This window comes from Paramisgurnus dabryanus, chromosome 16 (assembly GCF_030506205.2).
Source record: "Paramisgurnus dabryanus chromosome 16, PD_genome_1.1, whole genome shotgun sequence".
Taxonomy (NCBI): Eukaryota; Metazoa; Chordata; class Actinopteri; order Cypriniformes; family Cobitidae; genus Paramisgurnus; species Paramisgurnus dabryanus.
Window position 1 is genome coordinate 5,560,666 of NC_133352.1, and position 72,089 is coordinate 5,632,754.

The 72,089-nt window shown below is 36.6% G+C and overlaps 1 protein-coding gene and 4 long non-coding RNA genes across 6 annotated transcripts in view; 2 read left to right on the forward strand and 3 right to left on the reverse strand.

Moving 5' to 3' along the window:
- Positions 1-6,222: 6,222 nt before the first annotated feature.
- On the reverse strand, positions 6,223-17,165 carry LOC135749474 (uncharacterized). The gene is made up of 4 exons (XR_010532391.2): positions 16,606-17,165; positions 14,734-14,798; positions 14,241-14,373; positions 6,223-6,418 (listed from the first exon to the last, which is right to left on the reverse strand). It is a non-coding gene; the product is annotated as an uncharacterized lncRNA (long non-coding RNA).
- An 11,381-nt stretch (positions 17,166-28,546) lies between these two features.
- LOC135749416 (uncharacterized) lies at positions 28,547-32,058 on the forward strand. Its single transcript, XR_010532374.2, has 3 exons — positions 28,547-29,061; positions 29,493-29,629; positions 31,918-32,058. It is a non-coding gene; the product is annotated as an uncharacterized lncRNA (long non-coding RNA).
- On the reverse strand, positions 31,972-33,568 carry LOC135749415 (uncharacterized). Of its 2 annotated transcripts, XR_010532372.2 has the most exons (4): positions 32,633-33,568; positions 32,401-32,534; positions 32,215-32,318; positions 31,972-32,112 (listed from the first exon to the last, which is right to left on the reverse strand). It is a non-coding gene; the product is annotated as an uncharacterized lncRNA (long non-coding RNA). The 2 variants fall into 2 exon arrangements; XR_012335254.1 differs by having other exon boundaries at positions 32,401-33,568.
- A 74-nt stretch (positions 33,569-33,642) lies between these two features.
- Positions 33,643-34,879, forward strand: LOC135749523 (uncharacterized). The gene is made up of 3 exons (XR_012335255.1): positions 33,643-34,453; positions 34,536-34,639; positions 34,744-34,879. It is a non-coding gene; the product is annotated as an uncharacterized lncRNA (long non-coding RNA).
- A 34,489-nt stretch (positions 34,880-69,368) lies between these two features.
- Positions 69,369-72,089, reverse strand: part of rell2 (RELT like 2) — a 12,476-nt gene continuing 9,755 nt past the window's right edge. Inside the window, exons 5-6 of the mRNA XM_065249132.2 lie at positions 71,322-71,501; positions 69,369-71,073 (exon numbers count right to left, since the gene is read on the reverse strand). Coding sequence (XP_065105204.2) covers positions 70,410-71,073; positions 71,322-71,501 — 844 coding nt within the window. The 3' untranslated portion in view covers positions 69,369-70,409. The remainder of the gene's footprint in view (positions 71,074-71,321; positions 71,502-72,089) is intronic.

The window sequence follows — 72,089 nt, forward strand, 5'->3', positions numbered from 1 at the left end:
CGGGGATTGACAGGGATTTTATGTGATCTTAGCCACAACAGTTTTGGTGAGTTTGAGTTGTTTTTTGCACTTTGCTGTGTCACATGTTTTTACTTTCTCTAGCAGAGAGTTAATAGTAAAACGTAGCTGTTTACAAGTTTTGCCATAAGTTGTTTACCAGTTAAAATTTTGAGTTTATGAAAACTGTGAATGTTATAAAAGTGAAAGTATGCTTTGTAAATGAAAGATGTGTTATGTATTTATGTGGAGACGGAGCGGTGAGTTAAATGAGAGCGCTCCGCCGCCATTTTGGAGTGAAAAAGCACCGTAGCAATAACTTTACAACTCAGAGACTGTGGAACATTTAATTGTGTGATTTGAAGAGTTAAAAATTAATTTATTGTGCTTATGACCTGTTATACAGGTCAGGTTTTTTTATGTGCTTAATTTGAGGCTCGGTCGGAGCGAGGATTGATCTGCAGTGTGCGGGTGTGCACACGTGCGGACGGGATTCAAGATGGCGAGCCAGACCCAGATTTGCATATCTTCATCACATCAGTGAGGAAATCTTTTGAGTACAGTGACTCGCTGCCAGAGCGGTAGGAGTATATTTGAGAAATTGTTTTTGGATCGAATTGAACTCTGATTGAACTATTTTTGCGGACTGAATCGAACTGAAACTCTTCATTGAACTGAATAATTGAACTCCCATTTGAACTCGGACTGAATTAAAGGGACACACTTCTATTTTCACATTGAGTTCATATGTTGAAATGTGATTTGAAATGTGATTTATGTGATTTAAAATCTGATTTGAAATGTTTTTGAAATGTTTATGGGTTATTTTGATTTGATTGTGTAAATTGAAGGTATTTTCTTACCTGTAAAAGAAAAAGGGTTTATTCAAGAAGAAAAATAGGATCCCAAAATAGGTTTAACTTAGGAAAAGACCGGTCTAACTTAAATTAGTCCAATTAAAAGTGCCTAGGTGAACTAAATAACACAAAGAGTGAAATACAATTTATTTTTATTTCTTTAATCTTTTATACTTATCTCTACTTACCTCAATATTGATAACCTGCAGGGTATATTTTTTTGTTTTACATTTTTATAGTTCTGTATATATTCATGTGTTTTACATTCAGGAAATAGCCGGCCTTTTGTATTTAAAGTAACGGTCTCTGGTGTAGTGATTTTTGCTCCCCCACTCCTTAGAACCTAGAACTGGTCCAGTAGCGCAGACAGTGGTGTGATACCAGTGCTACAACATTGCTACAGCACGATTTAGCTTAAACGAGGGAACGAATTACTAAAACGTGCGCACGATTTAATATTTCGTGGGAACGAATTGCTAATTCGTGGCCACGATTTAAAAAAAAAGTTTTACCATGTCATCAGAAGGGCTCCGTACAAAAGGGAAGGGGAGGAGGGCGTGAATGGAACAGTGATTGGTCTAAGTTTGGCACGAGGTATCATTTACCATCACCGATTGGTCGACAGCCAGCAGCACAGAGCGGCACACTCAAAGACAGATCGGGAAAAATGGAAGCGTCAACAACGGCAAGCTCTTTTTCAGAGGAAGGTTCCCAGCAACAGAAAGCTAGTTTCGACGGGTGGAGATTCAGTCATATTTTATCAGGCACGTGCAGAGGGGGGGGCGGCGGGTGCCCAAGCACCTGCCCCTTTACCCCTGGATGACCAAAGTGCCCTTTTTGTCAAGGCATTTTTTTGTAATTAAAATGCCCTTTTGTGAAGGCCTGCCCAATCTAACTATTAGTAAAATTAATAAAAAATAATTTAGCCGCAAAATAAAATTAGTCACATGATGACGTATTGACCTTTTATTGGACAATCTCTTTAGGGAAAGCTCACAGCGCTAGCAGCGCCCACACGTGCACGACACAGTGCGCAGTACAGGGAGGATCCCCCTCGAGCAGACATTGAACCGAAGCGGTATGCTTGTTAAATTATTATTATTTTACAAGAACAACGTGAGGAGAGCATGCACAGCTTTATTGCTGTCTGTGTGTATTAACATCTTTAGAACGTTAGATGCAAACAGGGCTCTCAAGTCTCACGCATTTTAGCCTTCACACGCACTTCAGCCAGTTTACATGCCAGTGACGCCACACCTTGTATTTCTCACGCTGAAAATAAAACATTCTTCCCATATAAAAACAATGGATGAGGCAAAGGCAGGGACGTTCTCTGCCGGGAGTTCATACAGGTAGCTGTCTCGAGTTTTTAGGTGTGCTCAACTTCACGCAGCAATGCAAGAACCGAAACGCACATGACATCAAAGTACCGCGAGAAATATTCGGGAAATCATACGGAGGAGTTTGATTTCAAATCGCTCTCGCGCTGTTCTAATGTCATCCACTTGTCACGCGGAGTTTGTTGGAAGAGCAAGATCCGATGAATACGGTAAAAAAAACTCTTAATTTTTGTATCACATTGAATTTACGATTCCTGGACTCGCCTTTGATAAAAGACAATGTGAGCTGATGTTGGGTAATATAGCCATACTCGTGCTAAATTATTAACTCAGTCAAAAACTCTCCAGCTTTGCAACCAGTTTTAGTTTACCTGAAAATAAAGAAAGTACAAGAGGCTTCATGAAATGAATGAAAGGAGAGATGAATGTCATTATTTTATTGCCCTGTCATCAAGGCATCAAAGTGTGCAAAAACACAACACAAAACTATAGGCTACTCTCTTTGTATACAAATTTCGAACAGGATTAGAATAGAATTATATTTTAAATATGACAACAAAAACACAAGCCTGTAAACGTAATAATATCTTAATGTCACAATGCAATATATAAAATCATATAATTTCAAAACTGCATATACTGTGTTGACACACACAAACACTAAATGAAATGCACTGTAAGTCGTTTTGGATAAAAGCTGCTCCAAAATGCATAAATATATAGATATAAAACTCAGTCTATATAGATTTTTCTGTCTCACTCTATTTGCAAGGAAAATAAAGAAAAAGTTAGACTTATCATCTTTCTATTCTGTATTACTTTATGATTTGTTTCAGTTGTGTGCTTGCGTGTCGGCGAGCAAAGTGCCTTTTTATTCTTTGAGCACCTGCCCCTCCAATGGTCTCTGCACGGCCCATTATTTTATTATGTTCAACGGAAGGAAAATAACTTGACGGTGAAGTGCACACTCTTTAATGTTTCTCCGAACGCTGTGCCCCACGTCCGGTAGCGGGTAAGGAAGCCAGCAGTAATTTTTATGTTGTATTAAAAGGTGGTGTATTTACGGTGGGTTTTCTTGCCGTGGAGACCTTGATGAATGTAAGGTTATGCCACCGTCTCCCGGCGCTCATTTCATTGTTTGTTTGTATGTAAAAGGGGGTTGCGTGCAGGTTGTTTATCCCATCAAATTTGTATATCAATTTTACTGTAATTGACGAAGGCTGTGTCTAGCTTGAGTGATATTAATGATATTTATTGAATTGATTGTGTATTTATTACTTTGCGCTGTTAAATTTCTATATTTATATGTTTGGGTGTTGGATGAATTTGCTGGGCATTGCTGTGCATAGTAACGAGTCGATATCCATTTGTCAAGTGCTGAAATGTCACTTACTGAATGACTCGTAATTGTAGCAGAAGCTTGTTTAGGCTAATGATCTTCAGCCGATGTGCACTAATATTTTTTAAAATATTATTAATTATTGTTCAATGACTTATTAAATGTTTCAATAATTTGTGCATCATGAAATATTATTTTTTCATATTTAGTTAGGACTCGTCCCACTGCGCAATGCCTTCTGCATTTTATAATATAGTTTAGATTATTCTTTTTATTTGTTGTTTAATATCTATGTTTATTTATTATTAAGGATTATTGCATTACCCAGTTGCGAGGGATCGTTATACGTGCATCTTTGGGAAACGCACGTAAATGAACAACGAATGTTCGTTAAGTAGCTCGTAGAAAGCGCTCCTAAGTGCTAAGTTTAATCGTTATCGGGAAACCCAGCCGTGTTCATTTAGAATGTGCCTGGCACACAGCTCTAGTCAGGACTGATTATCCATTTATCAAGTATTGATTAATTATTTTCCCTTAATCCCTTATTTTGCATTTTACAAAAAGTAGAATAGGCAGGCATATTCTGAATTTAACCAAAATTATGACTGTGGCGTTGAAGGAACTTTCCTTTAGTGATAAATAAATAAGTTCTTATCTAGCTGCTATTATTATCTAGCAAATGTGACAGTTTTAAACAAACTAAGTAGCCTATTTATTTATTTATTGGCAAATGCAGAACAAAAAGTAACATGTAGAACATAAGCGACACGCCTCTCTACCTTGCGATGAGAAGATTAATCATGGGGAACATAAGCTAAATGTAATTTTTAAATTTATTTAATTTATTTAATTTAAAAACCATTTTAAACCGAAAGCGGACTGTTTATGCTTGTCAAATTTATGCTGGCTCGGTCACAAAATTTCGTCAGGCAGTATTTGATATATGTATTTGTGTTCATGGAAACAATAAAGGCTATAGAAATTCGTGCTGAGTGACAGGAAAAAGACAATCGTGCTAATTGGCACAAGAAAAAAAGGGTCAATGAATATGAACAAATAAATCAAATATTTCATGACAAAATGCCTTAAGATATTGTTGATTCTGCATTTATCCAGCCAGCATAAATTTGACAAGCATGTGCTTTCGTTTTAAAAATGACATTTAAGCCTTTAATCATATAAGGGAGAAAGGCATGTAGCCTACCATTACTTTCTCCTCATTGTTCTGCAATTGCCAATGAATAAATCAGTCATATTTGTTATAAAAAAAATCAATGTATGCTACATAATAATTGAACTTGTTAATTTTTTACCAAAAAAAGATAAAGAAAGTCTGTAAAAATGTGCACCCAGCTAGACACACTGTAAAAAAAAAACGTTTTTTTACAGGTAATATTCTGTATATTTTTACAGAATTTTCCAATTTTTTCATTAAACAGTAAAATGCTTTTGTTTTACAGATATTTTCTGTTATTTAAAGATTTACCATTAAAATGACAGTATTTCCTTGTAATTAACAATCACATCAAAATTATGTTTTTTAAAGGCAATTCATACTATTTTTACAGATCAAAAATGTATTTTCACAGACATTTGCCGTTAATTTTCACAAACATTTGCCGTTAATTTTCACAGACATTTGCCGTTAATTTTCAGACATTTGCCGTTAATTTCCACAGAAATTTGCCGTTAATTTCCACAGACATTTGCCGTTAATTTTTACAGACATTTGCCGTTAATATTTAGACATTTGCCGTTAATTTCCACAGACATTTGCCGTTAATTTTCACAGAAATTTGCCGTTAATTTCCAGACATTTGCCGTTAATTTCCACAGACATTTGCCGTTAATTTCCACAGACATTTGCCGTTAATTTTTACAGACATTTGCCGTTAATTTTCAGACATTTGCCGTTAATTTTCAGACATTTGCCGTTAATTTCCACAGAAATTTGCCGTTCATTTTTACAGATTAAAAAATTATTTTTACAGAAAATATCTGTAAATGTTTTATTGATTATTTTTCTGTAGAAATGTAAGTAAAATTACATAAATCAGTAAATTTATAGTGTTTAAAATGTATCCCTCTTCAGCATTGAAACTTTTAGGGTTTTGCTCTTGCTGCAAAGTAAGACCACGTCCACTGTTAACTCACATTCCACCTCAATCTCTAACTGGTGAACATTGTTCAGCAATACTACAACATGACTTCATCAAATCCACTTCTTTGGTTTTGTGCTGCTTGTAGCTATACAACTTGACTAAGAAATGTTTTTGGAGCTGCAACTTGTGTCATGGTAGCCTACACTGTAAAAAAAATTACTGTAATTTTTTTTAACTGCTGTGATAAATCATTTAATGTAATGTAAACTAAAACACTTAAAATAACAGAAAATCACAGATGTAGCCAAATGCATTTATTGTTCAATAGTCCAAAACTTTCCAATGCATTAAGATAATAAGTATTAGTTTCCAAAACTCTCCAATACAATGCAGATCACAAAATAAGGCTTTAGCCTTGGAAATACAACAACGAATACCACTAAGCACTGCAGCATTTAATTAACCACAAAGGAACACATTACTACATAGTGACCAAACTTCAGTCATAAATTTACAGTTTAAACAAACACACAAGAAATAGTTTTAACTGTGCCTACCTTTAAATTGCTTATCTATCAAGATAAACTTTTAAATTAAACACAAACTTGAAAATCTTGTCAGAGTCTCTTCTTCAATTCCATTGGAATTAACTGGCAAGCCATTCAAAGTCCATTAGTTTTCGTAGCAGTGTTCATACATTTGGGTTCATTCCATGCCTTTATTTGTCTCACATTCCAGCAGCAAATTTTTTATCCAGTTTCCGGACTGATGCCCACAACTTCTCTGTTAAAAAAAACAACAACCAGAAGATCTTATTATAAAAAATCAGCATATACTAAAACAATAAAATAAAAATTGGTGAACTTGATGCACAGTACAAATGTATTTTACCATCCACGAACAAATGTCTTAAATTTGAATATATAAAATTCAGAATTAAAATTAATGTGTATTGATTTATACAAATGGAGACATGTATGTGAATAAAAATGCAAAAACTGAGATGTGCATTTGTGGTTCAGGTGACACGCCTGCATTTATCCCGTTCTATTTATTTGGATTTTGAGACTCATTTCCCCATGTAAAGCATTATATGAGCCAAATATAAACAACTATCGATGAATAAACCAAACAAATGCATTTCATTTTTGTGTCCGTAAAATTCAATATTCAAATGAATGTGCATAGATTTGTACAAACAGAGACATTTGTGAATTTCAGTGATTATATTTTGTATCATTATATCACAATTTGTGCATGCAAAAATGCTGATGTGCATTTGTGAATCAGGTGATGCATGTAAATTCACATGTTTGGTTCATTCAAATTTTGCGACTTTTGTTGCGTGGTTTGTATTTAACCAAACAGGATGAATGCATGTACATCGCCTAATTCACAAATGCACATTGAAGTTTTTGCATACACAAATTGCAGACCTGCCAACATGTACGCATTTTTCGTACTGGGCACGCATTTTGACCCTTAAATACGCTTATACGGTTCGCTGCTCTCTATGTACGCATTTCGCCGTTTCAGTTTCTATGCAATCTATGATGTTGATTCTGCCACTGTCAGCCAGTGAAAAACTTTCGGCCAAAAAAAAACAACACTTTCGGCCAATCAGAGCGCTGCATTTTAACCCTCCGCCCACCTCCCCCTCTTAGCCAAATGCTTCGCGCGTTCAGTTCAATTCAGTCACAGTCAGTGCCTTAAGCAAGTCAGGCTGGCTGTAGGTTTGCATGCTATGGCTGAACCGCCTAAAAAAAAGGTTCGGAAACCACAACGGTTTCTTGAGAGCTATCGGGAGCGATGGCCTTGTCTCCAGATGTCCAGACTACCTCATCACGCGTTCTGCACCGTGTGCAAGACCGACATCGACATCAGTCACCAAGGGGCAACAGGTAACGAACACAGTACCACACAAACACTCCCCACCCCCGAAACATAATGATATTAAAATGGATCGGATGATAAGAAAAATAAAACGTTCATAGGTTAAGGTTATTTTTGCCTAGTTGAATTTATGATTGTTAAAAATTGCCTTGCCATCATAACGGAGTCCAGCTTTGATGAGCTCTATGATAACTGTGTAATAGCAACGGTGTATTTTCTCATATTTATAAATTTGCCCTTAATTTCATTAAACAAATATAACACTCATAACACATTGATAAGAGGAGGAACGGCACCCGTGTGAATGTACCGTAAGGCTTCAGTGTAAATGTATGATGATTTTGCAGACGATGTCACGGGGTCGTGTTTAGTCACTATTTTGCAGATAATATTAAAAATAGCATTCAGTTGTGTTAAAATGCAATGTAATGTGATAGATCAAAGAGGAAAACATGACGCTAAGATGTCACATGCTAAATAGCGTGTGACGCCATCACCGCCACAGTCTCTCAAAATCTGTGGGAAACAGTGAATATGATGGCCACTGACAATGCAATGTCACACATGTCAACATTTTTAAAGCCTATCTGAAAAATCTGACCCCTTTTATTTATTAGCCTATTATTTATTATTGTCTCTGCAGGCTTAAATAGTGTGCTTTTGCAGTAGTTACTTTAGGCCTATTTAATGTTGCTTTATGAGTAATAATTAATACTTAATTCCCTTTAGTAATCAGAAGCCTATGTGATAACCTATGGTCTGACTCATCTTTAACACAGAAGTACTTAGGCTTATTTATTAGCTCAAAAATATATGGGCACAAAATATTAGACTAATATTAGAAATATTAGTTTCACTACAGGTACAGTTATTCATCCACTCCATTCGTCTACATACTAAATTAATAATTAATCGTGATCCAGGAGGTAGTGATGAGCCAAACAATGTATTTGAATATAAATTACATGTATCTAGTTTTTATTTGAATTAATTGTGTGCGCGTGTATGTATATATATATATTTACACAGTGGGTACCGAAAGTATTCAGACCCCTTTACCTTTCAATGAGGATCAGAAGAAATGGACAGCATGTGAGTTAAATATGAGTGTCACAGCAAAGGGTCTGAATTTGTTTGACCATGTGATATATCAGTTTTTTTTTTTATAAATTAGCATAGCAAAAATGTCCACGTCTGTTTTTTCTGTCAAGATGGGTTGCTGAGTGTACATTAATGAGAAATACTATGAAGTTTTTTGATTTTAGCAAATGGCTGCAATGAAACAAAGAGTGAAAAATGTAAAGGGGTCTGAATACATTCCGTACCCACTGTATATGATCATAATATTTGTAACATCCAGGAATATGACCTAATAGCCTTTCATAACCTTTTTCTTCTCCACCTACATTTTCAGATTGCAGACGCCATGTGGAAGGAACAAAGCACAAGAAACTGGAAAGTGCCATGGCCTCGGTCCCTAAGATCACCACAAAATTTTTTGGAGATCAAGATCTACGGACCATCAGGGCAGAAACACTTTTTTCAAACTTTATAGCTGAGCACAATGTGCCAGTGTCTATAACTGACCATGCTGGACCATTATTTAAAAAGATGTTTCCAGATAGTCAAATTGCCCAGCAGTACGGCTGTGCCCGAACCAAGACAGCAGCTATATTGAACACACTTTCCTTGAATGATGAACAGGTTATCAGTGACCTCATGTGCCGTTCCCCATTTAGCATTGCAACTGATGGTAGCACAGACATGGATGATGTCAAGCTTTATCCTTTAGTTGTCCGTGTCTATGATCCCAGTGTTGGAAAAGTAGTTGTAGTACTCCTGAAAATTGTTGAGTGTAGAGAGTCTACTGGTGAAGCGATATACAATCTCATTGACCAGGAACTAAACAAAAGGAAAATACCATGGGGAAATTGTGTAAGCTTTTCTGCTGACAATGCCTCTGTCATGCAGGGGTTAAGAAAAGGTGTTGCAGCATTCATTAAGTCACAGAATCCTCACATATACATGGTCGGCTGTGCATGCCACCTGATGCATATAGCTGCAGAAAAGGCTGCAAGAAGTCTATGTGTTGACATTGAAGACATGCTCATCGTGATCTACTACTACCTTGACAAGAGCAGCAAGAGGAAAGCTTTGCTGCGTGACGTCCAAATGCTGTGCGACACTGATGTGAGGAAGATTTTGAAATTATCCTCAACCAGATGGCTGGCTCTTGGCAAATGTGTCAATCGACTCCTCCAGCAGTGGGAACCACTGACTCTGTTTTTTGCTGAAGAGGCAACGGGGAAGAAGGCAGATAAACCTCTCAAGTCCTCAGCTCATCCCTCTCTGAAGAGCCCAGCTGCCCCTAAGCCCTCAACTCTCACACCTACCTCAGGTAAGCATGCTGTCTCAAAGACTTTGTCCTCCAGCTTTTTGAAGACCAAAGTTCACCAGAGAAAGTCCAAGACAAAACCAAGCTCCACACAGCAACAGGCAGGGACAAATCAGCTGCAAGTGTGGTCTGCACCCAAACAGCTGCAAGTGGGGTCTGCACCCAAACTGCTGCAGGCACGGCCAAGCACTACACAGCAGCAGATAGGGCCCACACTCAAACAGCTGCAGGAAGGACCAAGCACTACAAAGCAGTCAGCTCAACCACCCAAGGAGTTTGACCTAAACCAATTTGTTTTTCAACAAAATGAAATGGGCAAAAAACAGAGGGATCTGTCCAAAAAGAAAACAGAAGAGAAAAAGAAGATAGAAAAAACAGAGGTCACAAAACCACAGAGGGTGTATGCTTTCTTGACTGACCCACAATCCAAGCTGTATGCTCTTTTTTTAAAGAGAGCTATACCTTTATTTGAAACTTCAAACGAGCACCTGCAAAAAGAAGAGCCATGTGTGCCCATATTGTTGCAGATATTGGAGCTACAGTTGCAAAAAATGCTTTTGGCCTTCTGCAAACCTGAGTGTGTTGTGGAAATGATGGAGGAAGTAAGGAGAGGATCCCAACCCACTCTCTACAAATCCAGGGAACACCAGCTGCCTGATAATGAGCTGTCGATTGGACATGACACACTGACATTTATCAAAAGTCAAGCTAACTTACCTCTTGGAGCTTTCTTCAGGGATGTAAGGAAATATTTCACAGCAGCTGTTCAGTACATGCTCTATAAATTTCCCTATGGGGACGAATTGCTGCGTCATGCTGCTGTAGCTGATATAAGCAGACGCCAAACAGCCACATTCTCCTCACTGACATACTTCATAGACAGGTTCCCCTGCTTGTTGGGAAATGCTGTTACAGTGGATGAATTGGAGGACGAGTTTCGGCTCTTTCAGTCCACCACCTTGAATGATGGTATTCTTACCAAACGGGCTGATGAAGCTTGGAGAGAATTAGGTGTGATGGAATCAGGAGGGAAGAAACTTTTTGCAAACCTCTCCACAGTTATGCTTGGGGTGTGTGTGATTTTTCACAGCAATGCAGACTGTGAAAGGATTTTCAGCTTGGTCACTAAAAACAAAACACAATCTCGTGCTAGCCTGAGCACAGAGATGCTTAGTTCTCTGGTTACAAGAAAAGTCATGATTGCCTCCAAAGGCACCACTTGTTACAAAGAGACTTTTACTGATGCACTACTTAAAAAAGCCAAATCTGCAACCTATAACAAGTTAAACAATGCAAAAGTTTAAACACTATGCATAAAAAATTTGAATCTTTTTGTTGTTGTTTGTTTTTAGTAGCCTGGTTTTGACATCGATAACTGCTGGTTTTGCACATTTATTTAATGTTTTGATTTATTTATTTACAAAGAGTGTCCTCAGTTTACTTTTATTTCTGATTTTCATGTTTCCATGGGCTATGCCTCCTCTTTGTTTTCAATTCAATGTTGAGAGTGATTTCTTGTATATCTTGTACGTATATGGTTGTAAAGTAACTAATAAATCTTGATTGGTGAAAGTATATTATGTGTATATATTATGTATTCTGGTGTTTGGGCACTGTGTCTGAATTCAAGCGTGGGACAGGACATTTAAAGGAACAGTATGTAGGATTGTGGCCAAAACTGGTACTGCAATCACACAACTGGTGCCAATACACAAAATGACAACATAAACATCATTTGAGGGATGCAACTCCACTTTTTAAGTGACAATATCCTGGCCAGACCACTGTTTTCAGTGATATAAGTATTTGAAATGAAAATGATTTCTTAATGTCTAGTGACATATCAGGGCAATTTTATGATTAATTGATATAATTTTTTACATACTGTTCCTTTAAGAATTTAAAATATTGGCCTATAACATCTTCAAAAATGTAATACAACTTCAGTCTCAAGATTTTTCTTTACCCTGTAGGTATCTCATAGGTTTTTTACTGATGGTTGGGCAATGGTAGAGCATAGGTGTTGGGCTGCTGGGTGCGCGCGCATGGAGGGGGGGTGTGGGGAGGTTGTACTCATAAAATTTCTTCAAGGTTGGCAGGTCTGAAATTGTAATAAACTAATAAAAAATATAATCACTGAAATTCACAAATATCACAATTTGTGCATGCAAAAACAAAACCACCAATGTGCATTTGTGAACCAGGCAATGCATGTGCATTCATCCTGTTTGATGCACATAATTAAATTCCAACACAAAATGAAACGCATTTGTTTGGTTCATTCATTGATAGTTGTTTGTATTTGGCTCATAAAATGCTTTAAACGGCAAAATGAAAATCTCAAAATCCAAATGAACAGAACGGGATAAATGTAGGCGTGTCACCTGATCCACAAATTCACATCTCCTTTTTTGCATGGGCAAATTATGATATATATAAATACAAAACAAAAAAAATTAACATTTTATTCACATATATGTCTCCATTTGTACAAATCAATACACATTCATTTAAATTCTGAATTTCATATATTCCAATCTTATGGCATTTGTTCGTGTATGGTAAAATACAGTTGTAACTAGGGATGTTAACAATTAATCGATCTTCGATTAATTGTCGATAAGAATTTACTCGATAAAACTTAACGATTGTTGAAAAACAAGATCATGCATGTGTGTGCGGCGCCTGCGCAAAACACATACAGTCGGAGAAAAAAATTAAGCAAGCGCGCAAAAGTTAAACTACTAGCTATGATCACAACGATGCTCGATGCCAGCACACGCATGTGCTTTTTAACGTCATGCGAGACGAGGCTGGCTGGCTGCCAACGCAACGAAATGACATCCGCAGTGGATCTAAGAAGGTCCGATGCAAATACGTTTAGGATACTGAAAGCAAAGACCCTCTTCAGGGAAGCCTGCAAAATTAGCATAGCAACGCTGCTATATACAGAGAAGGAGACCAGAAGCCGTTTTTAATGAACAGATTAAAATGTAATCTTAAATTATGGCAAGAAACTGTCAAATGTAAACTGTAACTGACTGTCGTTACACCCTGAATGCCCGCAACATATATCACTGATTATCATTATTGACTGGCTGAGGCGCTGCGTGTTTTCTAATGGAAGGTTGCCATCTCTGTAATATAAGCATCTTTGCTGAAAGTACGTCTAAGCTGAGGTGACGACGAGAAAAGTGCCCTTTGTGTGCTTCTTGGATATAATTACAAACAGTGTATCAACGACTCGGAAAGCGAGGTAAACAACTTGATAAATAACACTTGATGATAATAAAACTGTTATTTTGACATGGACTTTCATGCGTCTGTTGCAGGGTGCCCATGTGAGGCGGATTTATACACTGTGTCTATTAGTCATTATATTTCATTACGAGATAAGTTTAAATTGATGATTTTATCAAAACAACAACTACATTAACTCATTTTACAATCCCACTAGCATGTTATTTAGACAAAATAAAATCTTTTAATTCATGTGAGGAAGCTGTCGTTTTTATGCACACTTTTATGTCATTGGCTATATGCCACTGCAGTGAAGGCTTATTGCACTATTACTGTTAACAATTATTCGATTGATTGATCGTTAATTTAAATGATCATCGAATATGGGAAATTGCATAAATTGACATCCCTAGTTGTAACGTGCATCAAGTTCGCCGGGAAATGTCCATGTATTTGTTATTTTGACTAATTTCAACCCATAATGCAGTGGTGGTAGTGTCATAGTTATTAGTATCTGCTCTAGAGTTTGGTGTGAAACATGACAGGGATTTATAGATAAACAGTGCATAATCACTGTCTATGTGTCAACTCATGATAAAGCCAGTGACGGCCGGTGACTTCTTTTTCGAGGGCACATAATGCAAAGCTCGTCACAACATGTATTTAGCTCTTCATGTGTGTTGCTCGCCATTTCAAAATATGTGTTTAGCACGTCATGTAAATGTATGTGCATCACGCAAGATGTCAAAATACAAGCCTGCTGCAGACACGTCTAAATGGTTTATGATAAAAGAGATGCTCGCGTTTGCCAGATACTGGCTTAATCTCATGTGTGATGTGTTAAGTGAGTGTCTTGGGAGTATTTTGTGAACGTGAGCGTCACTTATCATAAACCCTTTCGATGCGTGTTCAGCAGGCACTCATTTTGACAATACACATGATGCACATGGTTCACATGACGCAACAAACACATATTTTGAATTTGCTCCCCTGAAAAAAGAAGTCACTAACTAAAAAACCTAACCTAGCTTGCAAGTATACAATAGATATTGGTTAAGAGTTTATGCTCTGAATTACCTCTGAATAAACTCAAGTGTGCATGCAGCTTGATTGTGATGTGTCAGATATGCCCCAAATGCCTCTAAACATGGGCCCAGGATAACTTTCTCTTCAGATGACAACATCCATTTGCTTGAGGTCATCAATTCACCTATATAAAGTAAACTTGGATTAATAATGGTTGTGACAGTATGGTTCATGGCATGCACTGCAAAGAAGAGCTTAGTATTTCTGTCTTTTTTCCAGTCTAAATATATTCAAATTCTTAAATCAAGAAAGAAATTTTGTCTAGCTTCAATCTAAATTAAGTGAATAAAAAATAATTTAAAATTATCTTTTTTGGATTATTCGACTATACAAAGAGTAAATTTACTTATTTACTTAAGCTCTTTATTGCAGTGTAGGTACCTTGTGTAAACCAAAAAATACAGATAACACTAGAAAATAAAAAAAACATTAATGATTACAAAAGAAAGCAAAAAATAGTTTGTATTCATTGTATCCAAATTACCTTGGATGATCAGTGAGAGGTGAATCCGATAATCCTCATTCCATGTCAGCTGCAGTTGCTGCTACCTAAAAAAAAAAAAAAATTAAACTATATTTCATACAAACAGGACATAAAAAAGAAATAGCATCAATTAGAAGGACTAAGTATTAAAGGGGAATTCCGCCCTAAAACGGAATTTAGGGTGTTTTTTCGTTGTTAACGAGTCAAACATTCATTTAAAAGCATATTTATGACTAAAGAGCAACATTTAAGATATTTAAGATTTTCGTTTTCTGGTAAACTGGCCTTTGAATGGGAGTGAATAGGGCATGTCGATTGAGCGCACAAAATCTCTATTTTTACAACACTAAGGAGGCTCGACACAACGTGATACTTTACTCGAAGTATCACGTGGGTCTCTACACATGAACCCGAGCATTGAGAACATTGTTTGTGTACACAGATTTTAGTAAAAGCGAAAAGTTTGGAACAACTTACCGTGCTGTTAAACTGCGTCCCGCCGCCATCTTGCCAGTCATGAGAAATCGATCTCAGAATGCGACATAAGGAGGAAGGAGAGTAAAGATGGATAGCTCCTAAAGCATAGTTCCATATAAATGCACGGATAATTTGTTGTTTTGTCTCAAGTGAAAAACAATATTGACCCTGTAGTTGAAAAGTAGCGTCCTATGGAGTCCATTCAATCGCATTCTGAAATCGATTGCTCATGACTGGCAAGATGGCGGCGGGACGCAGTTTAACAGCACGGTAAGTTGTTCCAAACTTTTCGCTTTTACTAAAATCTGTGTACACAAACAATGTTCTCAATGCTCGCGTTCATGTGTAGAGACCCACGTGATACTTCGAGTAAAGTATCACGTTGTGTCGAGCCTCCTTAGTGTTGTAAAAATAGAGATTTTGTGCGCTCAATCGACATGCCCTATTCACTCCCATTCAAAGGCCAGTTTACCAGAAAACGAAAATCTTAAATATCTTAAATGTTGCTCTTTAGTCATAAATATGCTTTTAAATGAAAGTTTGACTCGTTAACAACGAAAAAACACCCTAAATTCCGTTTTAGGGCGGAATTCCCCTTTAATTATTTTTCTTATTTTCGAAGTGAATGGGGCTCATTAAAGATTGGGTTACAAACATTCCTCAAAATATCTTCCTCCGTGTTTGAGATGTCATGAATATGAAGTGAAATGCATTTAACATACTATCTTGTATTACATAAATGTATTTAAGTAAACTTGTACTCATCTTTCATACAAAGATGGGTTCAAATGTATTACAAGTGGTACCTAAATACATTTTTAAATTACATTTTAGCATATTTCATATGTACTAAGGAACAAAAAATGTAGGCTATATTAAGTACAAAATTAGTACATGAAAAAAGAGCACTTTGAGTAGATTATAGGATTGTACTTGTCTTTGATCAAAGTACGACTTCATGAGGCGAGGCGCTGCAAGAAACGACAAGTGGATGACATCAGAGTAACGCGAGAGCGATAGGAATTAGCCTCTTCCGCAACATGTCTCGCGGTACTCTGATGTCATCTTTGTCAGTTCATGCGGCGCTGCGTAAAGTTGAGTACACAAAAAAACTCGAAGCAGGACAATTTATCTATTACTTCTTAGCCTGAGAAATACAAGGTGTGGCGTGTGAGCGTGTGAACTGACTGAAATTCGTGTGTCTAACGGTGAATGCGTGCGACTTGACTCGAGAGCCCTGTCTTCCAACATGTGCATCAAACTAACACGCGCATATTACATCAAATAATGTGCTACAGACTCGCCCAATAAATTCAGCAGAGAAACTAACGCTAATACTAAACTCTGATGAACAGTCTGGTGTTTGTAATGTGACAAATTAAAAATATTACTTACACAATGGAAGAATTATCAGATGCAACTTCTTCATTCCACTCCGACCGTAGACACCTGTCTGCGCAAACTCGCAATGCGCATGTGCACCGGGCGCAAATTTGCTGATGACGTCGTGACATCACACGTACTGCGCTACGCACACATGTTGTCTAAATGTGTTTCTTATCAAACATTTTTGACAAAGATATGTACATTATCAGAATCTACATGAATGTTTATAATTCATTTAATAGGCTGCATTTATTGCAGTTATTGTAAAGTGCCAAAGCTTTTATTTCCAAACTAGTGCCACAGCTGACTTTTTAAATAAATACATAAAATAAAATAATAAGTGTCATTACATGTTGTCCTGTAGCATTTACATATTAGCCTATTTCAAAAATACAGTATTGCAGACATAACTGTAAAATTTGCATTTAGCATGTTCCCACAATTCATTGCAAACTACAGTATAGGGAGAGAGAGAGAAAGAGAGAGAGAGAGAGAGAGAGAGAGAGAGAGAGAGAGAGAGAGAGAGAGAGAGAGAGAGAGAGAGAGAGAGAAAACAGGGCTTAAGACAAATTTTATACAGGATCCACAACAACTTATTAAAAACTAAGCTTTTGTACACACTCACAGTCAGTCTCACACCCCATCTCCATTCAAAACAAAGCATCACTATCTGTGTATTTGTAATATGTAAACTAAATGGACACAGATTCTATTAAAGACTTAGACCTAGTCCACACGGACCGGAGTATTTTTATAACCGTGTTATTTTTTTATGTGGTTCGGCCGTTTGTCCACGCAAAAACGCAGTATCAGTGCACTGAAACCAAACATTTTTGAAAATCCCTGCCAAGGTGAGGATTTTAAGAAAACGCTGGTTGCAGTGTTGTCATGCGACGTCAGAGTGTGCGCCGTTATCTGCTGTATTTGACGTCAGAGGTTATATTGTCGCCTGTTGGTGTGGCATGCTCTTGACAGTGCTTGATAGCGTGTTTTTGCTTTTTCATGTGGACAGAGATTTCTTTTAAACTGAGCATGTGTGAACAGGATTTGTTTGGAGGAAAAACTCAGGTTAGAAATACCCATGTCCATGTGGACTAGGCCTTATTTTCCTGCATTTTTGCACTGGCGGGATTTCAAAATGGCAAACTTAGGCCTTGTTCACACGGACACGGGTATTTTTATAACCGTGACCTTTTTTTTGCCGTTCATCCACACAGACATGCAGTATCACGTCACTAAGGTTATGTTTACACGTGGGCGGCTATTTTCATAAACGGACATTTCAACCTCTCCGGTTTCCAAAATAATATCGTGCACACATGTCAGTTTTCAGAAAAGTGTTTATTTACATGTACCCGTGCATATATGCCGTCAAGAAAAGCTCAAGCCCACGTAAGCCAATCACCGGCAGCGCTGGTGGTGACGCAAACTGGTTCATGTTGGTGGGAGGAGTTGTTGCCGTATGTGATCGATGACGTCAAAGTACCGCGAGAGCGAGTTGAGGAATCACTAGTCTAATTTCAAATCGCTCTGGCGGTACCTTGACATCATCCGTCTGATCGGTTCTTGCAGCGCCACATGAAGTCAAACACGCGTAAAATTGCTGACCTCCGAGCACTCGTCTCTGCTCGACATAATGGAGCAGCTGTATTTGCAAAAAAAACCACACAAAACGAGTTTGCATGAACATAAATGTGATCTTGGAAGTGTTCAGAGTAGCAGTCACATGTAAACATAGGTCACACTTTTGTCATAAAAAATGACAAGAATCATTGGTGTTGTTGCCATGAACTTCTATATTTATATCCTAATATAAACTAAGGTATTGTTATATGAAAACCCCAATTTTGTGATCAACTTTCAAGTATTACAAATAAAGGAAAGTCTTGGACATTCAAAAAACATATGAAAAACATCATGAGCATTACAGGACAGAACAATCTTATTAAACTTTGATATCTATTTGAGGCTGTAGCACAACTCTACACTGAAGATCTCCACATCGCTTGGAGATAAGAGCTTTACACAGTACTCTCCATGATGGATGCACTTCTTCGCAAATAGAGATTTTATCCCTTCATTTAGTATCTGTTTCCTTGCAAATGTCCAACATGCACAGATTTAACACACATATAAACGTTTTTCTTTGCCACATTATGAACAACCAAATCCCTTTCAACAATGCAGTCTGGTTTATATTACATCTCCTCCATCTTTAGGGGTCACCTTCAGCTCAGGCAAGTTCTGAGGTGTAAAATCATCTACCAGGGCTGAGTTTATACATGACATTAATGCATGGGGCAAAGCATCCCTAATACACTTAATTATCCTGCCCACAGTTCTCAGAGATTTTAATTTAACCTGTGCAGCAAGTGTGTAATCATAATCATAAACACACAATAATCATAAAGCACAAGTAATTTTTACTGTTTACCACACTCTTGTTATTTTTCAGGCTGTTTAACTAGTGACTAAGGAAAAGTCTCATACATAAAATTATCTTGTATGAAATTGATTTGTCCATGTTGAAAAATAGGGTGGATGATGTAATGAAGAATAGGGTCAACAGTCATACGGGAAAAACCCCAACAGAATCTTTCCTTGTGGAATTTTCCAGGCCTACACGTTTAAAGAAGCATTTCACCCGTAGAAACATTCATCTTTATTGAAAGTGTGTCATATTTGTAGTCAAAATGTAACATACATTTAGAATTTGGTGCCTATTTGACTGAGAAAAGGGGTGTTTGTAGTCTCACTCCCTCAACAAAGATATTGGACTTCCTTCTTTCAATGATGCAAAATGACACACGCACGCACACACATATATGGCCTATAACATATTGCTACTATGTATGTGTAAATAAATAAATAAATAAATAAATAAATAAATAAATAAATAAATATATATATATATATATATATATATATATATATATATATATATATATATGTGTGTGTGTGTGTGTGTGTGTGTGTGTATACACACGCACGCACACACATATATGGCCTATAACATATTGCTACTACGTATGTGTAAATAAATAAATAAATAAATAAATAAATAAATATATATATATATATATATATATATATATATATATATATATATATATATATATATTTTCTTCTTTTTTTTTTTTTTGTGATTGTAACTTTTGTTGCCTATTCAGAGTTTGTTTTGACAAAGATCAAAATATTTCCACAGAATAATAAAAATAACATTATTCTAATTTCAACTCCATACAACTATTTAACATTCACAATTTTATTCAACAGCACACTTTATTCCGATACATCTCTTGTTTGTGTGTGTATGTGTGCAACACAGATTCAAATTTGCCGCCAATTCCCGCCCACAACGGCGAATGTGTCGTAGGTCGTAACAGTCGAATGAGCAGCAATGATTTGGTCACGTGTTTTAGAAGTTTGAATTTACAAACGGATGTCAGATGCGTCTCAACGCAGTCAACGGGTTTGCGCGGTATTTTCGATTCACTGTTTAGGTGAGCCATCCTCGGATATCATGGAGCTGCATTGGCATTTCGGAATAAGGAATATGTTTTCTCCTGCGTTTCGAACGAAGGTAAGAGTGTTTTCAGTTCAATATAAAAAGTATGCATTTGTAACTGGTGTGAATTATTTGAATCGTTTTTTCCTATATTGTATTATTTTCTTAAATTTACTGGTGGTTATACTCCGTTTTGTAATTAAAATGGGTTAATGAACCTCAAACAATTTTGTTCATATCATTGTTCACAAGTAAGAGAATATAACGTTAAATTAAAGGAACTTTTCTTCGGGTCTTCGTTTAGGGTGGGAGCGTCTTCGGGGGAACATCTCCCGGGTTCCTCCATGTACGACGTGTGATGGTGCTTTTCTCGTGGACGTTTCTCTGGTATGCTGAGTTTTATCGTCCAAATGCATATTTTTGCTCAAGTTCTCAACAGCATTTGATCGTGTTGGTTGTGATGAAGTGTTTAATTGTAATAAGCATATTATGAATTTCATAATCTTATAATTATCATATTATGCTCAGTGTCTTCAGGACAGAGTGAGAGAAAAGACATTGCCCCGTCGATCCACTGATGATGTTGGTCTGTTTACAGGTATGTTGTTTGTTTAGTTATTTTTTATGAAAGAAAATAGATCTTATTACCTGTTAATAAACATGCATTGTGTTTTAAGAATCCATTTGAATGATTTGTGCTGTGCTTGACGCACGTGGTCAGGCCTGCACATGGTGTAGGTAGGTGCTAGTATGTTTCATTTGGATGTTCCTAATGTCATTGTAGTTGTTTCATTAGAAGGTTAAATCATAGGAATATGAATTAATAACATATTTCAATGTAATCTAGTATATTTAATGTTGTTGTATAACGTTACTTATACACTATTAGAGTGCATTAAAGGAGAACTTTGGTCAATTTTAACATTTTAGCTGTCAGTACAGAGAACAATAAAAACAATTGTTGTTGGCTACACTGTGTTATCCTCTTTAAAATTTGCACCCAGTTGACTAAAACGGGCCCAGTTATGTTCTTTTAGCCTCTTTAACACCCTGGAAATGTTAGAAGTGATCCTGTGGTCAAATATTTATATTATTTTGTATCATTAGAGTAAAGTAAACTTTTTTTTTTTATCAAATGATATATTCACCACAGTATTGTGGTCAAACCTTAATATCAATCATAATAACAGGTTAAGTGTTTCCTCCATTAATGAGTTTGGAAATTTTAAAGAATGCTTAAACGTATCAATTTCGCAAATCCTAAATGTAAAGAGTATTTTAAAATATTTAAATTTGATTTCAGGTTATGTGGAAAAGCCTGTGCTTGGTGGAGATCTACTGCAGATGACCACAGCATCCCAGGTCCCAAGAGGGGACTGTTTTAGTCATTTTCTACTGGGCAAACTGAATTACTCCAGGTCAGATTATTACATTATTTCCTATCATAATGCTGCGTTCACTCCAGCCACGGTAGAGGCACAAAGCGGCAGTGATTTCAATGTTATGTCAATTTAAAAACGTGTTTACGCGCATCTGGAGGTCTTGCGTTGCTAATGAGGCATTAAGCGTGGTTCGGTAGACGCAAATCCACCTCAATTGTGTGTCTAGTTTGCGCAGTTGAAAAATCTGAACTTTGGTGGAAAAACGCCCCGCATTAAAGGTAGGGTAAAATTTTTTTAAAACTGCTAACTGTAGCTGCCTAGCAATGAAATCCCGATCCCATCCTCAAGTCAAATCGCCATCCAAAGTCACGCCTCTTTCAAAACACATGAACACGCACAGATCAGACGGTCACGTCTCATTTCTCATTCACCAGTGAGAAAACTTTGCAGTACAAAGTGAATAACACTTCCAAAATAACCAACATAAACAACTGGTTTACATCAGAATTTGTTTAAGCACACGTTTGGTTGTGTAGACTTAGTAACTATATCGTTACTCTAATCCGTAAACGAACACAAATTTCATAAGCAACACAATGTTTCATCAAAGTAGAATATCTGAATCCATCTCAATACAAACATATCGCGTACCTACCTTACCAAAATAAACAGTGCAACGACCCTTTCAGACCCTTTGCCTCCTGCAGCTGTATGCATCTCGTGGTAAAGCAGTAAAGTTACCGATGTTAATTTGGGTTTTTGTTCTTGCTGATCCAGGCAGTTTTTGCTGTTGTTGTTATAAAAAATGCCTTTAGTTTTGTGGCTCCTGTGTAGGTTGTCAATTCAGCAGAAAGTTTGCTGTTTTCGCTGTTTACAGACAGGAGGTGAGCGCACGTGAACGTGCCGATGACGTATGGTGTCTGCATGGACTCGCTGCGCGGTGGGAATTCAAATTACGCTTGCGTATGAGGGACAAAAAAGGAAACGTCCGTTCGGACCGAAATCTATGATTTGTTGAACATTTTTTGGTCCTACGCCTTTCACAGATGACATAAATTTCTACAAATACATTTAAACAACTTAACACAGTGATTGCTATCAGGATGTGAGGAGACTTTTAACCAGCATAACTAAAAATGTTTCAGGATCAAATCTGTTACCCTACCTTTAACTAATCAGGAGCTTTCTCTAGTAGTGACGTAATTACAGGAAGCGAGCGGAGTCGCGGAAGCCCCTCCCGTGATGTGAATTTCCGCGTAAATGTCTTGAATAACTAGAATTTCATGTGCGGTTTTCAGGCGTGAATGAAGCGAGTAAACTCCAAATGTTCAAGCATCCAACTACGCGCGAATAGCGTTTTTTTTGCCATCTCTTAACACGTCTGTGTGAACGCACGGTAATAGTACAGAAAACAATTATTTTAGGGGAAAAAAATCTCAAATGTTCTATTTTGAAGTTCTATTTGTAAACAAGGTCACAAATCTGTCCCTTTATTGCATGTTAAAGGCACACAAGGCAAGTCTGAGTATTATTTCTCTACTAGCTCCCCCTAGTGTCTGGGAGTAAATGTGTTCTATATCTAAGACTATACGAGACTGAAGGACACCGGGTCGGATACAGCGAACTTGCAAGTGGGGTATTCTTCCTACAGACGGTAGGGGCGGGCGAGAGAGTCTTCATTCGTCATGTAATGAGTCATTTAACCATATACCGACTTACGAAGATGATTTATTAACATAAAAATGCTGCCTTGTGTCCCTTTAAAGCCTTAAAGCGATAGTTCACCCTGCAATGAAAATAAGTCCATGATTTGCTCACCCTCAAGTCATTCTAAGTGTATATAACCTTCTTCTTTCAGACAAATACAATCATAATACAATCATGTTAACAAATGCCCTGGCTCTTCCCAGATTTATATTAGAAGTCAATGGGTGCTTCTGTTTTGAAGTTGATAAAAGTGCATCTATCCATGGTAAAAGTGCATTTCTGGATGTTTTTGTTCACTTAGATCTATGATGCATACTATGAAAGGTAATTTTCAAAATTCCATAATAGGGGCACTTTAATATAACTCAGATTTTATTTGTCTGGAAGAAGTATGTCATACACCTAGGATCGCTTGAGGGTGAGTAAATCACAGGCTAAATGTCATTTTTGGGTGATCTAACCCTTTAAAGACCCCAATGCCATCCAAGATATCGATGTCTATCTTTCCTCAGTGAAAGAGAAATAGTTTTTTTTTTTTTTTTTAAGGAAAACATTCTGGACTTTTCTTTACAAAATAGGGTTCAGTGGAACCTAACTCTTGTCAGTTCAAATCAATGCAGTTTCAAAGGTCTTTGAAGTGCTTCAACGGGCTCAATACAATTCCAGCTGAGGACGAGGGGGATTTTAACGAAACAATCTAACGAAAGGACTATTTTCTACAAAAAAAGTATGTACTTTTTATCCGATAGTTCAGATTGAGCTCAGGCCGGAAGAAGCCGGGAACTAGTTCTGCGGCGTTAGTACGTCATCACGCTCGGCCGGTTTGTGTGTAAAGAGTGGGGCGGTGCTTCCGCTCGCGCATGCGCCGTTGAGCGTGATGACAGTTCCCGGCTTGAGCTCAATCCGAATTATTGTATATAAAGTATATACCTTTTTTTAACCAATTGTTTTGCTAGACCCCCACCCCCCGTCCTCAGCTGGTATCGTGCAGAGCCTGTGAAAGCACCTCAAAGACCTTTGAAACTGCGTTGATTTGAACTAAGAAGAGTTTGGGTTATAACTCCAATCTGTGAAGAAAAGTTCAGAAATCATTTTTCTCTTCCACTGAGGAAAGAAAGACATTGATTAACTGACAAGCTTACTAAGAACCGGTTTGCTTTGCTCTGGCTCCAAACCAGCTCCAGCTCTCCCTTGGTGGAAAATATCAATGCTTCCTCCATAATGAGTTTGGAAATAAAAAAAAAATGCATAAAGGGACACTCCACTTTTTTAGAAAATATGCTACTTTTCCAGCTCCCCTAGAGTTAAACACTCTGGGTCTGGCTGTACCACTTTTAGCATAGCTTAGCATAATCCATTGAATCTGATTACACCATTAGCATCGCGCTAAAAAATAAGAGTTTCGATATTTTTCCTATTCAAAGCTTGACTCTTCTGTAGTTACATTGTGTAGGTTACTAAGACCAATGGAAAATTAATATATATTTTTTTTAAGGCCGATATGGTTAGAACTATACTCTCATTCTGGTGTAATAATCAAGGACTTTGCTGCCGTAAATGGCTGCAGCAGGGGCAATTATATTACGCAGGGCCCGAAAGTAGTCCCCTTAGTAACTTTCAATCACAGGGCACTGCGTAATGTTACAGCAGCAAAGTCCTTGATTCATACACCAGAATGAGAGTATAGTGCTAACTAGGGCTGGGCGATATGGAGTGAAAATTATATTTGCTATATCTCAATGGACGATATATATTCCAGTGGCTTTGCATGGAAAAATACCCCCCCCCCAAAAAAAAAAAAAAAACTACTGAAAAACAAATGTCAAAATCCACAAGGGCTTTTTTTATTGAAGTGCAAAGAGGTAGGAACAAAGTGCTTCTGCAACATTAAAAAAAATATATACAAAAATTATACTTTAACTATAAAATAAGAAAATGCATATTTTCGTCTTTTTATTCAAAAATAAAACAACTGAATTTTTTTTCTGAAAACCCTCAGGAGATAAGGGTATTTATCCTGGACTAACATAGGTTTTAGGAGTAAATGGGTTAAATATGAGAGAAAACACTGTTGTTGTTACACAAAAAAACTTAAGAACAGGTGCACTTGCACACCGCATCATAGGGAGAGAGATAGCTCTCACATCAAGAAAACGTGTGTTTGGGTCTGTGTGTGTATGTAGCACTACTGCTAACCTTTGTTTGGTCATGATAAACTAGATAAGTCGTCTTCTCTGTCAGTAACATCCGTGAAAAAAGAAAGTATACGGAGAAACGGACATTAAAGCACTGCCACCTTTTCACTGTCATTGAGAGAGAGATGCGCGCTGTCGACGCGCCTCACGGAACGAGAGAGGGGTGCGCTGAATGTTCGCAACAATGAATTTAAGCCGTTTTAAACAGTAAAATATACATGTAAATGGGAATCATGGAAGATCTATACGTGGTGGCCAGTGTTGATTCCGTGACGGGCGCCGCCATGTTAAATGAGAAAACACGCGAGGGGAGGGGGAACAAAAGCAAGGAGGCAGGGGCGAGCACAGCACACAGAAAAGGCAAAGAAGCAAAGTGGCGAAATCAGAATTTAATATAAACATCATATCGATATATACGATATGTCAAAATCCATTTCGAGGCCCAATAATATATTGTTATAGGTCGAATATCGAGATATCGCCCACCCCTAGTGCTAACCATATCTGCCTAGAATAAGACAAATTAATTTTCCGTCGGTCTTAGTACATGATGTAACTACAGAAGTTAAGTTTTACATAGGAAAAATATTGAAACTCTTTGGTTATTTTTAAACATGCAATGCTAATGGTCTAATCAGATTTAATGGATTATGCTAAGCTATGCTAAAAGTGGTAAAGCCAGACCCGGAGAACGGCTGAATGGATTCCAAAACTGTAAAAATCAAGTGTTTAACTCTAAGGGAGCGGGAAAATGTGGAAACTGTGTTTTTTATTTTATTTTATAAGTGGAGTGTCCCTTTAAACTAATCCATTACACTTTAAAGGTGCACTCTGCAAGAGTTATTCATAGTTAGTCCTAACCCTAAATTTTAATAGTTTATTTTTTTTTTAAATATTTCCTTCTTTTGTGATTTCAGATTATAGAAAAACCTGTGCTTGTGGATCTACATCGGATGACCATGGCAACCCAGGTGTGGAAATAGTAGACTGTTTTTAATCTGAAATCTGTGTAATATAAGATGGACAATTCTTCTGACACCATATGAATGCATACTGTCGTCTTGCAGAAGCTAGATAATTTTGATTATAAAGTTATTGAAGTCCATTGAGTGGAGAAAAGTCCTGAAATGTTTCCTCAATGAAATGTTTTTATTTTGCCAGTAAAACATTTTATTTGACACAATTATTTTATTAATTATCATAATGTAGCTGTTTTTTCATGGTTTGCTTGTATTTCTACTGTCCAGTTAACATTAAATACTGGTTACAATTGACTAAAATGACTGTTCTGTTTTAAAGGAGGTACCCTATACATTTTTTATAGTTTTTATTTTACTGCAAGAAATAACATTTCTTAGTTACTATACATGAGATTGGCTATATTTTAACACAAAATTAATGTTGGTAGACATGGCTGTTTTATATAACGACAACTAAATACCTTAATTTACAGATTATGTATGTAGCTACTTTTGAGCTATTTAACATACTATGATTATTTTTCTATTGTCCAATCATTTTGTTAAAATATGTTTGTAATATTTTAGTCTTTGATTTTATGTACTTATTGGGTTTCATACATTGCTCTTAGTTGTTTTGTAAAGATAAGCTATATTTAAGAGTAAACTGTTTTTTAACAATGTATTTTCACATACTTATTACGTTTTTATACATGTCTTTTAATAAAATGGCTAATAAAAACCATACCTTTACAGAGATTAACCTGAAAAGTAGTTGTTTTTCATGCATTTTCACATACTGATTACGTTTTTATGAAATTTTCCTGGTTATTTTACTAAGATAAACTGTGATTTAAAAGAATATTACTTTATAAATACAGAGCAACTTAATAAAGTAACTATTAAAAGCCGTACATTTACAGAGATTAACCTGAAAAGTAGTTGTTTTTCATGTATTTTCACATACTCATTACGTTTTTATACAGGTCTTTTTAGGTATTTTAAAAGAATATTACTGTATAAATACAGAGCAACTTAATAAAGTAACTAATAAAAGCCGTATATTTACAGGGATTAACCTGAAAAGCAGTTGTTTTTCATGTATTTTCCACATACTTGCTACGTTTTTATACAGGTCTTTTTAGTTATTTTAAAAAGATAAACTGTATTTTAAAAGAATATTACTGTATAAACACAGAGCAATTTAATAAAATAACTAATAAAAGCCGTATATTTACAGGGATTGGCCTGAAAAGTAATTGTATTTCATGTATTTTCACATACTTACTACGTTTTTATACATGTCTTCTTAGTTATTTTACAAAGATAAACTGTGTTTTAAAAGAATATTACTGTATAAACACAGAGCAATTTAATAAAATAACTATTAAAAGCCGTACATTTACAGAGATTAACCTGAAAAGTAGTTGTTTTTCATGTATTTTCACATACTTATTACGTTTTTATACAGGTCTTTTTAGGTATTTTAAAAGAATATTACTGTATAAATACAGAGCAACTTAATAAAGTAACTAATAAAAGCCGTATTTTTACAGAGATTAACCTGAAAGGTAGTTGTTTTTCATGTATTTTCACATACTTTTTACGTTTTTATACAGTTTTTTTTAGTTATTTTATAAAGATAAACTGTTTTTTAAAAGAATATTACTGTATAAATACAGAGTAACTTAATAAAGTAACTAATAAAAGCTGTATTTTTACAGAGATTAATCTGAAAAGTAGTTGTATTTTGATGTATTTTCACATACTTACTATGTTTTTATGCAGGTCTTTTTTAGTTATTTTACATAGATAAACTGTATTTAAAAAGAATATTACTGTATAAATACAGAGTAACTTAATAAAGTAACTAATAAAAGCCGTATTTTTACAGAGATTAACCTGAAAGGTAGTTGTTTTTCATGTATTTTCACATACTTTTTACGTTTTTATACAGTTTTATAACAGTTATTAACAGTAATATTCTGTAATTTAATGAATTATGACTGTAAAAGATTCTCTGTATTTTAAGGGTTTTTGTATGTTATTTTGAAAAACATTTTTTTCCCGTAATTTGACAGAATTTCTCTGGCAACTTTGCTGCCAGAGATTTACCGTTTTTTTACGGATTTTTTTTTTACAGTGCACTTAAAATCAGGGCCGGAGTGGGACTCGGTGACTATGAAAATAATATAATTAAAGAGCACCAATTATGCTAATAAATTAGCACGTTAGCACGTTATTGTAATATCCCATAGTACATACATGTTATTAAAACTTGAACTAATGCACTGTGAGTCTTATAAATTGCTTACATACCTCACCGATTTCTGCATGTCTGGAAAACGCTCGGATTTAGTTCCTGTCTCCGCCTCCCAAAATGTCTAGTGTATTCGGATTGGTCAGATGACTACTCAACTGTTATTGGTCAACTGGGTTCGGCGTGTGTTTGAAAGGTTACGCCCCTGACTACGCGTGGGTTTTCCGGTTCTGACTGAGAGTCACAGGCAACGTAAACAAGCGCTATATTTCTCTATAAACGATGGTGTCTGTACTGCCTTACCACTTCAAGCTCGATCCAGAGAGTTCAGACGGCCGTTACGATATAAACGATCTCCGTCAATGAACGCGATTGGATTTAACTTTTTTAGGTGTCCTTAGCTCTGCCAGAATGCTAAACGAAGACGAAAATGTGTTGCAAAGACATCCAAAAGGTAATTATAACGTACTACATTACTTTGCAAACTATATGGAAACACCAAATGTAGCACATAGAAAGTATTTTTTGAAATGATTATAAAACTATTTCACTTATTAACATTATTTTACTATAGTAAACTTTATTATAAAAGCCTGCTTACATACTATATTACTGTGCAAACTATATGGAAACACCAAATGTAGCACATAGAAAGTATTTGTTGAAATGATTATAAAACTATTTCATTTGTTAACATTATTTTACTATAGTAAACTTTATTATAAAAGACTGCTTACATACTATATCACTGTGCAAACTATATGGAAACACCAAATGTAGCACAAAGAAAGTATTAATTGAAATGAATGTTCTACATTATTTCACTATGGTAAACTTTTTTATGAAAGACTGCTTACTTATAAGTGCTATGTTTTTACTTATTAGGTTTTAAGGAGAATGCAACATGTTCCAGGGCCTCTTACCTGCGTGATTCATCATCCAGGTTTTGCACAAATTGTCTAAATCCCTACACACAGAACATTTATTGTACTGACTATAAGCCTTTGAGGTGCAGGACTAGAGTAAGTTTTATTACATTTTTAAACCAATAACATTAAAGTATCATTATAGTAACAGAGTACCCAAAAGAACAAAAGATGTAACTTTAAAGAAAATATAATAGTCAGTCAAAAGTTTTTTTTATTAATTACTAGGGCCGGGACTCGATTAAAAAAATTAATCTAATTAATTAGAGGCTTTGTAATTAATTAATCTAAATTAATCGCATTTTAATCACATATAAATATTTGACCTGAGAACATTAAGAAGTAATTTTTTTACACTCTTAGTATACACTCTTAGAAAGGATGGATATGTTAATTGTTTACACATCATTGTGCGGTAAGCTTTTAACACATTATGTGTAATTTTAACACATTATGTGTCATTTTGTGTTGATTTTGTGTTCAAGTATAACACATGTTGTGTTAAAAGTAACACAAAATGTGTTGTTTCAATAATAACACAGAGATTCCAGGATAACGCAGTTAGTGTGTTGTCCCAGAATCAACACTAATGTGTTGTTTTTAACACATTCGTTCTAAGAGTGTACCATGAATAATGACTGAATACATAAGCTTAAGCAACAAAATATTGTTTATTTTTGATCAACCAAGTCGTTGTACCCGGAATCGGGCTAATGTCCACGCTAGCTGCTGTATGTTTTGCATTGAGATGATACTTGAGGCTCGATGTGCTGCGGTGATATGTGAATTCCTTGTTGCATAGCTTACACACAACCATGCTCTTATCGACGCTTACCAGTGATGCGCGGGTCAAAACAACCAGAACCCGACCGAGGTTTTCATCTAACCCGCCCGCAACTCGGACCGTAAAGAAAAATATATATATATTATACCCGACCCGCTTCCTGGCCCGCATTTCTTAAAGTAGTAATTTGTTTAATAATTGCAGGGTTCGGGATTCTCGGGTTTTGACTGTCTGTGTTCCGGTACTTATTTGCGCGGATCCCCCACCTCACGTATAAAAACAACAAAACATATACTATATAGCCTATATTTAAATATATAAAAATATATTATGCACATTTTTAACTTCCACATTATAGTTTTCTTAAGTGGGATTCGGATGTGAAAAGCGCTGCATAATGTACGCGCCTTTAGTCTTACCATTGAAACTTAACTAAATTAAAAAATAAGAGGTGATATATAGCTTTAGCCTACATAAATGCTTATTGCTTTAATGTTGCGAGTTCCTCTTCAGATTTTCTTGCTGTTATGTTTATAATAGTTCATTGTTCAGAGTTCATATTGATGATCTTACAGTCAATTTAAAAATGTTCTTACAAACTGACTCTATTCGTCAGAAAAACACCATTTAACTTTTTTCCTTTACCTGCCGTCGCTGTTCTCTGTGCTTGTCCTCCGTCAAAGTAGCCTATTAAAATGAATATGAAGTTTATTTTTAAAAGTCTTAAGAACACCGCAAATCAAACGTGCTGCTACATTATGCTCTAAATGCGCGTGTAAATTTAATTTCTGGGCACTGCCAGGCTGATTTTTTGAAAAGTAAGTGATTTACTCACTGCATGTTTTGGCATTCGGTAGCATATGCATCAATGAGATGCACGGTGTTGCTTTTAATGTTCTTTTTAATTTATATTCACAAAACCTAACAACAAAACATTGTTTATAATTACGAGACAAATTATTTGAAACGAAATTTGTTTTAAAGTAGCAAACAAAACTTAAATTAAACTCGTAATAAGCTAATTAAATTGAAACAAAACAACATTACAACAATATTTAAACCCAACAATACTCAAACATTAACATATAACAGACATTACGATACATGTTAAACTAATCTGTAGTTTGTTGGTAGATGTTTATTGGGCAAAACCTCCGTTGCAAACCATTTTTACTTTGAAATTGATGCGTTGTCACGTTAAAATCAGCTGTTCGTTTAGGTTCCGTCTACTTTTATTTACACTGCAGCACAACCCCGGAGTTCTCGAACTAAAACAGGGTCTGTAGCATTTACGAATGACTCCGTTAATAAGTGCGATTAAAATGCGTTAAAATGTTTAACGCGTTATTTTTTGTGTAATTAATTAATCTTAATTAACGCGTTAAAGTCCCGGCCCTATTAATTACAAATATATATTTAAATGTTAAACAATATACAAATAAACATACTTTAGTAACCATATTGTGCTCTTGTTTCAAAAATTGTTCAATTCATTTCTTACAGCTATCTATTCAGATAAATGGCATATCAAAGCTTTGTCAGCTGGTGCTATTTAAGACGACACTATAAGGTTATCATCCTGTCGTGTGTTGTTCTCCAGATACGCTTGGAGCTTCCTGATCAGATCGGTCACAATTTTGGCTTTCGACGACCCCTGCACTGAAGATGGCATGCAATCACGTCCTCCTTTGAAGGTCTCTCAAACTGTGATGCCAGGTCCATTGGAATCGGGGTTTCCTTCAGCTTATCTTCAAATACCTCATCAAACACAAGCCTGATCACATCCTCCACATAACTGTAGAAATATTGCAGTCAATAAATCTTTTGTTTTGATCATTTATTTCCCTGCTTCATACATTAAGTTTTTAATTATTTGAAATAAAACATTACTGCTTACGGTATGTCACTTGTGTGTTTTGGGAACATAGCCTTGTACTTTCCCTCTCCTGCTTTTGTTACGGCTTGGTGACATTGTAATGTATGGCTGCAAGGTACAAATACCTGTAAAATATAAACAAGCAATTAATTTATTGTAAAAGTAAATACTACTTTATTTAACACAGTTACTAAAATACTTAAATACCTGCACAGCATTCCAATAAATGAGAAAATCAAATTTTTTTTGCTGCAAATCTGAAATCTCAGGCTACGGACGGCAAAGGCATCCACTGATGATGGTGATGGAAACATTGTGAAACGATGCTACTGCCTGGGTTCCTATTATTATGCAGAGAAAAAAAACTTTGTCATCATCAGTTATACATCTAAGACTGGTAGTGGTTTCACTAGCTAAATACATCATATGTGTTACACACCTTTGCTCCTCATATGCCAGTCTGACTCCTTGTACTGTGTGTAATGATGTTGCATGTTTGCATACAGTGTAGAAGGATGTGTCCAGCTGCGAATCTAGGATATAGACAAATAAAACAAACATGTATTCAGTCAAAAATACATATTATAACAATAGAGTACAACGACTATAACTCGTTAGACTATTCATTAAAACGTTAATGTATTACATATTACATGCCCCAACATTAGCAACACACATTACGTGTTTACTTCGTTTCAAAATCTAAGAAAGCTTCAAGTAAATACAACAGTAAAATACATATAACTTTAAACACATCATCTGTACTTAGAGTTTCTTGAGTTTGATCATGAGAACAAATTTTACTGGTAACAGTTTAGCTGGCATTTGTATTTGTATTTAGCTTAGCAACTTAGCAAGTTTGTAAACATGTCTAAACCAACATCGATAAAAAAACGATAGTCTGCATAATTCAACATACACGTGTGTAAATATGGTACGTTGTTTATGAAATACAGTATTACAACACAAAACAATTAGCTTGCAAGCTTAGCTCTACACGCACATTATGTTAATCTCCGGTTACGTAACGTACAGTAAAAGGCAAATAATAAACGTGAATACTTACAGCCTGTGATCCAGAAGTGCACAGTAATCCAACTTTCAAGAGGAGACGTCGCGCAAATCCAGCTTCGGTTCATGAGAAGCAGTTATTGTGAAAACTCCGTGAACAACTTCTGACTGGATTTTTCCGGAACCGTATTAAACATGATGTCCTCTGTGGAAGTCCATAAAGTGCTATTTTGCCCTCGCATCTAAAGAGACAGCGTCTACTCGAGAGATTTAATCGCTTAAACAATGAAACAAGAGTTTGCAAACAGAGTCAAAGCAGGGACTCACAACCTCCGCCATTTTAGCTCTCTTCTGACTCGGCGCTCCCCACCCCTGTCTTTGAGGGCAATTCAGTAATTCACGTTTATTATTTGCCTTTTACTGTACGTTACGTAACCGGAGATTAACATAATGTGCGTGTAGAGCTAAGCTTGCAAGCTAATTGTTTTGTGTTGTAATACTGTATTTCATAAACAACGTACCATATTTACACACGTGTATGTTGAATTATGCAGACTATCGTTTTTTTTATCGATGTTGGTTTAGACATGTTTACAAACTTGCTAAGTTGCTAAGCTAAATACAAATACAAATGCCAGCTAAACTGTTACCAGTAAAATTTGTTCTCATGATCAAACTCAAGAAACTCTAAGTACAGATGATGTGTTTAAAGTTATATGTATTTTACTGTTGTATTTACTTGAAGCTTTCTTAGATTTTGAAACGAAGTAAACACGTAATGTGTGTTGCTAATGTTGGGGCATGTAATATGTAATACATTAACGTTTTAATGAATAGTCTAACGAGTTATAGTCGTTGTACTCTATTGTTATAATATGTATTTTTGACTGAATACATGTTTGTTTTATTTGTCTATATCCTAGATTCGCAGCTGGACACATCCTTCTACACTGTATGCAAACATGCAACATCATTACACACAGTACAAGGAGTCAGACTGGCATATGAGGAGCAAAGGTGTGTAACACATATGATGTATTTAGCTAGTGAAACCACTACCAGTCTTAGATGTATAACTGATGATGACAAAGTTTTTTTTCTCTGCATAATAATAGGAACCCAGGCAGTAGCATCGTTTCACAATGTTTCCATCACCATCATCAGTGGATGCCTTTGCCGTCCGTAGCCTGAGATTTCAGATTTGCAGCAAAAAAAATTTGATTTTCTCATTTATTGGAATGCTGTGCAGGTATTTAAGTATTTTAGTAACTGTGTTAAATAAAGTAGTATTTACTTTTACAATAAATTAATTGCTTGTTTATATTTTACAGGTATTTGTACCTTGCAGCCATACATTACAATGTCACCAAGCCGTAACAAAAGCAGGAGAGGGAAAGTACAAGGCTATGTTCCCAAAACACACAAGTGACATACCGTAAGCAGTAATGTTTTTTATTTCAAATAATTAAAAACTTAATGTATGAAGCAGGGAAATAAATGATCAAAACAAAAGATTTATTGACTGCAATATTTCTACAGTTATGTGGAGGATGTGATCAGGCTTGTGTTTGATGAGGTATTTGAAGATAAGCTGAAGGAAACCCCGATTCCAATGGACCTGGCATCACAGTTTGAGAGACCTTCAAAGGAGGACGTGATTGCATGCCATCTTCAGTGCAGGGGTCGTCGAAAGCCAAAATTGTGACCGATCTGATCAGGAAGCTCCAAGCGTATCTGGAGAACAACACACGACAGGATGATAACCTTATAGTGTCGTCTTAAATAGCACCAGCTGACAAAGCTTTGATATGCCATTTATCTGAATAGATAGCTGTAAGAAATGAATTGAACAATTTTTGAAACAAGAGCACAATATGGTTACTAAAGTATGTTTATTTGTATATTGTTTAACATTTAAATATATATTTGTAATTAATAAAAAAAACTTTTGACTGACTATTATATTTTCTTTAAAGTTACATCTTTTGTTCTTTTGGGTACTCTGTTACTATAATGATACTTTAATGTTATTGGTTTAAAAATGTAATAAAACTTACTCTAGTCCTGCACCTCAAAGGCTTATAGTCAGTACAATAATGTTCTGTGTGTAGGGATTTAGACAATTTGTGCAAAACCTGGATGATGAATCACGCAGGTAAGAGGCCCTGGAACATGTTGCATTCTCCTTAAAACCTAATAAGTAAAAACATAGCACTTATAAGTAAGCAGTCTTTCATAAAAAAGTTTACCATAGTGAAATAATGTAGAACATTCATTTCAATTAATACTTTCTTTGTGCTACATTTGGTGTTTCCATATAGTTTGCACAGTGATATAGTATGTAAGCAGTCTTTTATAATAAAGTTTACTATAGTAAAATAATGTTAAAGGAATAGTCTACTCATTTTCAATATTAAAATATGTTGTTACCTTAACTAAGAACTGTTGAATCATCCCTCTATCATCTGTGTGTTTGCACGTAAGCGCTGGAGCGCGCTGCGACGCTACGATAGCATTTAGCTTAGCCCCATTCATTCAATGGTACCATTTAGAGATAAAGTTAGAAGTGACCAAACACATTAACGTTTTTCCTATTTAGGACGAGTAGTTATACGAGCAAGTTTGGTGGTATAAAATAAAACAGCGCTTTTCTAAGCGGATTTAAAAGAGTAACTATATTTTATGGCGTAATAGCACTTTTGGGAGTACTTCGACTTGGTGCAGTAACACCCTCCCTCTCCCATTATGAGAGTGAGAAGGGGAGCGGACTTTTCAGGCGAGTCGAAGTACTCCCAAAAGTGCTATTACGCCATAAAATATAGTTCCTCTTTTAAATCCGCTTAGAAAAGCGCTACGTTTTATTTTGTACCACCAAACTTGCTCGTATAACTACTCGTCTTAAATAGGAAAAACGTTGATGTGTTTGGTCACTTCTAACTTTATCTCTAAATGGCAGCATTGAATGAATGGGGCTAAGCTAAATGCTATCGTAGCGTCGCAGCGCGCTCCAGCGCTTACGTGCACACACACAGATGATAGAGGGATGATTCAACAGTTCTTAGTTAAGGTAATAACATATTTTAATATTGAAAATGAGTAGACTATTCCTTTAACAAATGAAATAGTTTTATAATCATTTCAACAAATACTTTCTATGTGCTACATTTGGTGTTTCCATATAGTTTGCACAGTAATATAGTATGTAAGCAGGCTTTTATAATAAAGTTTACTATAGTAAAATAATGTTAATAAGTGAAATAGTTTTATAATCATTTCAAAAAATACTTTCTATGTGCTACATTTGGTGTTTCCATATAGTTTGCAAAGTAATGTAGTACGTTATAATTACCTTTTGGATGTCTTTGCAACACATTTTCGTCTTCGTTTAGCATTCTGGCAGAGCTAAGGACACCTAAAAAAGTTAAATCCAATCGCGTTCATTGACGGAGATCGTTTATATCGTAACGGCCGTCTGAACTCTCTGGATCGAGCTTGAAGTGGTAAGGCAGTACAGACACCATCGTTTATAGAGAAATATAGCGCTTGTTTACGTTGCCTGTGACTCTCAGTCAGAACCGGAAAACCCACGCGTAGTCAGGGGCGTAACCTTTCAAACACACGCCGAACCCAGTTGACCAATAACAGTTGAGTAGTCATCTGACCAATCCGAATACACTAGACATTTTGGGAGGCGGAGACAGGAACTAAATCCGAGCGTTTTCCAGACATGCAGAAATCGGTGAGGTATGTAAGCAATTTATAAGACTCACAGTGCATTAGTTCAAGTTTTAATAACATGTATGTACTATGGGATATTACAATAACGTGCTATCGTGCTAATTTATTAGCATAATTGGTGCTCTTTAAAGTAAATTTTACATGGAATTTTTAGTAGGCCTAATTGCTTCTCCATGTAAAACTTACTTAAACATTGCAATTGCTTAAATTGCAAAGGCTTAAATTCCATGTAAAACTTACTTTAAAAAAGTGTATGTAAAAATGATTCAATTTCAATTCAATTCAATTTTATTTATATAGCGCTTTTCACAAAAGTCAATTGTTTCAAAGCAGCTTTACATAAATAGAAGCAGTGAAAAGCACAGAAAAACGTCAGATAGCACAACAAAATACATGATAGCATAAGCAGTTAAATTTGCTGCGGCTATGACTCAATATTATAAGTGAACGTATTACTAAAGTAACGTCTAGAAGAGGAAGCTAAGTAAAGCCCAAAAAGGCTGCCTCCCTGGGGTGAAAAACCCCCTAGGAGAAAAAAAACCCCCGGGATTTTATCAGAGGAAAAATAAGTCCTAGGAGGGAAAAACCCTTGGGAGACAAATAAGGAGATTTAGCGGAAATTAAGCGGGTTCTGCAGGTGATCGTTGGTCAGGCATCAGCTGGGCATCACGTTGAAGGACGGCCAGTAGATCAGAGGTGTGCCGACTTTCACATCTACCGGGACTGGGTCTGTTTGTCTCGTTGTCCTCGGGTTGAGGACGAGACAGGGAGAGAAAAACAAAATCGTATTAGCGTAGCGGCCGTTCATATGTATTGAAGTGTCACACAGTGATGTGGTTTAACTCAGCTTAGTTCCAGACAGACTAACTATTGCGGCATAAGTAAATTATCCACAGTTGAGGATTTAGCAAATTGGGGGCCCAATGCGAAGGTATATATGGTAAATAAGGGTCACCTTCCGATCTTTAAGAGAAAATGAAACCTGACGACCCGTTTGACTAAGGCCTAAAGCCCCACTGTCGTCGTTTATGCAGGTTCAGTGGCAAACGGATCTATATTGTATACCATTTACAGGACCACGAGAAAATGCCAAACATCGCAACCCGACCATACGTGCTAACCCGTTTGACTAAGGCCGGAAGCCCCACTGTCGTCGTTAATGCAGGTTCAGTGGCAAACGGGTATGTATGGCATCCTATTCACAAGACACACGAAAGCGCGAAAAACGCAACCCGACCATACATACCAACCCGTTTGACTAAGGCTGGAAGCCCCACTGTCGTCGTTAATGCAGGTTCAGTGGCAAACGGGTCTGTATGGCATAATATTCACAAGACTTACGATAGCGCCAAAATCGCAACCCGACCATACGTGCCAACCCGTTGGACTTAGGCTGGAGGCCCCACTGTCGTCGTTAATGCAGGTTCAGTGGCAAACGGGTCGGTATGGCATACTATTCACAAGACACACGAAAGCACCAAAATCGCAACCCAACCATACGTGCCAAACCGTTTGACTAAGGCCGGAAGCCCCACTGTCGTCGTTAATGCAGGTTCAGTGGCAAACGGTGGCAAACTATTTAATGCAATTCATTTTAAGTGTTCATTAGGGGTGACCCCGAATAGTCGAAGATTCGATGCATCGATAGGAGAAGCCTGATTCGACTACCAATCTCACAGTCGAATCGTCGCAGATGTGTTATGAAATGAGGATCATTCTATTTTGGCCGTATATGGGTGCACACATTATCTGATTTCACATATAACAGCTTTCTCACAATATTATGATAATGCTGCAAATAATATGTGAAGTAGCAGCCTTCAATAAATATTTTTTAAATGCATTAATAAATCCAACAACCCGACCGGGCTAGACGTCCATAAGAGGTTTCTATGTTAATAAACCATTGCCTCTTTGTTTCTACATTTAAAAGACAAAGCTGGCAAATTATATTATGCCTTTCGTTCTTTTAATAATTTCTATATTTTATTTTATTTATAAATCACTTTGGGTTATCTGATTTAACTATTTGGCTTGTGTTTTGTTTCCGTGCACTTGAGGCATTTTGCATATTTGTTCTGCACTTTGTTACTTCTGACCTTATTTTATTTTAAAAAATTGTATTTATTATAAACGTAAATTCTGATCTAATTTAAGTATGTAAATTTTGGATAGCTTTTCGTTGTATCGATGTTGCGCTATTGCGTGCTGGCATTGCTTGCGCATGTATTTTAGCCGAACGGGCTAGGTGCTGCGTCTCATATTTAGGAGTTCATCAAACTAAACATTAAAAAACTGATGTTTTTCGACGAGTATAAGTTTTTAAAATGTATTTAAGAGTGGTTATATCTTGTCAAAAGTTAAACTACAAAACAGGTAAGCCGTTTTTTTTATTTCAGTGATGAAACGGAAACTAGTATCTGCACCGAACCTATTTCTGCCTGACACGAATGTCTTGCGATTTAATATTATGGTTGGTCGGTTTTCACTTTCAAATGATAGCAAAGAGATTCCTGAAATAAATAATATCATCCGTTCTTTCTGTATCTAAAGTGAATACAGAGATGATCAAAGTCAAAGCAAGCAAGCAGGTATTTCTGTGCTAAATAATAACACGTAGTGTCTATAAAATCCTTAATTTCAGTGTTTTTCTTGTTATAAATTACCGTTTAATGAATTGTATATAAAGATTAGTTTTTAATATCATTTACAGTCACAATCACAAATTATTTGTCATTTCTCATTTGTCGGGGTTTTTTGTCATGACTGCTTTCTCGCGCTGTCTCCAAATTAAATAAAAACACTTAATTGTAGCCGGAGTTTCCAAGGCAGGATCACCTTTGTTATTTTTTTAGGTTTAGTTATCAAATGTATTTTTGTGTGATGTTCTGTAGATCGTGGCTTTAAAATGTTATGAGGAATAATTAAACAAATGTTGCCTTACATTTTACCTTAAAAAATATATATATAAATGCATCGTCAGTTTTGTCTTCGTTTATTACTTGAAAGACAGTTTTGGTCACTTTATCAGAAAGTTGTTTATGTGTGCTGCTTGTGAAAGAAAATAAAAGTAACCAATTTGTACCTGGTCTGGCCCCCTGCCAACCCATGCACACAAACATAGATGATTCGACTATCGGTCGACTATGGAAAGATTCGACAATTCTGATTCGAATATGTAAATCCTTAGTCGAGGACACCCCTAGTGTTCATGCAGAAAAGGTTTTTATTTATTTATTTGGTTGGTCTGTGTTATGACCGTGAGTGCTTTGTTCCGTAAAAATAACTATTGCGAGTTAAGTACCTTTACTAAACAAATTATGCGAATGCTTTGTTGAAGAGAAAAGTTTTAAGTCTAGATTTAAAATGATCGACTGTGTCTGATTCTCGGACATCGGTTGGTAAATCATTCCAGAGCTTAGGGGCTAAGTAGGAAAAGGATCTTCCACTTTTAGACACTTTTGATAGTCTAGGGATAATCAATAGGCCAGAATTTTGCGACCGTAGTGTGCGTGATGGATTGGATTCTGATAGTAATTCTCTAAGATATAAGGGTGCTAAGCCATTTAAAGCTTTGTAGGTGATTAGTGATATTTTAAATTGTATGCGATATTTAACTGGTAGCCAGTGTAAAGATGCCAGAATTGGGCTTATGTGGTCATACTTCTTAGATCGAGTAAGTACCCTTGCAGAAGCGTTTTGAACTAGCTGAAGCTTGCTGACCTGATTTGAATGGCATCCCCCGAGTAGCGAGTTACAATAGTCTATTCTAGAGGTAATAATGCGTCAGATGTAGACAGTATATGGCGTATTTTTGAGATATTTCTAAGATGGAAGAATGCTGTGCGGCAGATGTTGGCGATATGACTATCAAAGGATAAGTTGCTGTCGAACATCACACCTAAGTTCCTAACCGTGGAAGATGGCACCACAGTACAGCCATCTATGTGCAATTTGTAATCTGACATATTATGTTTGTAGCGATTTGGTTCAATAATAAGTATCTCTGTCTTATTGGAGTTGAGCTTAAGAAAGTTATGTGCCATCCAGTCACTAACATCGCTAATGCAGTCTTTTAGCTTAGAAAACGTGTGTGTTTCGCTGGGATGCGAGGAGATGTAAAGCTGGGTATCATCCACATAGCAGTGAAAACTTATGTTATGTTTCCTGATAATGTCTCCTAGGGGTAACATGTATAACGAGAACAGGATAGGACCTAAAACTGATCCCTGCGGTACACCGTATTTAACCAGGGAGTGATATGACTCTTCCTCATTTACATAAACAAAGTGATAGCGATTGGTTAGATATGACCTAAACCAGGCTAGCGCCTGACCACTGATACCAACATAGTTTTCTAGTCTATTGAGTAAGATTGTGTGATCTATTGTGTCAAAGGCTGCCCTAAGGTCTAGTAATATAAGAATTAAGATTTCACCATGATCGGATGTTAATAGGAGGTCATTTGTAACTCTAAGCAACGCTGTCTCTGTGCTATGGTGGGGCCTGAATCCTGATTGGAACTTTTCATATGTACTATTATTTGTCAAGAATGTGCATAACTGGCTTGCCACTACCTTTTCTAATATTTTCGAAAGAAAAGGGAGATTTGAGATTGGTCTAAAGTTATTAAGCTCTCCTTGATCAAGCTGTGGTTTTTTAATCAGCAATTTTATTACTGCTAATTTGAAAGCTGTTGGAACGTATCCTATTTCTAGCGATGAGTTAAAGATATTTAGAACCGGGGTTGACACTACAGGCAATACTTCTTTAAGTAGTTTTGTGGGAACGGGGTCTAATATACAGGACGATGATTTGGATGATGTGACTAGTTTAGAGAGCTCATCTATTGTAGTAGGTTTAAATTAATCAAGATGTTCGTATGGTAGTCTAGTGTTAAGTGAACTAATGGGTAGAGTGGTGGCTGCCTGGGTAGCTACGATGTTTTCCCTAATAGCCAAAATTTTGTTAGAAAAGAAGTTCATGAAGTCGTTACTATTGTGCTGAAGTTTACTATTGGTTTCTGTTTGTTCTTTGTTTCTAGTCAGTTTCGCAACTGTGCTAAAGAGGAAACGAGGGTTATTATGATTCTCATTTATAAGCTTGCTAAGATATGTAGATCTGGCGGTTTTAATAGCCTGTCTGTAGTGTTTAACACTCTCTTTCCATGCTGCACGCCATACTTCTAACTTTGTTCTTCTATAATTTTTTTCCATTTTTCTAGCTGCCTTTTTAAGGGCTGCGGTGTGATGGTCATACCATGGAGCGGGCGGTTTTGATGCTGTTAGGCTGAGGAAAAACAGGCAAATGGATCCCAGTGCGGATAACAGAAAACTTTATTTAACTAATAATGGGTGTAAACAGACAGTAGCACATCTGGGCGCTAAGGCCACTCCGAGGCAGACGGCTGAGGCAGGGAGCACACACAGACAGAACAGCCACACACGTTCGGGGGCGGGAATCCTGCGGGAATCCTGCGGCGGGCAGAGAGTGAGAGAGTTAGTGGTGCTGACGGGAGGAACTGGACAGCTCCTGAGGTGAATGACCGCCCTGCTGGACAGTGGCAAAACCGCGATGAGCGTCCGCTGCTACAGCTGGAAAAAGCAGTCTTACGAGTATGGAGAGAGATATGCGTCTTTATTACATGCGATAAATTAAATGATCTGAGAGAAATAAAACTATGTGAAAGAAAAAGTTATCACACTGATAGCAAAGAAGCATTTCATGAGAAAAACATCGGGACTGTGGTCACCGTAGCCCGACGTGTGTGGCCCCCCGCGGCTGCGCTGCGGCCGCTAGGCATGTACTTCCTCCATGCACACTAACGTTGGTTGAAAGTTATACAGGAGGTTGTATATGATGAACAAGCAGTTACTCTTCAGGTGCTTTGAGGCTAGCAAGTGCAAAGGTAGAAACTGGATCACTACTCACTAAATAAGGTGTGAATCAAAACATTCATTTGGCATTTGCAAGTTTACCTAGCATAATGGCTCATTAGCGATTAGCAAGCTAATAATAATACACATTCATTCATGAATAAGAGTACCATTTCATTTTTTAATGTTTAATCTTCAGTGCTGTGAACTTGCTCAGCCAGCTATCCATCGAGTTGTGTGTCATCATCTTACTCAAACATTAGAGTGTCCATGCTCAACTAAAAGCAGAGACGGCATCTATCTAGGTGAACCGAACAACGGTGTAATGATTCAGTTCGATTCCCAAGACAAAGACGATGTTTACCCGACTGGCCAATAGGAACGTGGCCCCGCCCATGACACAATTTTCACAGAGAAAGCAAAATCCTGACACGAGAGCAAGAAATTGCATCGAGAGCAAAGCAAAGCGTTTTGATAGAAACACTTTTTTTTTAGAGAAAATGTTTTCACACTAATAGCAACCAGAAATAATTTTAAAAATGTCAAATTTATATTTTTTATGTTCTATCATGAGAAAATACTTTCTCTCAAAACTTTTTTTTAGTCTCTAATATTATTCTTTTTTGCTATTGGTATGAAAACTTTTTCTCTCAAATATTCTTTTTTTCTCATGAAATGCTTCTTTGCTATCAGTGTGATAACTTTTTCTTTCACATAGTTTTATTTCTCTCAGATCATTTAATTTATCGCATGTAATAAAGACGCATATCTCTCTCCATATACAAGCAGGGAAATGGAGTTAGCAGTCTTTTATACAGACAGACGACAAACAGATCTTGAAGCCGCCAGCAATCTCAGAGTTTCAGAAGTAAATCCTGGGCGGCAGAGGGCACAGATAAAGGGTGGGAAACAGTCTATAAACAGACGGGAATTATCAAAAGTACACAACAAGGCAAAGCTAGTAGCTGGCGAGAACATACACAGATGAACTTGCCACGAGACACTGAAAACACAGGGAATATATACTGAACCGATGAGGGGAAAACAAGCTACAGGTGAGGATGACACAATGAGGAAATCACACAGAGCAGGAACACCTGTGAGGGAAGCACACACCTGTGAAACAAACACAAAACAACCAAAGCACTAACAAGACAAACCCATAAATATATTTATATATATATAAACAAATATATAAATATATATATACACACATGAAAACAGTACACTAGACTAAACAAGACATAAAAACAAAGACTAGAGAAAACAAGGGAGCAGGGAAAAGTCACAAGACACTGGAAAAAATATGACAACACTAAAACCACGTTCTCCCACACAAAACATTGTACTGTCAGAACCCTGCCACACTAGACTAGATATAATTACCCAACAGGACTCCGGCAGGATTCTAACAGATGCACTGTATTTTTTTTTTTTTTTTTTAGTAAATCCAGTGTATAATTTTTTTCATATTATTTTCATCAGTGTACTAAGTTTGTTTAAAACTGTCATATTTGTTATTAAAAATCATCAATATATGCTACGTAATAATAGCAAAAGAACTTATTTATTTTTTACTAAAATAGGAAAGTTTCTTCAATGCCACAGTCATAATTTTGGTTAAATGCAGAATATGCGTGCCTATTCTACTTTTTGTAAAAAGCAAAAAGGATTAAGTGAAAATAATGAATTGATACTTGATAAATGGGTGACTTGTTCATTATTGTTATATAAAGAAATGCATTTCATTTTTTTAAAACAAAGCCCGCCTTTTAATCTTTTTGACTAGAGCTGTGCGCCAGGCAAATTCCAAACGAACAGGGCCGGGTTTCCCAAAAGCATCGTAAGGCTAAGTAGATCGTAAAACAATCGTACAATTCATCTTAGAATTACGGGCCGTTTCCCAAAAGCTTTGTAGCTTAAGTAGCACACGAAAATCATTGTAGATCTACGAGTGCTCTGGAGTAATCGTTAATTAATAAGTGAATCGTAAGACAGGAGTGTTACAAGGTCACCTGCAGGACAACCAGCAAATTGCAAATTGCACTCCTGCAATAACGATAATGTAATGTTTTAAATGTAGGCTATATTTATTTATTGGGGTTTTCTTTGTTTATTTGTTTAAATTACTTTAATATAATATATTTAAAATTAAAATGAGAAATCAAATGTAAATGACTAAACATGAATTAATAAAGAAGGAAAATGTTTTTGGTACAATTTTGGTAAAAGTTAGTACTAGCTAATTGATAAATGGTTCCTAACTGCTGCTATTATTAATATACAGTAAAACATGTTTTGAAGGGAAATGGCATCTGATTAAAGAAACCAAATAAATATTCACGGTAAAATGCAATAATCCTTAATAATAAATAAACATAGATAATAAACAACAAATAAAAAGAATAATCTAAACTATATTATAAAATGCAGAAGGCATTGTGACATGGGATGAGTCCTAACTAAATATGAAAAAATAATATTTCATGATGTGCAAATTATTAAAACATTTAATAAGTCATTGAAAAATAATTAATAATATTTTTTAAAATATTAGTGCACATCGGCTGAAGATCATTAGCCTAAATAAGCTTCTGCTACAATTACGAGTCATTCAGTAAGTGACATTTCAGCACTTGACAAACGGATAGCGACTCGTTAGTAGCACTTAAAACCCAGCTGCGAGCGATCGTTTTAGCTCGTAGAAAGCGCTCTTGAGTGCTAAGTTCAATCGTTATCGGGAAACCCAGCCCAGGACCATTTCCGACAATAAAATGCGGTGCAAAGTTAACTAAAACAACTGCAAAATTTACCTGTAGCCTACAACAGACTCGAAAGCTACAGAGAGTAATAGCTTTGAGCTGTTAAAAGCAGAACAGACCTTAAAAGGAAGGATTGTAAATGGTGGATATAATATTAACATGTAATTTGCAGTCCGGATTAGGGTGGAATGGCACAGGCAGACTGCCGGTCTAAAATCCGAGACCGTTTTGACTTCATTCCGTACACGCTGACAGGCAGCTGCTTTTATAAACGGCTTGTGCTTGTTTGTCTCCATGCTCAGTCTGGAAACAGTTAAATGTTTCTAATAACAGCGCGATTTGTAAGTGCATTCCGGTCACGGTATGTATATCAAATGCATATGGTCAAATAGTTCAATTAATGCTGCTGTCAAATAAGGCTCTTGTTTTTGTTATTTACGGCAAGTTACATCCAATATTATCGTTGCACCAGCTTGCTTTATTTTAGCTGCGTCACCTTAGCAGCTCCACTCCATCCAGCTGGCTCGCTGACGCTCGGCAAATGTTTGTTGAAGAGACACTGATGTTTTAAGGATAAAACCGCTTCATGCAGTGTTTTTAACGATTTAATGACCTCGGTGTTAATTCGCCTCCGGGTGGAAATCTCCTGAACTAAAAACACTGAGCACCAACTGGAGGTAACGCTTAGTTGTATACACACACTACATTAGCTGCATGCCGCTTGCTAGCTATGTTATTTCCAACACGGATTTGTTGTTCACAAAAGCAATTTCATGGAACAATAATAGACTTGCATACAGTCAACCGGCTGAATTGTCAGGCACTGATAATAACTTAAACGAGGGGTTTTTCTAGTTCACGTTAATGCTAAATTTGCCATGCTATACATAAATGCTTTAATATCATTAATATAATATCGATAACCCAGTCTGGCCGCCTTTCAGCGCTGTAACACCGGCAACGGTAAATAGCAGTGAGCCCAGCATTTATTTTGAAAAGAGCTTATTGAGGGGGCGTGGCATCACTTTGAAGCAATACCCCTGATTGGCTGACTACACGCGTGGATCGTAGTGACAAACTCTGTGGAAAGATAGTGCCAAAAAGATCTGTAGACTTGTGCAGAAGGATTTGTCACCGGGTGACGATCTGTAAGGGCGGAACCAAAAGTCGGGAAGATGGGTTCCACCCGGACGACTGATTCCGAACACCGGAAGTTCCGGGGTTTCCCCGAAGGGCGAAATCAGGCCATATTACGCACAAGTGTGGGCGATTAGTACAGTGATTGCTGATAGGTCATTGAGGAGGAGAAGCAGAGTATAAAAAGACCTTTGCAAACTCAAAAGGGGTGCTTTTTGGTGCGTTTGATCGCTGCTGTGCAGGCCTGTGTTGGTGCTGGAAACCGATCCCTTAGGGAAGAAAGCGGAAGCTATTGACGGTGAAGCCAGAAGAAGTAGAGAGGAGAGGTGACTGGGTAAAGCAAACTTATTGGAACTACGTGACCAGATCAAGCAAATAGTGGAAGAACCATGGTGTATTGTGGATATACGAACATGTGAGTAACAGTACGAATCTTTGCAAGCTTTACGAAGGGAGGTTTACTCGAAGTGTGTTGCGAACATGCTATATTGTGACGGCCCTACGGGGAGAAAAACGTAGGCGAGCCGGGAGCTAGTATTTAAGGCAAGTTGGAGATGTCTTGCTGGGGATACATCTTACCATACGTGAGTACCCTAACCATTGCCATACCGAGTATTATTGATGCCAGCCTGTGTTTCTAATTTGTATTGCGAGTTTATCGATCGGGTGTTCGGCCCCACTGGATGAGAGAAGAGTGGGTGAGCCAAGTGAGGTGTATATGGAGCGGTGGGGAGATCCAACGACAAACATTACTATCTTCTTCTTCTTGTGCTGGAAATAGTGTCCAACGAATTCCCCTCTGGGAGACCTGGGCCGAGTTGGGTAACTCCCTACGTCACGTGAAATGTGTGAAGACTGCTGTGGGTGAGTTTTGAACTATATTTTGTTGGTGTGTGCACTAAAGCTTGCAGTGTGTGCTGTGCTTATAGAAACGGGTGTCGCCCCCGGTCCAGTGTAATTCCGTGGGAAGTTACCAACGCGTTGTGGTCAGAACAGCGCAAGGAAAAGGTAACCTGAAAAGTAGGACTTCCGGTGTGTCAGCAATGGCTGGTATCGACCCCGAGTGAGGGCAGTGGAGGATTACATCGGTGAAACTGCGTGAGTAGAAGCGCTTGACATCCATTGTGTGGCCCTGTGGACATTATTGAGGGCAGTTGCAGGCGCATCCACCATCCTTCGTACGGAGCCTCGTCAAGAGTTCGCCCCAGTTCAGTACCCCCAGTACCAGAGAGGAGGGGGGAACTAGGGAAGCGTCCAGGCCCCGTACGTGTCCACTAGGTGGTCCCTGTGCGCAGCAGGCGCCCCGAAAGTCCACTGCCCCCGGGGAAAAGTGTTGGGTGAGACGACCATTAAACCTCTTACCTTTGTGTGAATACCTTACCTGTGTGGTGTAACTTACCTCTGCCTCTAGCACGCCCTGAAGAGGAACGTCAAACCCCAGTTTATGCAAACCTCTTACCTTTGTGTGAATGACCTACCTGTGTGGTGTAACTTACCTCTGCCTCTAGCACGCCCTGAAGAGGAACAACAAACCCCAGTTTATGCAAACCTTTTACCGTTGTGTGAATACCTTACCTGTGTGGTGTAATTTACCTCTGTCTCTAGCACACCCTGAAGAGGAACGTCAAACCCCAGTTTATGCAAACCTCTTACCTTTGTGTGAATAACCTACCTGTGTGGTGTAACTTACCTCTACCTCTAGCACGCCCTGAAGAAGAACGTCAAACCCCAGTTTATGCAAACCTCCTACCTTTGTGTGAATACCTTACCTGTGTGGTGTAATTTACCTCTGCCTCTAGCACGCCCTGAAGAGGAACAACAAACCCCAGTTTATGCAAACCTCTTACCTTTGTGTGAATACCTTACCTGTGTGGTGTAACTTACCTCTGCCTCTAGCACACCCGAAGAGGAACGTCAAACCCCAGTTTATGCCAGTCTCTTACCTCTGTGTGAATACCTTACCTGTGTGGTGCAACTTACCTCTGTCTCTAGCACGCCCTGAAGAGGAACGTAAGGCCCCAGCATCTGCAAACACTTTGCCTCGGTGTGCATACCTTACCTGTGTGACGTAACCTACCTCCGTTCCCAGTACGGCCTGAAGAGGAACGCCAAGTCCCAGCTGGTAAAGTACTCTCCCCTGTGTGAAGCTCTCACCCGTGTTGCATATTCCACTTCTGCTTTCAGTTCCGGCCGGGAGGAGGCCCGAGGAGTTCGCCAGTAACCCTAAGGGGCGAGAGAAGGGCAAATACCTTAGACCATCACCAGTAGCAGGTAGAAGATAGCATAACTTGAAGCACTGAAATTGTTTTCCCCGTTCTGCCTCCAGGAGAAGCGGAGGGCACCACGGGTAGTAGAAACCCTTCTGAGGAGTCCTAGCCCCCGCTCCACTTGGAGTTGTCCTGGAGATCAGAAGAAGAGACTGTTTTTAATTGCCATTCCCTTTTCCCCTTACCTTTTTAAATATTTAATAAAGCTGTATTTTAATCGTAGTATACTTGTCTGTCTGGTCATTGGGGTGGTCTTGGGAACCTCCTCGAGGTGGAAATTAGGAAGGGGCGTGACCCGGTTTAGCTATCTGTGGGTCCGCTCCGACCTGTGACAGATTCATGAATGCCCTGTGATCTGCAAACACAGATTCAACACTTGCATGCTGAACTTTGCACAGAATGTGTAAGAATGTCTTTTTACAATGGTTGGAAAATACAAGTTAGACAGTGTTTGTTTGCAAATTGTGAGGAGGGCATTTGTAGATTTTTTTAATGGAAAACAGCGAAACAGTTGTGCCAAAATTCTGAAAACAAATGCAACACAATCTAGAAACAAATAATGACCCCTCATGCGCAGACAAATCACTTTGCATTCATTTAAATTCTGTTTGTCAAGTACAAGTCGATGATTTCTATTTGTGAATCATAAAGAGTTGGTTTGCGGATTTAAAATCTATTTGTAAATCGCATTTTATATTTGTATGTCATGAAGAGTCTGTTCGTGGATTTTTATATATTTGTAGATCTCGTTTTACATTTGCGGATCATGAGGAGTTTGTTTGCAGATTTGGAACCTTGCAGATTTGTTTCGTGTTTACAAATTGTAATATGCATTTTTGGATCCTAGTCTCTTTTTTTCAACGATTATAGCATTATTTTGTCACAAAAGCGAAACAATAGTGTCAGAAATCTGAAAACAAATGTGACACAATCTACAAATTGAAAATGATATTCATCTGCAAAGAAGTCACTTAACATTCATTCAAATTCTGGTTTTCAAGTACAAGTCACTGATTTCTTTTTGTAAATCATGCTTTATATTTGTGGATCACAAAGACGATTCGTAGATCTTGTTTTACATTTGCAGATCACGAGGACTGTGTTTGTGGATTTTTAATCTATTTGTAGATTGCGTTTTGTGTTTACAAGTTGTAATATCTATTTGTGACTTTTAGTCTGTCCATTTTCAATAATATTGGCATCAAATTACCCCCATATGGACTTCCCACTGAGGCCATGCACCGGTTTTCAAAGATTACGCCTTAGGGCATCATATATCTGTATTCTCATTCTCTCAAAGCAAACTGTATATAAAATGCCAACTTCTACATGCACAAAGAATCTGAAACTGATCTTATTGGTTTTTTATTGAAATATCTCATTGCAAGTGGTTACAATGGTCTCACTCTTATAACAACAGAATTAAATGTTAAAGTGTAAGCAAACTTCACTCAATGTTGATAGACACTTCCCATCTTAGACAAACCAATCACCTCCTGTATGCAAATAAAGGACAGCCCTGAGTTTTACAATAACCAATCAGTTCCAAATTCCTATATGCTTTGTTCTCTGGTTATGTAAAGAGATGTGGTAAAAGATTCAGGTGGGATTTTCTATATCTAGAAATGCACCCCCATGATGCTGTATCTTTGATATAGCATCATGTATTTCATTTTACTTTGAGGAATATGTGTAACCAGATCTTCATCATTTGCCAGGTATGCAATATTCTCATTTGATTATATTTGTTTCTTTGTGTTTTAATTGGATTGTGAATTGACTTTGAATTATGACCTTCCTACCTGGCTAATAAATTGTGTTTGGATTTATTCTGTGTTGCTACAAAAGTTAATGACATGACTAGTAAATTCCGATGTATCCTTGTTATGGCAATGACTGAAATCAGGCTAGTACCGGACTAAAATCCCAGACTAGATGGCTTAGTGGTACATCAGTGGAGGATTTTGGAGATCCAACTAGCACTTGGCATTAGTTTAAGTTAAATTAGATGCATGGAGGCTAATAGTGTATTTCCTGTTTAGAGTAACATATAAATGTTGTCTGACCACTCTAAATCAGATGAGTCTCAACCTCTGGTTATTTCAATATTAATCTATCTAAGTTGCATATTAAATTATGGCACGATTATAGAAAGCTATCATTGGAGAAGACGGTCAGTTTTGTGTTTTGGATAGTTGTTGTGAACCTCTGGTTAGAAATAACTATTGTAAATATAGCTGCAAGCAGCGATTACCAGGGTTCAAGCGATTTGGGACCTTAAAGGGGTCATAGTGTGAACATCTGACTTTTTCCATGTGTAAGTGCTATATTTGGGTCCCCAGTGCTTCTATCAACCTAGAAAACCAGAAAAAGATCAAAACAATAATTGACAGCACAATTGAGTTTCAATTACAACAAACCACCATCATTGTGATCAGTGTTTGCATTTCATCCGCTCATTTGCATTTTGAAGGAAACACCCAAAAACGGCACTTTTGCTCAGGCCTACAAAGTGTCAATTTTAATATGCTATAATAAATTATCTGTGGAGTATTTTGAGTGAACACTTAACATATGCAGTTCTAAACGTAGGTTCGGGAGGAGCCTAAACATTCAGGCCTGTCAATCATCGTCATCATGGGCGTATATAAGGCAGCCTTCAGGCCTTCCTGTCCAGCTGCTTTCTTTTCCGGATTTTGGCCCCGCCCGTTTCCGGAATCACGTCTACACAACGAGCTCCAGGCTCCTACTAACTTGGGAAATATATTTTTAAATACCAATGCAGCAGCTTTTTTTTGGTACCCGCTCTCACTACGGCTGTAGTTGATGTCAGGGGCTGTGCTCAATATTTTTGCATTTCGGATGTTCTTTTACAAGACAACCGCATGCTCGATTGCAAACGATGTTTGACAACGGCGACGTACATCACGCGCTTCTGTTAATTCCGTCTACGCATGCGCGATCGACCAAAACAACAATGGCGGCTCACAGTAGAGCTGAAGATCTTTGCCCGAACCCGACGGGACCCGTCGGGACCCGACGGGCTCGGGCGGGTTCGGGCTTCATTTCTAACATTGTACACGGGCTCGGGGCGGGCTCGGGCTTCCGCTCCGGCTTTGTGAGGTAAATGAGCGGTCAAGTTCAAATCAGTAGCGCAGGATCGCGCTGAATTCATTTACAGTGGATTTAATGATTTTCCTCATCAAAAACATGTAGCCTAATCTTGGTGAGTAGGTTTTTCAATGTATAACTAAATATGAATCGAGTCTTACATAATTTAGACAGAGGATATAGACCAGGGGTTCTCAAAGTTTACATTCAAAGGTCCAAATCTGAATTCTCATCATTTTCATAGGTCCGGAAAAAATGGTTATTACAAAAATTATCAAGCATAGTTATAACTTTATGTAAATCATTTGTTTATATAACAAATCAACACAAATGGTTTGGGAAAAAAATAACAAGTGTATTTTGCATTTAAAGTAAAAACATTTTTTAAACATAAACACAAGAAGTATGCCAAAAGTAACCAGGTGCAAGATACAGAGCAACCTAATGAGAGAAATGGCACTGTTTGTTTTCCATCAGATGCATAAACCATGGCAAAAAAGTGTGGTTGGTAGGCAGAGACACTGACCAAAATAAGGGGTGCACCAATAGAGGGGTTGCAAGTTTACAAACATTGCAGGGTGCGCGCGCAACCAAGGGGCAGAAAGACCGATTGGTGAGCTGATCTGCTACTGCAACAACCTTAATTATTGAAGCGTTCTTTAATGTTTGTACATAAATAAGACTTGATTTTAGTTGTATCTGTTTTTCTGTCTTTATTTTTGCAGTGTTACTGTGATACATGTATGAATTATAATTTTATAATTATAATGCTAGTAACGTAATAGTCGCATCTACTGGTATGTTAACATCAGGCACCCAGCACTGACTCTGTTGGTACTATTTTCCACGCAAAAATTCCTTGGCATTTTGACTTACAGACACCGCTACTAGCATACAACACAATGCACGTCTCTTCTTTCTGCCCCTCGGTTGCGCGCGCAACCAGTTAGTGACGTCGCCGTGCAACCCGTCTATAAATTGGCTGATGATGCTTCCTATGTTTCTCAATGAATTAAAGTGAAATACCGCTACATCCAAAAGACAGGGGGCGCTCTCGGGCAGAAACTTAATATGGGCTGCAGACGAAGAACTAGACACACGCAGCTCAAGGAAATGTCTTAAGGATATATTTATATTGCTGTTCTTCAAACCTTTTCAGGTATTTTCATGATAATAAAGAATATGTATAAAGATTATGTTTGACGAGTGTTGATTTTTCAAATGCATGTTTTAAACGACTCAAACCAACAGTGATTTCAGATTGATAAGGACTTAATGATCAAAAGCCGTAGTACATGAAGTAGCTGTGCATAATATCTGGGTGTGATGGCTACAGCGTGACACTTTTGTGACGAAATTTTTTAATAACTCGTTTTATTTTCGGCCCAGGAATACTCTTAAATCTAAAAAGAAAAGAAAACTAAACGAATGGTTTACAAGTTTAATATGCATTTGTAAAGTAGCAAATGCACACATTTAATCAATCACATAGAAATTAATGCACTTGTACTATGAAGTGGACGCGGGTCCGGATCAAGTTCCCGTCGGGTCCGGATCCGGACCGGAGTCCGGACTTTGAGAACCCCTGATATAGACTAATGTTGGCAGTAATGGAGAGAAGTGCCGACGCAAATCCCGCGGAGCCTGCCTCTTAATTTCGTTATTGCCAAATACCCATCTTAATTCAGAATGTATTATCTTAATTTAATTCGTTAAGAAATAATAATTTTATTGGCATATTTATAGTGTATTGCATAAGCCTATTTAGAATGAGATGTTACAATGTTACAGATTACTTATTTCTTTGTTTCAACTTCCAAGTGGCGTGTAGATTATTAGTCATGAATAAATAATGTTAAAACCTGTGTAAATTTCTCATTCTTGACAAAAGCTGTGTGTGTGCGCACATTTAAATAATGTCGGGCTGTAAACGGGTTCGGGCTTTTAAAAAGCTGTCAATCTAAATGTACGTTCGGGTTCGGGCTGCATTCTGTCGGGCTCCGGACATTTCGGGCCTAACTTTTAAGGCCCGATTACAGCTCTAATGCTTACTGTAAGTTGGCTCCCTTGCTTTTTAACTCTTTCCCTGCCATTATACCGCTATTATCCACCAGGTGGTGCTCTCACATAACTTATAAATCCCGGAAGTATTGCCCTCGGGCAAACCGCTCAATCTCTGTGTTTCTATCAAAAGTCCTTCACAAAAACACAATAATCTAAATCCGGTATTTTTGAAGAAACATACTCATATTTGAGAGGTAATAAAAAGAGAACAAATATAGGTAGGATGAAATCTTTTTCTTTTTCTTCTTGAAAGCAGAGGGTTTGTTCTTTCATTTGATATATTGTATGTTTATATATTTAAAGAACATTTTCTTAATTCAACAGGCATTCACCTTTTGTGAAAATAATAAAAAAGAACAGATTCCTTTAGTTGTTGGTTTTTTATGTATTGTGCACATACAAAAAGTGAAGAATAATCTTTTGATGTGTCTGTTTAAAATGATGTATTCTGTTTAGTAACAATATAGCAAAAAATATTTTTTAACAAATTTTTTAAACTGCTTCTCGCAGTCCTTCTCGCATTTTCATTCAGAAGACGTGAACCAGCTGAGACAGACAAGGAGATCAGAGAGTACATAATGGATACTGTAGGTGCAACACTCATTTGGAAAAGCGAGACACTAGAGAGCACAATTTGTTTGAATGCAAAATACAATTTCTCCATGGGTGTAAACAGGGGCGCTGCTAAGGATTTTGGGCCCCATGAAAAGAATCTTGACACAGCTGAGACGTTTTTTATATTAATTTACATAAAATCATGCACTTTTATGGTATTTTGACTACCAATGGGGTGAGAAAATTTTACTTGAATTAAGTGTTTAAGAAAAAAGAAATCTTATTTCACAATATTTTTCCTCACCCCATTGGCAGATCATTTTGCTTGTTTTAAGGACAATTTTTACTTCAATTGTATATTAATTTGTCTTACAACTAGACTCATTTACTTAGGTAATTTTGCTCATCAAGAAAATGCATCTTAATTTAAGAATGTTTAGATATTTCTACTGAAAACAAGACAAAAATACTAAGTAAGAGAGTCATTTTTTGCAGAGTCTAAAAACTGTATTTTTATTTTTTCCCAATGTTTTCTTGACCTAGCATGGGGAGAAAATTGAGTTCCCTTATCATGCACTTTTAACACTAGAACGGCCACCAGCAGCCATTTTTACCGCAACATTTAAACTTATGCATTGCAAAAAATTATTTTCAAGAAAAAAATTCTTAGTATTTTTTTTGTTTTCAGTAAAAATATCTAAAAATTCTTAAATTAAGATTCTTTTTCTTGATGAGCAAAACGACCCAAGAAAATAAGTCTAGTTTTTAGACCAAAAATATTACATTAAGGGATTTTGTGCATAAAACAAGCAAAAAAATCTGCCAATGGGGTAAGCAAAATTTTCTTGAATTTTTCTTGAATGTAGTGTTTAAGAGAAGGTTCAAGATTTTTTTGCTTACCCCATTGGCAGATTTTTTTTTTTTTTGCTTGTTTTATGCACAAAATCACTTTTTGATACCAGCAAATAGAATAATTTAAAGTTAATAATTTTTACTATTAAATATTTTTTTAGCACCACAATTTTGGGGGCTTCTCTGGGCCCCCTCTTACTCGTGGGCCCCGAGAATCGTCATTGTTTACCCCCCTTTACAGCGCCCCTGGGTGTAAATACTACTTATTCATGGGCGGAAATCCCGGGGGGGTCGGGGGGGACAGGACCCCCCCTATCTGAGGGTTGTCCCCCCTAAATTATCATTAGAATATGTGTATTGAAAATAATTTAATGATTTATAATACTTAAACTAGTTGTGTAAGAAGTGAAACAATACAAATGCAAACGGAGCAACAACAAAAAAACGTTTTAAATATTTGGATTCCCCCTCCCTTGCCTCACAGTGGTTTGGTCCACTGCCCACGCCCCTTTTACCTCACCACCACACATTCCGGTGGTAGAGAAGTGTACGGAGCCGACGCGTTAATAAGCTATATACAATACAACGTTTCCCATCACTTATCAGTTTATCCTCATATGTTTTAAAACTGGACTATTTTGACATATAAACATGAACATATTTCGTTTTCTGAGAACAGAAGCAGATAAACGATCAAGAAAACATTTTTATGCATTCATGCAGAGGTGAGGCAGAGCTGAAAGTAACAAATTACATTTACTCACCTTGCTGTAACTGAGTTTTTTGTGTACTTTTACTTTGAGTAGTTTTTAAAATCTGTACTTTACTTTTACTTAAGTATGTTTAAAGTATTGTTGGTTACTTCGCTACATGTTAAATCATATCCGTTACTGAGTAAAAATAAATAAAAAAGTAAGGTGATAAAGACGCGCCACGGTCGGATGATTGATTGATGGGCGGGGGAACGCGCAAAAAGAACCATGGAGAGGGACGAGACAGGCGCAGGCTAATGCAGACCCTCAATTCAATTCTTACGAAAGAAACCCCTGGCCATTGACGCAAAGCGATTGTTTCATTCAGGTAGGGTTCATGCTCTTGAGTACGGAGTTTGAGAATTGCCGACCGTGTTTAACCGCTAATTTGCACGATGCATTTTTAATACATGCGCATTATCTTCCGAGGTCTAGCAGCTTCGCGTCAAGTCAAACAACTTGAGAACGTCCTCGAGAATGCGCAGATCATTAGACATTGCAGAGAGAGAGAGAGCGCGAGAGAGATAGATTGAAAGACATCAGGTACACAGGTCTGGGAGCTAATAAACGTGTAAAGGATGTATAATGTATAGCCATGGCACTCATCTCATTATATGTTCATTTATGTATATAGTTTAATAACAATGTATGTTACCAGCAATACATCAATTACAACCTTCATATAATGATTGTATTTACTAGCTGCTGACCTCATATTATTTTTGCTTCAAAAGTGCATAACTCACCTGTAAAAATCATTAAATAATTCCATAAATGTTTCTTAGTTATAAAAAGCTTTTTATTTTATTAACATTTGTTATTGCACTTTAATTGTAGAGATGTTTACAATTAAAAACATAGTTTGAGATGTATATATCCTTCCTTTGTGAACTATACTAGAAACCTCTCCCCGCTGTAAAAAAGTAACTCTTAAAATTAAAATGACTTTTTACTTGAGTAGATTTTTAGACCAGTAACTTTACTTTTACTTAAGTAAAATATAATTAAAGTAACTTTACTTTTACTTAAGTAACATATTATTAAAGTAACTTTACTATTACTTAAGTAGAAAATTGTATTACTCTTTTCACCTCTGCATTCATATGTATTAAAATTAAATTTGCGTCCGTTCATAGAGAAAGAGAAACGTTTTCTATCTGTACCCATTTCCTTGCAAGTACAATTTTGCCTGTATTATTGGTGTCCCCTTCAAAAATTGTTCTTGAAAAATTTTATGTTTATTGTCCCCCCCAACATTTAGATGAGATTTTCGCCCCTGTACTTATTGTCCCTTAATGCAAAATTTCAAAAGTAGTACCAAAAGTAGTTAAAATGTTAATGTTAATGATGTTAATCAGACGTGCTGCTTTCATAATAAAGTACTGAGAGGTATTTACTGTAAGTTATTAAGGCACAATAATGTTGGACCAAGATCATTGGATAAAAAGCTGAATTTGGATCTGCTGCTCGCAATCGTATACATTTTTAAGATGTAAATTACATCGAATGAATAAAATTAATATATTTTGTGAATTTATGTTTTTGTGTAACTATTGTTATATAAGCGCTTTTTGTGTGTCATGGGAAATGAACTTAATATTATGAAATTGTTAAATGATTCCAGAAATGTTGTTGGTTTTAAAGTGTAGTCTTGTTTAATATTGTGTAATTCTCTGAAAGTCATGAACATTTCATTATGTAAATAAGTAAATTGTTTTAAAGACGCAAAAAGTACAAATAAGTACAAATCTTTACGTCTGTAAAGCTGTTAATACGTAAATAATTCACGTATTAGTGCCATCAAGATGTCGATATTATACGTTTCAGTAAGTGTATGTACATTAAGTAAATGTAGATGTGGCCCAACCACACTTTACGTACAAATATGAGATCACGTATCATAATTATGTTGTGAACAACCAGGGTTTCGCTACAGCTACATATACTTTCAAAACACCTTGGGGGGGGGGGGGTTAATGGACTCTAATACAAAAATTCTTCCAAAAATTGGTCGGGACACCATCAACTTGGCAACTTGGGCATAAAGTGGTGGGGACATCTCCGACCCTCAAATTACGTAAGTGGGGCTGCTGTTAGTGCAGGCAGCCTATCAATCTTCAACCCAGTTAACCTCCATAGAGAACATTTATCAGAAGCGCTGTCTGGGTAGGGCAAGAAACATCATCAAGGATGCCTCTCACCCTAACCATGGACTTTTCACCCTCCTTCCATCCGGCAGGCGTTACAGGAGCCTACGCTCTCGAACTAGAAGGCTCAGGAAGAGCTTCTTTCCTGAGGCTGTGACACTCCTGAACGCTGCACCACCAATCTAACGTGCACCTGCTCCTTTAACTGCACTGGTCACAGTACTTTACATACATGTATTGCACTATGCATATTTTGCACAGACTGCACATGGTTAAATCTATTACACTATAAACTGTCTAAAGCTGTTACTGTAAACTATTTCTACAAAAATATCATTGCACTACTGTTATTTTGCATATAATAAATTGTTAAACAATACTTTTGCACACTCATTCAACTGTATTTATTACCACTGTTCTCAAGTTCCTGCTATTTATAATGTATATTTAATCCTGCTTTGCTCTGTTTATAATGTACATACAATCCCTTCATTACATTCATATTTATATTCTGTATATACTCTGATCAATATTGTATATAGCAACTCCAATGTACATTCTGTATATCATAAGCTTTACTTACTCTGCACTTTTATGTATATAAAACACTATATTCTTGCACTTCTGGTTAGATGCTCACTGCATTTTATTAGCTCTGTACTTGTACACTGCATAATGACAATAAAGTTGAATCTAATCTAACCTAATCTAATGACAAAACACACCGGCGCCCAACTGCCAATCCAGGCTTGCAGCTGGCCATTATCATTTCTAACAGAAAATCAATCCTTGTACTAAATGTCCTTAGTCCTTACTTTAACTTGCAAAAAATGCATTGTGTCCTGCAGTTCTCAATATTGTAAATGATTCCCTGCATACTGGTGTTGTGCCAGCAGCATTGAAAACTGCTGCTGTAACACCTGTTCTAAAAAAACATAACGGTGACTTGGACAACTTTAACAATTATCGCCCCATTTCAAACTTACCGTTTCTCGCCAAAATTTTGGAACGTTTGGTGGCTTTGCAGCTACATAGTCACCTCACAGTTAACAATCTTTTTAAACCCCTTCAGTCTGGTTTTAGAAAATTTCATAGTACTGAGACAGCCTTGGTCAAGGTCACCAACGACCTGTTATTAGCCTCAGATTCTGGATCTCTCTCCATCCTGATCCTCCTAGATCTTAGTGCCGCTTTCGACACGGTTAACCACAAGCTGCTACTCGAGCGTTTGAAAACTGTCTTTGGTGTTTCTGGGACTGTTTTAACTTGGTTTAGATCATATCTTTCTGATCGTCAACAGTTTGTATCTATGAGTGGATTCCGGTCCGTCACTGGTTATGTCTGTACGGGTGTTCCTCAAGGATCCATCTTAGGCCCCTTACTTTTTAGTATTTACATATTTCCATTTGGATTGCTTTTAAGATCACTTGGGCTAAACTATCACTTCTATGCGGACGACACTCAGATTTATATTCACTCTAAGACTAATCATAATCTGGACCTTTCTCGTTTGACTCACTGTATTGCTGAGATAAAATCATGGATGTCTCAAAACTTTTTGTGCCTCAATAGTGATAAGACGGAGGTCTTGCTTCTTGGCACTCCTCACCAGCTTCGCAAAGCTGGCTCACTATCTTTAAACATAGATGGCTCTGTTCTGGAAGCACAAACCAAATTAAAGAACCTAGGAGTAATTTTTGATTCTGGTTTGTCTTTTGACCCCCATGTTCGTTACACCGTTAAGAACTCATTTTTTCATCTCAGAAATATCGCTAGACTTCGTCCTATGCTGTCCCGCTCTGTGACTGAAAGGCTTATTAACACTTTTGTGTTTTCTCGCATTGACTATTGTAATGCACTTCTGATTGGAGTTCCTAAAACCACACTGAATAAACTACAATATGTGCAAAATTCAGCTGCTAGGATCCTGACTGGAGCCAGGCAAAATGATCACATTACACCAATTCTCAAGTCCCTGCACTGGCTTCCGGTCAGGTTCCGAGTTGATTTTAAAGTCCTCATGCTTGCATACAAGGCACTGCATGGTCTTGCCCCCCAGTATCTGTCAGCACTTTTAACTTTTTATACACCCACGCGTCACTTGCGCTCCTCACAGGCACGACTATTAGCAGTCCCACAGTCACGGCTGCGCTCAGTAGGGGATAGGGCTTTTTCGTCGTACGCACCTAGACTCTGGAATGCACTCCCTCCTCACATCAGAGACGCACAGAACTTTAGTAGTTTTAAATCTCTTTTAAAGACTCACTTTTTTAGGATAGCCTTTTAATGACCCTTTTATTTGTTGTGTGTTCTTACATGTATGTATGCATTACTTGTCTCATCTTTACATGTACGTATGCATTTACTTGTTTTATTCATACATGTATGTATGCATTACTTGCCTCATTTTGTGTGCGTTGTTTCTTATTTTTTGTTATGTAAAGCGCCTTGAGAAGCTACTTTAAAGGCGCTATATTAAAAATAAAGTTATTATTATTATTATTAACTTTAAATATATAAACATACAATATATCAAATGAAACAACAGACCTATCTGCTTTTAAACAAATAAAAAAGTTTCATCCTATCTTGATTTGTTCTGTTTTTATCACCTCTCAAGGTTTCTTTAAAAATACCATTTGGAACAAATGCTGAGATATTTGCATTTTTGTAAAGGACTTTTATTAGAGATCCAAATCAGACCGATAATCAAAATATTTATTTTTATATTTTTACTGCTTTTGCACTGTAAAAAATAAATTGTTGGCTCAATGAATTATTTTTTTGTAACTAGTTCCACAGAAATTTTACGTTCACTCAATTTCTGACTCCAAAGTGTTACCTGGATTGATGTTTTTTAGTTGGCCCAATTTTGACTCAAATATAAAAAAGTATGTTTGCTCAACTAGCTTTATAGCTCATTCAACTAAAATGTTTTAATCAGTTGAATCTTTAAAAAATTACAGCAAAGACTCTGTCAATTAAATTTTAAGTATTTACTCAATGTTTAATGTGTTACTTCAATTAATATGTATTATTTGGGAATTTTTAATAAACTTTTTAAAATTATTTATCAAATAATTTATGTTGGTGTTGTTCACAAATAATTAACTTCAGTCACATAAAAACAAAAGCTTTATTCACTTATCATACAGACTGAACATACAGAATTAAGTCTTCTCTTAATAGAGGGCATAAAACAGTCCAAAACTCCAAAGTCAGTCAGAACATCTGAAGGGCCATTTAGGAAAACTTCTTTCGCCATCCCTCTGGTCTGCCTCTCTCCATCATCACAGCTCTGGTTTGATAAACAGAGGAATATAAATACATACATAAATACATGTTTAATATAATAAAGTTTGACGGTGAAAGACTTTATACCCTAAAATTGCCAAATTTCCCTCAGACATCACACGTAATTGAATTAAACACTATTGGGCGGTTTTCTCGGACAGGACTTATCACTGACTAAAATACTGACATCTCTTAACATATGAGTGCTATAGTTTTGTCTCAAAATGCATGCCAGTATTGTATTTTATAAGGTTTGTTTATAAAAATGTCCCAATTATAATTAAGACGGAGAAATAAAACCCTGTCCGGTAATCTTAACTAAAATAGCTCCACTTTAACTCGGACACATAACATAACACACCTTTATATAACTTATATCTTTACAAAAATGTCGTGTATTTGCGTCTTTGCCAATTAATATAGTCTAAAATTAACATTTATTTACAAACACTTACCTGACGTGAACTTGAGGAAACGGCTGATGACTTGTGTCCTTGTGTAAAACAGTGAGTGATTCCTGCTGTTAGGTGCGGATTAATCTCAGATGAAATGACCTGTGATCCAGATCCTTCCGAGTTAAGACATTTTAAATCAGGGGTGTCAAACTCAATTTCATCCCGGGCCACATCAGCATTACGGTTAATCTCAAAGGGCCGGCTGTATTTGAACGACTGTATGAATGTATCAACTCTTTTATTACTGTACATTGCATAATTTCTCTGCTTTTGCTTACTATTGGTTTTGTTAATAACTCAATTAATACCTAGCTTTGAAAGTAGAAGCCCAGGCAAATAATGAAAAAGTGTATAGAGTACAACTATTCTACAGATTATTTTAAAAATAACTGTGGTGACAAAAACACATGTTGTATGTGAGTACAGTACACTCAAAATCTTCTGTTATCCTTAATTGTGCAGGTCAGAAAATGAGAGGCATTATAAGATACTAATAAAGAGTTTTACAATCTCCACCACAATATGAATTTTTTAGACACTCTCACTTGTCATTTCTTGCCCTCTTTACAAAAAAGCTATGATTTTTTTACCTGGCTTTGAGTGTCTGATTGACTGACGTCTCATGAGTTCAGTGTTGTAGGCTACAGATGAATAGTTTAAATTGTTTATTAAAAGTAATCAGTTCAGATGAGTCATTAGTTCGCGTATTTAGCGAGAATAGAAGCGTTGTAAACTAATCTCAGCTGGACATCGCGAAAAATTTCTGTACACGAGACGGAAAACATTTTCTTGCTGGATCCGCTTGAGCGTGCGCGAGAGAGGGAGAGAAAGAACGAGCAGATCCTGTCCGTTTCCATATGCGGAGGTCGCATAGGCAGTGTCATCAAGCCTGGTTTATTTAAGTTAACTGACCATTACATTCGCAAGTCATACGCATATTACAACTATTTACTATAAACAAAGAATAATATTTAACTTTATAATTGTTAATATTCTGAAACAAGACAGTCTTGATGACGTATGCAGCCTGGAAATGTGACCTCCGGAGGCTGCAGCGTTCGCAGCGTGCGGGGCACTGCTCGTTCTTTCTCATGCAATCATCAACATTATCACTGTAATTACATTACAAAAAGACTTTGGCGGGACAAAAATTTGTTTTGATGGCTGCTAAAAAAAATAAATGTAGGAAATAACCTGCAAAAAAAATTATAATAACAATAAAATAATCTTTAAACTCTCGCGGGCCACATAATTAACATAATTTGTAAACTCTCGCGGGCCAGATGAAATGAGGGGGCGGGCCGGATTTGGCCCGCGGGCCTCGAGTTTAAATTAAAAACTCACGCACATACTGTACACACACACACGCGCACACACGGGTACACACACGGGTATATTTAGAAGTTTTATTTAAGATTGTTATGATATTGGGACTATTTCTCCACCTGCTCCTTCAGCTCTGAAGTTCAAATTCGCATGCAGTCCGGTTATAACAAATGTAAAAGATATGAAACATCACTCAGCTATATCAATTAGGTGCAATCCTAAAATATGATTTAAAACATACCCCTTTCATTGTTAAGTATGATAAATTAAAATGAATTAAATCACTTTTAAACGCCACAGAGATATCAGAGCCAGCAGTCGATTTCTGGTGCGCTTGCGAGGCGAGGCTGCGCTGTGCGTGGTGTGAGCGCTTAAGCGCCGGTGATTTGCTGGAGCTCATATGGAGCTAATCTCCTTCCGAAAGTGTCCGAGCACACTTTTAAATAGACGCTATCTTTATTAACTGACCGCATATTTAAACTTTAAGCACATACATTCACGCCTGAACAACTCTTACAATTACATTTTGTGACCAAATAACAGTAATATTAGGAGCCTTTTGTTGTCAGGAAACAGAGCTGTCATAAGTCCACATATTTACCTGATTTGTCTTAATTAGTTCAGTCAACACTAGCCCTTCTGAATGTTGACTGGATTTGAAAATAACCATTCATTTAATGTTTTAAACACAGATTTATCTAGACTTAATAATATGTCTTCTCAACTAGCTCAAACAAAAAAATTGGTTTAACTTAATATATTTTTGCCCGTCCAACATTTCATTAATTGGATTTTTTACAGTGTGGATCCCTCCAAAAAATGCTGTTTTATAAGTTGGGTAAATATGGATTGCTGTAAAATTTGTCTTTGAGTTTCCCTTTCTCTTAATTGATGAGATAATGATTTTTCCATGGTTTTACACAGCACAGAGGTTAGGTAAAAGAGTTATTTAAAGTAAGGACTTAAGGCTGCTTAGAAATTACTTGAATTACCAATGAGGAAGATACAGTTCCAGTGGGCATCATAAGCTGAAATTGATCGGTTACATTTCAATAGGTGACGGTTTGGCAAATACACACTTAAAGGGGTTATATTGTATGACGTTGCTAAAAAAAACATTATCTTGTGTATTTGGTGTAATACACATCAGTGTGCTCTGATTGGCTAGCTATATCCAGTGCAGTGTGATTGGCCAAATACCTTAAACTTGTGACTGAAATGTTATGCCCCTTACCATATTGGGAATATCATCAGTTATTTTAGGTGAAAATAATTTTTAATAAATAAAATTATTACTAAAATTATGCGCTAAATTATTAAATTGAAGTGTAAAGAGTAATTAGATATAACAGATACTATTTGCACCTCAGTATTTTTATACATTAACAGCATCTAATAATTAACATACAGTGTAAAAAATAATCAAATATTTCAAAATATTCAGGCGTATTGGTTTTATGGGTATTCCTCGCAGTATTTTTAAGTTTATAGATTATGTGTGTTAAAAAGTGTAATGAATAATGCAAAATTGTAAGCAATGTTTATTTATGATTACTTTATTGTTTAAATAAAGACAACATTTAAGTTTACAGTGTACTTCGCATAAACATTTAAATTTCAAGTTCTCCCATTTCATATTCTACTCTATTTACACAGTGTTTATTGCGAAAATGACATAGGTCTCTTTTATGTACCTATGACAATAATGAATTTTGACAGGACACTCATTTAATAGGCATGAAGAAATGGCCTTTAGAATGAGAGGTGATTCTAGAGACTCTAGACAAGTTGGTAACACTTTACTTGAAGAGCTGTTCATAAGACTGACATGACACCTTCATAATCATGACATGACACGTGTCATGAACATGAAGATTTTATGCACGTTTATGACAACTCTATTATGTCATTTTAAATGCAAAGATGACATTATTTGAATTGTCTTTGTTATGACAATTTTAACCAATACATCATAACTTGTCATAAATCTGTCATAAACATGACATAGCAGAATAGTTATCAAACTTAAGAAACTACCTAGCTCTATGGGTTTATCATTTAATACTATGTCAAATAATTTTAAATACCATTACAAAATGCAACAGACACGTCAAAATATTATACTTAACTTTATGTACTGTATGTGCTCAAAATATAAACCCACAACTATCAGAATTTGTTCTTCCTCACACAGAAGGTTCTGAAATTTTCTGACAGAAGAAAATAACAAAACATTTAATTTAATTCATTAATTTAATGTAATTAACTGTTTTTCCAGCAATATGGACCAATGCTGCATAATTTAACCCATTATACTGTTTTCATTTAATTTTAGGTGAATTAGTCTTCAAATGCAATAAAATATAATTTTATTAATTTTAATTACTATTATTATTATTATTGAAGGATTGATTTTATTTTATTTCTTAAATACTTTAGTATTAACACTTAGTATGAAAACTACATGACAGAGTATTAACACTTGATGACATCTTAATGACAATTTAAATTTGTATCATTGGTAAAAAGTGGTCAGTTAAGTTGTCATGACAAGTAATGATGTTTTGGTCATAACAAAGACTCAAATAATGTCATCTTTGTATGAAAAATGACATAATTGAATGAATGACACTAAATGACAGTTGTCATAAACGTGCAAAAAATTTCCATAATTTTCATGACACATGTCATTTCATGATTATGAAGGTGTCATCTCAGTTATATTAACACCCCTTCAAGCAAAGTGTTACTGACATGTTCAAGCTGTTTCAGCCCAAATCATTGAGTTACCAGTAGAAAGGCAACATTCACAGACCTTCCTTTTATGATGTTGCATGTCAGAGATGTTAAACAATAGGAATGAGATGGTGACATGACTTCAATAACTTACAGCCCTGAAGACATTTCTCTGAATTAAAGCAAGTTTCTATACAAGAACATCACATACACATAGAGTTTTAATAGCTCTTATTGAATTACCATTGTACTTAGAAGGACATTTTGATACATTATGATTGGCCATGTTGCTTTAAAAGATTGTCAGTATTATATTTCATAATTTGATTATTAATCTCTTTAAGGCTTATAATACATATAAAGTTCTTGTGCAATAAATAGATTATTGGTCAAAGCAGTTGTGGCACATCAAAGCTTTTCAGTCTCTTCCTCAGTTAGATAATCTAACAATCATATAAAGTTATAATACTGTGCTGGTTGGGCAATGATAATGTAATCATAGCTGCTGACTGTCTATATTCACCTGACTACACAGCAAAACCTCAAGTGTTAATTCCATCCAGAGTGTTAAAAATTAACACTGAATGAGTGATTTTGTTTTGTTTTGTTTACAGAACCATCACAACACTGCTGTATTATGGGGTTATAGCGATAGTCCAGCCAAATATCTATATTACCCCCTGATTTACTCACCATTAAGCCATCTGAGATACATTTTAGTAAATGCAAAATAGATTTTCCTAGCTTTATAACAATAGAATACAGGGATCAGGGAATAACTCCAAAAAAGTGCATCCATCCTTCACAAAAGTAATCAACACAGCTCCAGCGAGTCAATAAAGGTCTTCTGCAGAAAATGGATGTGATTTTGTAAGAAAAAAAATCATACTTCAAACTTTATAAACTATAATAACTAGCTTCCAGTAACAAGGCCATCTTGGACACACATGAGTCACAAAAGCGTTTTAGCGTAGTGAACATTGATTGCCATACTGTAGGTAATCCACATTGTGTAGTGACTCTTGTGAATCATGACTCCAAGTAAATTATGACTCCAAAATGGTGTTGTTACGGAAGCTAGTTATTATAGTTATTACAAAGTTATTACAAGCTAGCTAAAACAAGCAAACAATATAATTTTGGCTTCTTTAGTTGTTATAAAAACAAAAAATCAAGTGTCAAGTGCAAGCTAAAGGTAAAACAAATCAGTGTTAGGGTGATTTCTTGTAATCTTTTCTTCAGTGATTGTGTTTGTTAACAGCAGGTGTTCATCATTAATGTTCATTTCCCATGTCATTTTTTCATAAACTTCAACACTTGAATCAGTGTTACTTTTTAACACTAATCTTTAGTCTTTATATAATCCAGACCGTCTGGGTATGGATTATATAGGGGAGAGCTGGGGCGAAAGTACCATTTAATGTTTTAGACAGAGATATATTTTTGCTGTGGGCAATAACTCAGAAGTGTTGCCAATTAATACCAGGTGGAATTTTGAACAAATGTAAAACCACTTTTCACAAAATTTCACTTTGAACATAAGTAAGGAATTGTAACAGAACAGAACAAGAAAGATTTTTGACTTTTTTTTAAATATAAATCACTATGAGCTTATTATTATCTTTGCAAAAAATAATTAAATTAAATTACATTTTCATTGCAACCCGACAGTACATTTTTTTATGGTATGAACACTATGAAAATAAAATTAATTCAAATTTAAATAATATAAATTCTCAACATAATGCACAGGATTAGCAGCAGGACAAATGTGTTACTTTCATCATGAACAGGAACTCCTGACATTTCAACCCGATTTACTTTAATTTTGAAAAACTCTGAGAAGGCAAACTTGTGTTACAGGATTTGTTACAGCACTAGATAACCTATAGATGATCAGTATTGTAACACATGAAACACCATGCATTATAAGAAAGAAATGACCCCCTTAGGAATTTACTTACCAATGCTGAAAACAGCTTTCGTGACCTACACGCGTTTAACAAATATGTGTTTCAAATACAAAATAGTATTTGAAACAAAGTTGTGTTTGATAGGGTTGATGAAAATGCCTTTCGTATTTTGTATCAAAATACTTTATTGTTGTGTATTTTTGTATTTTTAAAAAACTATAAAATACTTTGTAAGAATTCTACATGACGACATCATAAAAATGCGGCCTATGTTTGGTGCCTACTGAGAAGCCCAGACCAGAAAATTTATCCATACGCCTTATTCAGTCTGCCGCCATGTTGATTCCAAACCGAGTGTTGGATGGACGTCCAGAGCATGCGCTTTAAACCGGCTGTTTTGTATTAGGATGCTGGTCATTCAGCCATCAAAACACACAAAATACATCATTTTACAAATTTCCACTGGACAGAAAAAAACTCAGAAATCATGGATTGGTAAATAAGAAGGAAATATGACCTAATTTGAGATGAGAATAGCGCATTGTGTACATAATATCCGTTTTAGATATTAGCCTGTTGGCTAATTTCTCATGTTGTCAGCGTGTTTACTTTTCTTTTAAACCCCAATATAGTGCAACAATACAATATTTATATGACACGTATACATCTCCAGTTTGTATAGAACATAAATGTATTTTCTCTGCTATGTTTATTCAAGACATGAACATTGACTTAATAATGTGCGATTGACTTGATATTAATCTATTTACGTGATAGTTTGTTGTGCAAGTATTGTTAGAGGTAAAACCCACAAAAGTTGTGTACAAATGTTATTTAGTTAGAAATGTTGAGTCTGGTCAGTGTGCTTTAAAAAACAACCAGAGAAAGTTTAACGTATCCATGCCTTGCATTTTTTTGTAATCTGTATGAATTGTAGATTTGTACTTAGTTGTTGGACTATATTAGTGTTTTTAAGAAAAGTAAGCTTGCTTACAACATTAGAAATAATGATTAGCCAACAAGCTAATAACAAACACAATTTATGTACACATTTTTATCTCTTTTATCTCAAAATTAGGTCATATGCCCCTTCTCATTTTAACAATCCATGATTTCTGAGGTTCTTTGTCCCGTATAAATGTGTAAAATTATGTATTATCTGTGTTTTGATGGTTGAATGACTGGCATCCCGGTACAAAACAGTAGGTTTAAAGCATCCCTCACAGCCTCGGTTTGGAATCAACATGGCAGCAGGCTGAATAAGGCGTATATGAAATGTGGTGGTCAAGTTAAGAAACGTGCAGGCTGCCAGCTTTTCATATTTTTTGCATAATTTGTAATCATTTTTAATAATTCATGTTAAGTTTTGATGTTTGTTTAACTAGCCTAGGCTAAATAGTTTAGCTAGCTACTTTCAGTCTATGTTGGTTGTGCATGAAAAACATAAAACGTTTCAGTGTACAACAACTGGTATTTTAATGCCACGATATTGGTGTAGTGGTCTAAACTTGTTTGTCAGTGTTGCTTATGCAAAGTTTTGTTACCGTTTGTTACCCTTTGTTACCGGTTGTATATGTCAGATTATTGCATGACTCAATCTGAGTCAACATAATGGTGAAGCAATAGATCAAATAGTCCAACTGATGGAAGGTTTGCGAAGAGAAGAAATTTCATGCTCCTTTGTAAAAGTATTTTTTTAGTATTTTCAAAATACAAAAATACAGTAGTTTATTTTGATACATTTTGTAGCTGCTGTATTTTGTAGTTTTTTTTCTGTAGCTGCTGTATTTTGTAGTTTTTTTTTTGTATCCTTAAAACAAAGGTATTTTGTATTTTATTTTAAAATACATTTTGATATATCTTTGCCCAACCCTGAATGTAGTCAAAGAAAAAGTCTGAGAAAAGTTACTTTCGTCCCGCGTTACTTTCGTCCCGCATTACTTTCGTCCCGGTTCTCCCCTACACTAAGGGGGCGGTTTCCCAGACAGGGCTTATCTTAGTCCCAGACTAAAATACATGTTTAAGCAGCCTTAATTTAAAAACACCTGACATGTCATACCATAAATCAGTGCCACTGTTTTGTCTCAAGATGCACACCAGTATTGTTTTTGTAAGGTTTGTTTGTAAAAACTACTTACATGTACCAATATAACTAAAGCTTAGTCCCGGATTAACCTAAACCCTGTCTGGGAAACCACCCCATGAGTGTTATTTTAACACTTAGGGGTTTTGCTGTGTATCTTTATCAGTCATGGTGTTATCTTTTGGCACATTATCATTTCCGCTATCCTCAGTACTAGCTGTAGATGTAATAATCGTCTCCTCCTCAGTTCGAACCACAGAAAATCTAGAGCGATCACAAACTGTGACCGTTGTCTTTGTATTTAATTTGTCTTGTGAAATCACATCTGAAGTCCCTCTGTCAGAGATTTCACCCCCTGAGCTACTCTCGTGGACCGTTTTCTCCAATTTATGAGCAGAACCTTTATTTGAGTGTTTGTCTAATGCTGTTTCAGAGTCAGTACGCAACACAGCAGCTGAACTCAGGCACTCTTCCAGAGAGACCGACAGCTGATCAGCAGTATTCTGCCCTTCTTTGTCCTCCACAAACATCTCTTGTATCGCTTTGGTTCCCACTGGATTACTTCCCTTGTAGAAGCCAAGCAGTGGTATGCTTTTCTTCCGCTTGCCTACATTTGGGACCGTGCCGTTAGTTGCTCCGTCTTTAAACATGTTGCGGATGTTGTATTCCTCCTGAGGCTTTTTTGAGGTATCTTTAATTCCTGAGAGTGTTGTGTCATTCGACATGTCACCCGGTTTAGGAGTGTGCAGATTAATCGAACCTTGAAGGCTGTTTTTTTTCTCCATGTGGGTGACACGAAATCTGTGGATTTAAAGATGATTCTGACATGAGTCTTACAATTACAGCCTTTTAACTTCTTTCCACCCATAAATCATAATAGGGTACAACATGGTATAGCGATTATATTGTAGTCACTGCTGAAACGTGGTATAAGGCATCCGTTCCAACTGTAAATACAAGAATGTTACTCTTTTGGAAAGAAAATATATGATTGTGTGATTGATTTTAGAAATGAACATAATATGAAAACAATGTCCATTATGTCATACCTGCCAACCGAAAATACAGTCTGCTCCCCTGGTCGGCCTTTGCTTTTAAACAAACGACTTCTGCGTCGTGTTTTTAATAAATGTCCCTGTCTACAGTGGACACAAGAGCTGATTTCACCTCCCAGATGAACTGTGTGATGGTGCAGGGGAGGACCATCTATACTGTCTTTGCGACGTAACCTGGACAAAAAAAATATATACACTATTTAGTATCTCTATAAAAACATATGACCATAACCATACTGTTTAAGGTCCTAAACTGAATGAAACACTTAAAGTTTGACTGAACTTTTTCAATGTTCTTAACTTTAAACATTTTTCATCTTAGTCCTAGCGGTGTGCCTTTATTATCTACAGGCCTGCTCAAAAAACAGCTTAAACCAGCCTAAGCTGGTTAGCTGATTTTAGCTGGTTTAAGATGGAAATAGTTGGCAGGCTGGTTTTAGCTTGTCTCCCAACCTGGCCAGGCTGGTCTTCCAGGCTGGTCCAGCTGGTCTCCGAACCTGGCCAAGCTGGTGTCTATGGATGCCTGAAATTCGATCACAATGCGTCCTCAACTGCCTCTGCACCAAGACACACTGATCAGATAACATTCCGATCAAACTGCATTTACACTTGTCTTTTCAATGTGTATATGGCTACAGGTTTTATGTTAATGCAGCCTATTTTACAAAATTATAAATTAATCAGATTGTTCCACTTACTGACAAGATTATATTCAAGGATAGTTTATTATCACTGTGTGTGGTTCCTTTTTTCAAAATATGT